Genomic DNA, 72,089 nt, shown 5'->3' with positions numbered 1-72,089 from the left:
AATGGGAACATAACTTAAGCCTTAATGATGTCATTTGAGACCTAGAATCTTACCATGACCAAAGACAGAATTTTCATTTATGAACCAGTAAATTCCTTATTTAATTTGAGTTCTAAATTGATTTCTGTTACTTTCATTAAAAGAGTCCTAAGGCAAATTCTTTGGGGAGCAATTTTTACAGTATTTTACAGATGAGGAAACTGAGACCCAAAGAAGCTGAGTATTTGCCACAGGTCACATAGATGATGTGATGGTTAGTCTTATGTGTCAACTTGGCTGGGCCACAGTGCCCAGTTAACCTAATGCTAATCTAGGTGTGGCTGTGAAGGTATTTTGTAGATGTGGTTAATATCTATATTCAGTTGGCTTATAGTAAAGGAGAGTCCCTTCATCCCATCAGTCGAAAGGCCTTTGAGCAAAAACAGAAGTTTCCTGAAGAAGAAAAAATTCTGCCCCAAAATGGCAGCATCCACTTCTAAATGAATTTGCAGCCTGCTGGCCTGGACTTGAACTTGCAAACCCCCAGTTGTGTGAACCAATTCCTTAAAGCAATATCTATCTATCTATCTATCTATCTATCTATCTATCTATCTATCTATCATCTATCTATCTATCATCTATCTATTATCTCTCATCTATCTATCTAATCTATAATCATATCTATATTTATATCTATATCTATCTCCTGTTGGTTCTGTTTCTCTGGAGAGCCCAGATACAGATGGTAAGTGGCAGAAATGGAACTTGAATCCAGATCCGTCTGACTCTAATTCCAGTGCTCTTTACTTCTCACAATTAAAGCTGCTTAAGAAAAACAGTCATGTGGGAATGTAGATTGATACAGCCACTATGGAGAACAGTATGGAGGTTCCTTAAAAAACTAAAAATAGAGTTACCATATGACCCAGCAATCCCACTACTGGGCATATACCCTTAGAAAACCATAATTCAAAAAGACACATGCACCCCAATGTTCACTGCAGCACTATCTACAATAGCCAGGTCATGGAAGCAACCTAAATGCCCATCGACAGATGAATGGATAAAGGAGATGTGGTACATATATACAATGGAATATTACCAGCCATAAAAAGGAACGAAATTGGGTCATTTGTAGAGATGTGGATGGACCTAGAGTCTGTCATACAGAGTGAAGTAAGTCAGAAAGAGAAAAACAGATATCGTATATTAACGCATATATGAAGAATCTAGAAAAATGGTACAGATGAACGGGTTTGCAGGGCAGAAATAGAGACACAGATGTAGAGAATAAACATATGGACACCAGTGGGGGACAGTGGTGGGGGCGGGTGGTGTGATGAACTGGGAGATGGGGATTGACATATATACACTAATATGTATAAAATAGATAACTAATAAGAACCTGCTGTATAAAAAATAAATAAATAAAATAAAATTCAAAAACTAAAAAAAAAAAGTAAAACAGTCATGCATATGTATATGGATACCTACCTGTAACCTATTGATACAGGATGCTGAAAGTATGCTAATAATCTCGCATCTTTATCTCCATCCCAAACTTTTCTTCCAGAGCTCACATGTGGATAGACAACTCTTTTCCCCACAACTCTTTCCCCACAACTCAGCCCATCAAAGCTCCTTATTATGCCTTCCTTCGTCTCTCCTCCTCCTCCTCTTCCTCTGTTCCCACTTGCAGAGGAGGACACGGTCATCCTCTCGCTTCCCTAAGTTCCATAGCTGGCGTCATCCCCAAATCCTTCCTCCTCTCCCTTCCTACTTCCAATGAGTCAATGTTTTCTACTGCTTTGCCCTACTAAACATCCCTTGTATGCATTTTCTCCTCTCCATCCATACAACCACAGACCTAGTTAAGCCCTCATCACCTCCCGAATATGCTTTTACAATTGTACGCACTTCCTTCCCCACAAGCAAAGGCCTGGGGGCTCAGCACTGGCTGCAGGACTAAGTCGGGCGGTGAGAGTTGAGTAAAGGACATGAGTGTGCGTCTATGGAGTCATCTCCACAGGAAAGCGCCCAATCCGAGGCTCTGGATATGCTCTGAGGTAGCAAGGCAGAGAAGGACAGTGAGGGTGTGCAGGCCACGAGGCCCAGAGCCAGCCGGAGGACAGACTCAGGAGGAAGAACCCAGGGCCCAAGAGCCTGTGTCATTTCTCTGCCCACAGCGAGGGAGCCGCACCTCGGTCCGATCCTTCCTACACAGTAACATCTATCTTTCTCCAGCGCAGAACCTGGGACTGACTTGCTCAGAACATGCCAGTTCTTCCCCTCTACCTACAGGATAAAAGCTAAGTCCTTAGACTGGCTGCATCTGACCTCCCTCTCTCCCTTCACAGAGAACAACCCACCCTTGCACTGCACGCTCCTGCAAGACTGAAGTGCTCGTGGTTTCCGGGTGATGCCACACTCTCACACGTCTGCCCTTCACGCCTGCTCTCCACTCTGCCCACAGTGCCTGGTTCACCCTGGCACATTTCTGCTTCTCTTTCCTCCCCTGCGCTTGTGTTGCACGCTGTGCAAATCTCCACTGAATCATCCATCCCACTGCACCTTAACTGCCTGCAGGTCTTGGAGGTTTGCGCCAAAGACTGCAAGCTCCTGTCCTCTCATCATTGTCTTCACACCCCTGCCCGATCCCCATGCCAGAGAGGCTGCTCAGTGTGCGTTTGTTGAATGGATGAATGAATGGATGGGTGAGCTAGAAATTGGGAGGAGAGACTGGTTTGGGCTAGTTCTATAAATTAGATTTACAGAACAATTGCGAAGATAGTACAGAGAATTCCTGTAAACCAGAATAGGTTTACCAAAACTAGAGAATTAGCATTGGTACGATGCTACTAACTAAACTACAGGCTTCATTTTTGTTTGTTTGTTTTTTGTTTTGTTTTGGTTTTTTGGACAGCAAATTGGTAGTATTTAGTCAAATTATAAATACAGATATCAGTTCCACTCCTGGTTCTTAAAGCCAAAGAATTCTCGTATAAAGGCCCACAAATGAGGATGTACATTGAAACATTCTTTGTCATGCCAAGACAGAGACAGGCTTCATTTAGATTATACCGGTTTTTCTACCAACATCCTTTTTCAGCACTAGGATCTCATCCAGGGACCATCTTACACTTAGCCATTATATCTCCTTAGCCTCCTCCAGTCTGGGGCAGTTTCTCAGTCTTTCCTTATTTTTCATAACCTTGACATTTGAAAAGTACCTTTTGGTTATTTTGTAGAATGTCCCTGAATTTGGGTTGTCTGTTGTTTCCTCATGGTTAGACCAGGGTTATGGATTTGGGGGGAAGACTGTCACAGAGGTAAAGTGACTTTCTCATCGCATCAGGAGTGCACAACATCTGACTTACCTACTGGTCGTGTTGACATTGGTCAGTTGGGTAAGTTGGTGTCTACAGGCTTCTCCACTGTGGAGTCACTATTTTCCCTTTCCTGGTGCTGTTCTTTAGAAGTGAATCACTTAGTCCAGTGGATACTCAAGGAGAAAGGAATTGAGTTCTATCCCTGGAGGGGTAGTATTTACATTTATTATTTGGAATTCTTCTATAATGAAGATTTGTAGGACAGGAATTTTAAACTTTATTTTTGCTATGACACCACTGTTAGTCAAGTGAAGCCTACAGACCCCTTCTCAGAATAGCATTTTTAAATTTAACTTTTTTATTTTAAAAATAAAACATACAGCATTACAAAGGAAAAGAATTATACTGAAATACAACTATCAAAATATTTTGTAAATGAATGTGTGGTATGTTAATAAATGTGTTTGTTTATTAACACATCAAAACACGAGTTCTAGCAGCATGTCTAATGACTAACTTCAAATTGTTGCTGAGCATAAATGATGACACAACTACTGCTAATACCACTGAGATTTGCTGCCTATATTAACAATGAAAGGGGTACTACTTCAGTGACAGGTGTGTAAAAATAAAGGTATAATTATTTCCCAAACAAGTTCACAGGCCCCAGAATTCTATCCACGGACCCCGGACCCTAGGTTTAAAATTCCTGGCTTAGGAGGGCCCAAGACCGCAGAGATTTCTTGGGCTGTGCAAAACGAGGTAGAAAGTACCTGTGCAGGTGGCAAAAAGTAAAAGTGACTTCACCTTCTCTGATAATAAGTGTCAGGCAAAACAATCCATTTATCACAGATTTATTTATCAAACCATTTATCATCTTTTAAAAAAATTAATTAATTAATTATTTTTAGCTGTGTTGGGTCTTCGTTTCTGTGCGAGGGCTTTCTCTAGTTGTGGCGAGCGGGGGCCACTCTTCATCGCGGTGCGTGGGGCTCTCACTATCGCGGCCTCTCTTGTTGCGGAGCACAGGCTCCAGACGCGCAGGCTCAGTAATTGTGGCTCACGGGCCCAGTTGCTCCGCGGCATGTGGGATCTTCCCAGACCAGGGCTCGAACCCGTGTCCCCTGCATTGGCAGGCGGATTCTCAACCACTGCACCACCAGGGAAGCCCTTATCATCTATTAGATTGGAAAAAATTAACACTCAGTGCTGGTGGGGATGTTGCAAAACTGGCACGCTCCTACATTACCGACGGTAGGGCTAATGTGTACAAATTTGCCCAACCCCACTGAGAAGCAATTTGGAAATACCAACAACCATAAAAAGATTCAAAATCTTGATTGAGAAACCCACTTCTGAGAAGCTACCCTAAGAAATTCATCCTAGCTATGTAAAAAGATGATTTAGAGATGCATGTTGCAGCAAAGTTTACATCAGCAAACAATATTAGCAGCAAGTAAAGATCTAAAATGATGGCAAGTAGATAGGCGAAATGCAGTGTATGGATAAGTGGAACGCACTGCAGAGATTAAATGATCGTTACTAAAACAATGCATAACATGAGACAGCCTTATGAGAGGCAAGAGCTATATGGATCCCCTCTGAGCCTCAGTTGTCTTTTCTATTAAAAGGGGGATAATAATACCATCTCTTAAGATTGTTATATGGGTTCATGAGATGACATTTAAAGCCCCTAATAAAGGGCTTAGGACATCATGGGTGATCAGAATGTATCAGCTATTATTATGATGATGATATTGTGCTATATCAATAAAGTCAAATACATAATCATATGCAAGCATGGTTACATCGATGCCAAAAAATGCAGAAAAAAATTAAAAAGGAAATATATCAAAATGTTAATAGTGATGGTGTCAGGATAAAGAGATCATGAATGATTTTCTGTTTTTCTCTACTTTCTGTTTCTATGGTATGCTTTTAATATGATATTAAACTGTTAAGACAGAAAGAAGCAAAGGTGTTTGCTAGAAATACATATTCGCCTTTCATAACAATCAAGATAGAGTAAGTCACTCTGGAGCCCTATATTTCTCTGCATCCTCTTGTCTCCAAAATCTTGGAGGCAAAGAAAATCGCCCTGCACAAATCGGGTGTATCTATAATTTCTGAGTGGTGCAAATCAGCCCTAGATGAAAGTGCCCCAAATAAATGATGAATAAATGTTAAACATTTACTACAGCCTAAATCGTTGACATCATTAAATTTCCTACCCAGAGAAGGAACGTCCCCACGGCAGGAGCGGTAGCAGCAATAGAAGGAGCCTAGTCGAGTACGTGGCAATATTAGGTGCTCAACAAACATCAGATAAATGCCTGAACAGGGGCTGACTGCTCAGGAGTTCCCCTGCTTTCTCTACCACCGTGTTTGTCCAGACGCAGCCAGTCTGTCCACACGGTGGCAGTGCCTCTCCACAGTAGGTAGAGACGGGCGGACACTCTTTCCACCTGGCACTCAACTCCCCTTCCCTTTTCAGGCAGAGACGTCCCACGAGCCACAGAAAAGGCTCCAAAGAAGGACACTGTTGGAGTCACCCTCTCTTTCTTAATGGAGTGGGAGACACGGCCCTCTGGCTACAGAGAAAATGCATCCATCACCTGTGGAGGGTTGGACCAGCCTGTGAAGCACCTGGAGCAACCTGTACTGAGGTTTATACATCCATGAGACAGAGCTAGGGCCTGAGGCTTCCGGGATGGTCCTTGATGATACCAGTGTAAAACAGCTCTCCAGGGACTTCCCTGGGGATCCAGTGGTTAGGACTCTGTGCTTCCACTGCTGGGGGTATGGGTTCGGTCCCTGGTCAGGGAACTAAGATCCTGCAAGAAGCATAGCGCCGCCAAAAACAACCCAAAGAAACAGCTCTCCAGGGAAGGCTGATACCTAGGAGGGTAGTGAGACGGGATAGTATGAGCTAGGGGGCCACTCAGACCAGGTTTCACATCTTGGCTCAGACTCTGGCAAACCACACGACCTCCCTGGCTGCATTTCTTGTCTGTGAAATGGAAATAGGAATTGTATGGCTATTGAGAGATTGAAGTTCGATAACGCCTACAAAGGATTGAGTGCAATGCCTGGCACATTGCAGCTCAGCGAGTGTTAGTTACTATCGTCACTGTTGTAATTGCTGTTGTTAGTAACTGTGATGTCATTAATTGTGCATAGAAATCCCAAGGAAGACTCTTGCCCCCTATGGGCACACAGAATAAATCTGTGACTAGATCCTGAAATGATTTCTTCATCTATAATAAGGTGGGAAGTGAGAGAGCAAAGGGTGTCCAAGAGGCAAGAATTTTAGCTGTTTTCCAAATAAAGGACATAAGTTTGGGGGAAAAAAAATCAAATGTGATTTTTGAATTCTCTTTAGGGAGGGAAGAGACTACTGAATTCCTCCAGTTTCCCTCCCCTTCAAATCTTTTATTTATTTATTTATTTATTTATTTATTTATCTATCTATCTATTTATGTATGGCTGTGTTGGGTCTTCGTTTCTGTGCGAGGGCTTTCTCTCGGGGGCCACTCTTCATCGCGGTGTGTGGGCCTCTCACTATCGCGGCCTCTCTTGTTGCGGAGCACAGGCTCCAGACGCGCAGGCTCAGCAATTGTGATTGTGGCTCACGGGCCCAGTTGCTCCGCGGCATGTGGGGTCTTCCCAGACCAGGGCTCGAACCCATGTTCCCTGCATTGGCAGGCAGATTCTCAACCACTGCGCCACCAGGGAAGCCCTCCCCTTCAAATCTTGAAGCCAAAGTAACCAAGTGAATTGTAGTCCCAGCACCCATGGTGATGGGGTTGCCCAACAGACATCTTTGTGGTCTGTCTGGCTCCTGGCTCCAGGCTGACCTTTTCTGCAACTTTTCCATCCAGCGGGCAAATGTACGATTCCTTTTATTCCTCACGCAGTTGTCCTCAGGAAAAAAAAAATTTTTTTTCTTCCTTATTTCTCCTAAGTTTATAAAGTATGATTGATGAGAAAAGGCAAAAAGCTAGAATTGTTTACACAAAAGGAGAGTAGAGTAAAAGAGAGGAGAAACAGCTTAAATGATCTCCAAGTCCAGGTTTATTATACAGTGGAAAGTGACCAAATGTTCTCCAACTTTTTACTGAGGACATAAAGAAAAAGTAAACTTTAAGTACCGCACAAGGGATTTAGGTAGGATGAAAATAGCAGGTTCTCTAGGGGGAATATATTTGAAATGTGTCACACCCATTTTAAGTCTGTTTTCCTGAATATTGGCAGACATTGACACTTAAAATATAAATCCCAGTGATCATAATCTATGTACGTTCATGCACAAGGTCTCTAGATTTTGTCATCGTAGCAAGTGAAGAACAATGGTCTGAGTGGGCATATTAGACATGAAGGACTATGTTATGCTGTGTAACAAGCAGGTCCAAAATGTTTGCCAATCACAAGAAAAGTCTATTGCTCACTTGAGCTGCATGCCCATCAAAGGTAGATGGGCAACTCTGGTCCATGTCCTTTCACTCAGGGACTCAGGCAGACACAGACTCCACCCTCTAGTTGCGGGGCAGGGGGAAGGGCTGGCTATGTATGGTGAGTCACACTCTGGCCCCTAAAGGGTTCTGCCCATTTCATTTCTTCCCACCATGGCACTGAAAAAAGCAAGTCACCTGGCCAGGGAGGAGAGATCCTACTGTGTGCCCGAAAGGAGGAAAACTGGCATCTTCGTGGACAGTTTATCACCACCCAGGCTTACTAGGACTTCTGACTTTAAAGTGATCAATCTGTCAAGTATGAAATTTACCCTGAGATGTATTTTGTGACTGCCACAATGTTTGTCCTCTGGATGGACTTCTCTGGGAAGCCTGGGGTAGGGAAACTATAATCCACTCGTAATCCTTTTCCACCTAGAATAACTTAGATTTGAACCTTCCTCCATGCAGGGCTAGAGATTAACTCACTTCCACAACACATCTTTTCTTTTAGGCTCCAACTAAGTGCCAGGTGCTGGGGAAATTAAGACAAAATAAAACAAAATCCCTTCTCTCAAGAGATTCATAGTCTATAGTTATCCTGTTGGATTTATCAGGATGGGGCTTAGGGTGAAGTGTGGGCTTGACGGACATCCATGTAGGAGTCATCAGGATGGAAGTGACTTCGAAGATGCCACAAGCGTCTGTGCCTGCTGAGTTCTGTTATTCCAACCTGACCTTAGAGCACACACACCTGCCCTCTCTCTTGTATCCCTCCTGCTCAGGTATCTCACCCTGAGCCTGGGCTCTTCCCTTGTCTCTTCCCTGCTTCACACTCCTCCCGTGGCTTCCCTCCTTGATACCCTGTGGCTTCCCTCCTGGATACCCTGTGCCCTGCCCACATCTCTGGGCTCATCTCTTACCACTCCCGCCTTGAACTTTTCTGTTTTCTCACACACAGCACAATGTTTCCTGACTCTAAACTTCTGCTCAATCTGTTCCCTGTGCCCGGAGCACTCCGCACACTCTCAGCTTCCACATTAACTGTGTCAACTCCTATTTCTAAGGGAACTTGCCTGACACCGTTTCCTCCTCCTTCTTTCTTCCTTAAGTGCTAGACTGTCACTGTCCTTATCACATGGTTCTATAAGAATTTGTTTACGGATAAACAACAAGGTCCTACTGCATATCACAGAGAACTACATTCAATATCCTATGATAAACCATAATGGAAAAGAGTATATAAAAAAAGAATGTATATATGTGTAACTGAATCACTTTGCTGTGCGGCAGAAATTAACACAACATGGTAAATCAACTACACTTCAATTAAAAAAATATTGAAAAAAAAAGAATTTGTTTATGCATCTGTCTTCCTCATTGGGCTGTGTGAGGACTGGGGCTGGGCCCCTGACTTATAGTATGGTATCTTGTTAAAGCAAATACTCCAACAATATTTGTTGATATTACTGTGGCAGAGAATTATGATGAGATGATCAGCGAAAGACATTCAGGCATAAAAATATCCTATATTAGGACAGTATTCTGAGTGTGGGTGTGTGTGTGTGGGGGGGGCTATAAAATGGAAGTATGACTGAAGAGAAAAAAATAACTTCTAACTACAAAGATAACATCTAACATAAAACATTATTCATGTGCTTTTTAATTGTGTAATCTCAGTGTCAAATTTCTCTGGTGTTTAGAGTCCTTCGGACAAAAGTTATTTACAATAGACATGTTTTAAAAAAAATATCAATATTTCTATTTTTATGCATAACATCATTTGGACTATCTGGAAGGACTTATCACAAAAAAAATTGATATCAGCTTTAAAACAGTTAGTTGAATAAATGAATAGCGTCTTCCATATCAGCTAAAGTTAGGTTTGGCTGGGAGTGACCGAAAACCCAACATAACAGTGACTCTAACAAGATAGAAGTCTTTAGATTCCCAGAACCTGATGTATTGTTGGGGTTAAACAGCTTTCCTATACAGAAATATGGAGTTAGATAGTCCAAAACCCAGTATGGTAACTCCATGATCATTAGAACACAGGTTCCTTCTACCTGTGGCTTTCCATCCTCAATATACTGCTTCTACTTCATGGTCCAAAATGGCTGAGCCAGCTCCAGCCATTGTGTCCACATTCCAACCAACAAGAAGAAAAGGTAAGAAGAAGGGAATCCTTTTTTAGGACACTTCCTAGAAGTAGCACCCACCACTTCTGCTTATATTTAATTGGACTGTCATGTGTAAGGAAATAGTCATATGTAAGGAAAGTTGGGAAATACAGTCTATTCCAGGTGCCTGTGCTTTGCTAAAAATTGGAAAATCTGAAGAAGAGAAGAGTAACTATTAAAGAACAATTAATTTATTCAACATCTCCACTTGAATAACTCACAGGCATCTTGAACTGAATATAAATCTGAACTCATCATCTTTCTCCACACCTGATTCTCCTTGAATATTCTCCATCTCAGCCAACGGAGAGCCCTATTCTTGCTCAAGCCAGAAACCTAATGTCATTGTTAATATTTCCCTGCTGTCAATTCCCCCTCCAAAATACATGGCAAATTCATCTAATCCTCTCTATTCCCTCTACCAATACATGCTGTCGACAACCTCTAACTTGTCTCCCAGTGTCCCTCTGGCCTCGTTCCAGAACATTCTCCACATTGCAGCCAGAATGATTTTCTAAAAAGAAAAATCTGAGCATGTCACTCCTCTCCTAAAACCCCTCAAAAGCTGCCTGTGGCACTTAGGAGAGAGACCCAGAACTTTTCAAAGGCCCTGTGTGATTTGGGCCTGGCTTCATCTTGCACTGCTTACTTTTGCTCTCTAGGCCGCAGCCAAGCTTGGCCTCCTGTTGGTTCCTTGTCCTTGCCAGGCTCCTTCCTGACTGCCCATCCTGCCCCCTCTGCGTCCACCTCCCTCTCCAGCTGGTCAGTGCCCACTCATCCCTTAGGTCTCAGTGTAAACGTCACGTCCTCAGGGAATATCTCCAAGGTTTGAGACTCAGCTTTCATGGTACCCTTTGTTACTTTTGTTTTTCACCCTTTACTTCTTACAGCACTTACCACAGTGAGAATTTAAGTGATTATTTGTTTATTGACCTTTAACCCCCTTACGTGACAAGCTCTTTGGGTCTGGTGACTGGATACTCGTGATGGTTAATTTTATGGATCACTGGCCCAAAGGGTGCTCAGATATTTGTTTAAATATTATTCTGGGTTTGTCTGTGAAGGTGTTTCTGGATGAGATTAACATTTGAATCCATAGCCTGAGTAAAGCAGATCTCTCTCCCCACTGTGGGTGGGCCTCATCCAATCAGTTGAAGGTCTGAATAGAATTCTTTCTCTCTGCCTGACTGTAGTAGCTGGAACATTGGTCTTCTCCTGCTTTTGCACTCAGACTTGGACTGGACCTTACACCATCGTCAGATCTCCTGGTTCTCAGGCCCTTGGACTTGCACTGGAACTCACACTATTGGCTCCGTGGGTCTCCAGCTTGCCAACTGCAGATGGTGCACTTCTCAGCCTCCATAATCATGTGAGCCAACTCCTTACAATAAATCTCTCTCTCTCTTTCTGTGAATGTGTCCATTGTCTCCTTCTGCTCTAAATACTATGATTCCCTGGATAATAACCATCACTTATCCCTACTGACCAGGTGCCTGCCACCTTAACCGTAAATCTTAGGAGAAAGTGCCATTTCTCCATTTTTTTTAAAAAAAATTTTTTGTACTTTTTAAAAAAAATATAAATTTATTTATTTATTTTTGGCTGTGTTGGGTCTTCGTTTCTGTGCGAGGGCTTTCTCTAGTTGCGGCAAGCGGGGGCCACTCTTCATCGCGGTGCGCAGGCCTCTCACTATCGCGGCCTCTCTCGTTGTAGAGCACAGGCTCCAGACGCGCAGGCTCAGTAGTTGTGGCTCACGGGCCTAGTTGCTCCGCGGCATGTGGGAATCTTCCCAGACCAGGGCTCGAACCCGTGTCCCCTGCATTAGCAGGCAGATTCTCAACCACTGCGCCACCAGGGAAGCCCCATTTTTTATTTAAAGGAGAACTCTGAAGATCAGAGAGATCACATAACTCTCCTCTCTGAAGGTCTCGCGTATACTAATAAGTAAAATCGGATTCACACCCAAGCCTGCCTCTCCCAAGTACGCTGCAGACCTTCCCTCTTTGGGGCCAGGGATATTAAGCTAATGCAAGTGACACACCCTGCCACCCCAGAAAACAAAGAAGCCACAACCTGGCGCTGATTTAGGGATCAGCGCAGGTCACTCGGGCTTCTTTTGCTCCCCCCAGCTTCCCCGGTCCCCAGCGGGCTTCCCACGCCCCAGCTCGGCCTTGAACTTGGCTGCCCGCTCCGGAACTAAAACGCAGGGCGCGTCAGACCACGGGGCCACGTCCGCCCCTGGCCCTTTGGCGCCGCCCCGCCTCAGCCTAGGTCGGTCACCACCCGCCCACAGCCGCCATTTCCTGTCCAGCTCTGGGCGAGTCAGGTCAGTGCAACGGGGTGGCCCGGGGTCTGCCCTGGTCCTGGTCCTAATCTGGCCGTCAGAGCCAAGCAGAGGACGATGGTTTGGACCCCGGCGGATGGGACGGTATCAGCTGAGGGCCGCCGGGACCTCCACGGCGGGCACTGGGCCGGTGGACGCTCTGGAGCGGTTGCCGGGCAACGGTGCCGCCGGCCCCGCCCCTCTGCGCCGGCTGGGGAGGGGCATTTGGGGTGAGCCGATCTCCTGGCTCCAGGCGGGGCGCAGGCTCCTTCGCAGTGAAGTGGATACCGTCGGACGCCCTGGACATCACCGTGCCCTGGCCTTCTCGTCCCGTCGTGGGTTCGCTGCCCAGGCATGGCGCGCCCTTAGACCCTGGCCTGGGCGCAGAGGGCTTGGCGCCTGCCCGCGGGAGTTCTGAGCCTGCCTTCTGCCTCTCCTAACCTTGGGCAAGTCAACTGACTTGACTAGGCCTCAGTTCCACGGGAGCCTGAATTGTTAAGAGCTGGAAAGAAACCTAGCGATCATTTAGTTAAGCCAGAGGTCCCCAGCCCTGTTTTATAGATAAGGATGTCTTGCAGTAACCACTCATTGCCTACTTGGTGCTTTAAATTAATCCCCAGATAGCCCTCTGTTTGTATTATAGTTTCCAGAGAATGAATGAGGCCTCTGAGGGTCAGAGAGGTTGTGACTTTAGCTGAGGTAGCACAGCTTATAACTGGTGGAGTCTCAGATCAAATAACTCACGGCTTGTTCCTGGCAGATTTCAAATTTCCAGTTAAAGGTGCCTTATTTGGCTACACTGTTATTAAACCTTGCTGTAAATCAGAATCACCTGGAGAGTGTTTAAAACTACATTCCTGGGTACTCTCTCAGGCTTACTAACTGAGGGGCTCTGGGCTAAGGCTGAACCAGTTTTTGGATGATTCTTATGGTCTGTGGGTGGACCTTTGAGAACCACTGGCTATAGCGTGAGGCCTTTCACTCAAAAACAACTGAGAGATGATCCAACTAAAGTACCTGGAGAGGAGAAGAGAGGCTGGCATGCAGGGCTGTCAAGTTCTAACCCCTCCATGCAATTTGTAGCTTCTCTTCACTCCTCAGAAATAAGCCAGAGGCTTACATTTTAAATAGTTTGGACATTTAGATGCAAATTGTCCCATTTTTGGTTACCTGTCACACAGCCAGGTCCAAAGCTTCTGGCTGGGCCAGCCTGTCATGATCAAAGTCAAGCGTTAGAGTGTCCTCCTCCATCTCTGGTGGCCTGTCAACTGCTCTCCACCTGGCCGCCTTCAAGCCAGGTCCCTGAATCACAGCAGCTGATGTTGGCTTTGTAGGGACATTTCGCAGAGCACTTTCCCCATTGGAGGGAGGCTGGCAGCTTTCCAGAAATATCGCCACACGTAATGAGGGTCCCTTGGCCTTAACAGCAGTCAGAGTGAAGTAGATCACCCTGCTTGTTATTCATGACTTTTCTAAACACAAATCCATCTTAAAAATAATTACCTGGCTCTTAGTTTTAGAAGGCTAATCAGCCTGACAAATTCTGTTTAGAGATTTATTTTTATTAATTTTCATCATTTATGCTGCCTCCCTCAGGGATTCTGGTTCACAATGGCTGACTATCAAGAGGAAGACTTGCAGAAATTTCTTAAAAATGTAGACGAAATCAGTAAGTACCAGTAAATCATATACAAATTAAATTTTACTTTAGGGAGGTGGAGTGATTAAAGAGAGATGATTACTCTAAGTTAGTTCCTGGGTTGCCTGACAGGTTTACGACTCTTAAGGAAAAAAACGTTCTTGAGGTTAAACAGAAGGGGTATTGAGAAGCAAGTAATATTGGAGCCTGGGGGTAATATTTTTTGGCTGTTAATTGGTATCAGAGAAGCTGCTAACATTCTGATTGAATTCAGGCTGACAGCTCTTCCTTGTATTTTCTCCCCTTCTGTGTAGAATCAGGTCAAAAGGAGCTTCTATTTCCCCATCACCAATGAGCCTATTCTTCCCTTGGAGAAGATCACTCAGGAGCCCCACTGATCAGTCTGAAATCCCTCTTGTTTTAGGGGAGAGCCGTTTCTGGTTTTGAGCTGCAGAGGCAAAGTCAAAAGGCTTTCCCTCAGGGTCCATCACATTACATAGATGGCTCCTGGGTCCATCACATTACATAGATGGCTTCTGGTTGTCATACTCCTGTCTCTCCTCCTCTAGGCAGGAAGACCCTTCCTCAGCTTAGACAGGTGGGATCTCAAAGGACATACTGTGACCACACAGATCACATACAGGAGATTCCAGAGCACTCAGTCCCTGCTCAGACTTCAGGGAGCTTGTTTGAGGATAGAGACAAGAAAGCCAACAGTGAAACAAACCTTACATATCAAATAGAAATATATTGAAGTTGCTGCTTCTCACAGGCTGTATGGGTCCAAAGAATAAAATGGTTTTAAAAATAGTTCAGGCAACTTCATAGATGGTACATGCTTAGGGTGTTCTTTGGGTTTGTCATGGGCCTCTTCTCCTCGGCCCATCCCCCAAATGTTGTTCTGGCCTGGCCCACTGCTCACCTTTCTCTTCAGGTGATCTAGCCCAAGCATGTGGTTTTAGCTACCACCCTTGTGATGACCCCACATCTCAATTGCTACCAGCCACTTTTTTTGAGCCTCAGTGTCTATGCCAACTGTCATACCCATTGTATCCCTCAAGCACCATGAACTTAATGTGTCCAAAGTTTAGTTGATCGTCTCTTTCTCTGTCCCCACCACTGCCAAATAAAACCTGCTTCTCCTACCCTCCCATTCGTTCTAGTCTCACTTGGTGGCACTGCTGTCCCCAGATTTACAAGTCACATTGGCCTCCTCTCACCTCTCAGCCCTTAATTTAATCAGCCCTCAGGTTTGCCTTCTCCCTCCAGCTCCAACCTCTCCAACCTCCCTTTGTTCTGGTTCTCTTATCCAGACGATGTCAACAACCCCCTGATTGTTTTTCCCGCCTCCAGGCTTACACTCCCCACAGGGTAATGTATCTAAAATGCAAATCTGACCCAGCCACTTCTCTGCTTGCATTCTCCCCGAAGTCCCAATAAATTTCACGCTCTCATCAGGACCTAAGTCCTCCCGTGACCTTGGCCTTACCTCTCGCCTCCCCCTACCTCACACTTGAGCTACAGACTGCTTCCGGTTCCCCACACACCCCCTGACCGTTTGTCCTCTGCTTGCTGCCTTTGTCCTTCCCTCTGCCTCCCGGTCTTTCTTTACCTGGCTAACATTCATTCGTTCATTTCCATATCATTTGTATCAGTGCCGTCCGATAGAACTTTCTGTGATGATAGAAATGTTCTATAATCTGCACTGTCCACTGTGGTAACCAGTGACCACAAGTGGCTATCGAGGGTTTGAAATGTGGCTAGTGCTACTAAAGAAGTGAATTTCTCTATTTCGTTTAAGTAATTTAAATTTATATAGCCACATGTGTATAGATTCTATACATTCATTTCTTGGGCTCTTGCTGTGTACTGAGCATTGCTAGACCCTGGAGAGTACAGTAACAATGAATAAGAATTACTTTGCTTCATGGTACCTACAATCCGGTGGGGAAAACAGATATTAAACAAGTAATTTCAAGGGTGATGTATGCTACAAAGAAAGATTGGTAAAATGCAAGAGACTCTAACTCAGATTAGGGAGTTGTCTGATGGGCTGCTGTAACAAAATATCACAGACGGGGGGGCTTAGGCAACAGAAATTAATTTTTGTCACAGTTCTGGAGATCAGAAGTCCAAGATCAAGGTGTTAGGTTTAGTTTCTCCTGAGCCCTCTCTCCCTGGCTTGCAGACAACCCCCTTCTTACTGTGTCCTCACATGGTCTTTTCTCTGTGTGTGCACATCCCTGGTATCTCTTCCTCCTCTTATACGGACATCAATCCAATTGGTTTAGGGCCCCACCCTTATGACCTCATTTATCCTTCAGGACCTCTTTAAAAGCCCTATCTCCAAATACAGTCACACTGAGGGGATTAGGGCTCCAACATATGAATTGGGGCAGAGGGGCACAATTCAGCCCACAAATAAAGGCTTCCCTAAAGGATGAGATTTAAGCACAAGTCTGAAGTCTGAGTAGGAGATGGCCACTGGGGAGAGGGCAGGGGAGTATTCTAAATGGGGAGAAAGTACGTAGGAAAGATGGAAGTTAAGAGCAAGTGTGGTACTTTTGAGAAACTGAAAGATTAAAAAGCTCAGTATAGCTGGAGAGAATAGATCAAGGAGAGAAGGGTCCCATCTGAGTCCAGAAAGGCCAGATCAGGAACGACCTTGGAAGCCACAGTAAGGAATTTGTGTTTATCCTGAGAGCAATGGGAATCCTTTGGAGGGTTTACTTGGAGCAGAAACATGGTCAGATTTACACCTTAGAAAAGTCACTCTGGCAGTGGTAGACTGGAGGGGAGAAGCAAACAGGTGCTGAGAGCCAGCTAGGAGGCTGTTACAGTGCTCCCGGGAGAAGAGACTGTGGCTGGAATGGACACAAGTTGACAGATTGGAGAGATAATTCAGAGCTTACTTGACAGGCTTTAGTGTTGATGGCTGTGAAGGTGGAGGGAGAACAAAGGCTTAAGGATGAGCCTGAGAGTCTTGATTGAATGACAAGTGGATGGTTGGACCATCTGCTGAGATAGGGGCATTTGAAGGAGGAACAGTCTGGGGAGAAAGAGGGTAGGCAGATGAGTAAGGCATCCTAGTGAAGATGTTCAGAAGGCAGTTGGCTTTGTGAGTCTGAGCCTAAGAGAGAGGGTAGCTAGGGAGGTCAGCTTAGGAGACACTGGCATCTGCATGGTATTTGGAGCCATAGGAGGGAACAGGAATTCCTGGGAAAGGTGTAGAAAAAGAGAAGAGGGCTTGGGCAGAGAGTCTAAAGAGAAAAATTCAAAAAAAATCTATAAATAAATTATTAAAGTAAAGAAGGAAGTCGAGCAAGGTTTTTGGATACAAGGTTAATGTATAAAATTCAGTTGCATTCTTATATACTTCCTATATACCAGCAGCACTTCATTTACAATACCAAAATAAATCCATCAAAATATATGCAAGACCTTTATGGGGAAGGTTATAAAATTTAATTGAAAGAGCTCCCAGTGTTCAAAACTAGAACAATTTGAGCAAGAAAGCAAACACAGTATTGGATTATAGCCCAAAGTATAAAATAAATATCCATGAGTCTATATGGATATAAATAAACGATGAATAATAAACAAGTAAATAAATATGTAAGGCAAATCTCCCATACAGAAGAATTTCAAACAATTTATGTAGATATTCCCGCCTCTAGAAGGTAGAGCATAACTCTTCACCGCTGAAAGTGAGATAACATTTACTGACTTGCTTCCAAAGAGTACAGTACAGGAAAAGAGGGGAAAAAGTAACTTTAAGATGGAAAAAGCTGGCGAACTCTACCTTAGGTGGTCAAAGTTAACATCATGATAAATCATACTGATAACATGTACCCTTAATATGTGCTATGGTCTTCCTCCCAAAATCTTGATAACCTCAGTCTAACTGTGACAATAACATCAGGTAAACCTAAACTGAAAACTATTCTACAAAAAATACCTGACCAGTAGTTCTCAAAACTGTCAAGGAAAACAAGGAAGGTCTGAGAAATTGTCATAGCCCAGAGAATTATAAGGAGACATGATTAAATGTAATGTGATATCCTAGATGGTATCCTGGAATGGAAAAAGGATATTACGGAGAGATTAATGAAATTATAATAAAGTTCAGAGTTTAGTGAATAAAAATTTTAATTAGAAGACATAAAATATCTAAATAAGTGGAGATATACTTTATCATGGATGGGAAGACACATTTGGTAAGGAAATCTGTTCTTCTCAAATTATTCTCTACATTCAACACAATTTAGATCAAAATCCCAAAAATGTTTTGTTTAGAATTCAACAAGCTGATTCCAGAGTTCACACAGAAGAGCAAAGGGCCAAGAATTAATCCAGAAAATTTTGCAGAAAAATAAGAAGGTGGGATCTCCCTATCAGATGTTCAAGACTCATTATAAAGCTGAAGTAATTATGCACGGAAGTTTTGGTGCTGAAAAAGATGTCATCCAGTAGAATGGAATAAAGAGCCTAGAGCAGGTTCACGCACGTAACAGGGATGGCACAACACATCGGTGGGAAGTCAGGGATTCTTCAACAAATGGTGCTCGTGCCCTATGCAAAGTCAGCTCCAGGGGACTTCCCTGGTGGTCCAGTGGTTAAGACTCTGCACTTCCACTGCAGGGGGCATGGTTGCAATCCCTGGTCTGGGAATTAAGATCCCGCATGCCAAGCGGTGCGGCAAAAGAAAAAAAAAAAGTCAGCTCCAGGTGGATTAAATACCCTAATGAGAAAAACAGAATGTTAAAACATGTAGAAGACATGCAAGAGTATATTTGTAAACCTAATATACACAAAAGGCATAAAGCATAACGGGAAATATTGGTACATTTAACACATAGAAAAATCTCTTCAACAAAAGCTTCCATAAAAACAGATAAAAAGACAAACCATACTCAAGGAGATGTTCACAAACACATATCAGTCCGGAATATATAAAGAAACCATAATAAGAAAAAGACAAACAACCCAATAGAAAATCGGCCAAGGATAGGAGCAGGCAGTTGACAGAAAAGGAAATCCAAATGGCCTACAAACCAATGAAAAGATGCTCGATCCCAATCATGTTCAGGAAAATGCAAATGAAAACATTAAGGAGATAAATGCATTATAGTGGCAACAACTTGAAAGTTTGACAACAAACATTAACTAGGATGTGGAGGCATGGAACTCTTGTACACAGCTTATAGGAATAAAACTTGATACAGCCGTAACCTGAGGAATATGTCACATGTGTGCATGGGGAAATATGTACACAGATATTCGATTCGTCATTTATTCACTAGCAAAAAATTTAAAAACACCTGGGTGTCCATCAATAAGAGAATGGATTACCTATGGTATATACAGTGATTAAAATAAATCAACTGCAACTATTAGTATCAAGAACAAATCTCTAAAGCATATTAGGAGAAAAAACTAGGTTGCAAAAGAATGCACGCTTTGTAAAAACCATTTATTTAAGATGTTTAAATACACACATATACACAAATTCTCTAGTAGGTGAATAGGTTCTGGGGATCTAATATACAGCATGGTGACTATTGTTAACAATACTGTACTATACACTTCAAAGTTGCTGAGAGAGTAGATCTTAAATGTTCTCACCACACACACAAAAAATGAAATTATATGAGGATATGGGTGTGTTAACTAACCTTGGTGTGGGAATCATTTCTCAGTGTATACGTGTATCAAATCACCATGTTGTACACCTTAAACTTACACAATGTCATGTGTCAATTATATCTCAATAAAGCTGGAAAAATAAAAGCCCTTCCCCATGAAATTTTCTACACCATCTTTTTAGTGAATGGAGTCTTTCTTTTTGAAGACCTTGCTTGAATGATTCACCTCTGATTTCTCCTGTAGCCAATTTAATTCAGGAGATGAATTCTGATGACCCAGTCGTACGAGACAAAGCTGTCCTTGAGACAGAAAAGAGACTGCAGTTTACAGAGGAAGACCAAGAGGAGGACGAGTGCAGGACCACCGTGAACAAGACCATGATCAGTCCTCCACAAGCTCCCACAAAGGTGCCCTTTCCCTATGGTGGAGTTATCTAAGTAGACAGTGAGGAGGTCTGCATAAAGCAGGGGAAGTAGTGGTTTAATCTCAACTGCCTGGTGAGGCTGAAATAGCCTTTTGTTTTGTAGATTCACTAGATTTATTTTCCGCAAGGAAGTATAAACTCTGATTTCTTTTCTTGATCTTTCTGGGTCATCCTTAAACAGCCCTTTGGGTTTGTTTTAATGAAAATTTGGCCTCTCTACCCACTGAGCTTGTGACCATTTTTAAGCTGTTTTTTTTTTTTAACATCTTTATTGGAGTATAATTGCTTTACAACGGTGTGTTAGTTTCTGCTTTATAACAAAGTGAATCAGTTATACATATACATATGTTCCCATATCTCTTCCCTCTTGCATCTCCCTCCCTCCCACCCTCCCCATCCCACCCCTCTAGGTGGTCACAAAGCACAGAGCTGATCTCCCTTTGCTATGCGGTTGCTTCCCACTGGCTATCTATTTTACGTTTGGTAGTGTATATATGTCCATGCCATTCTCTCACTTTGTCACATCTTGCCCTTCCCCCTCCCCATATCCTCAACTCCATTCTCTAGTAGGTCTGTGTCTTTATTCCCGTCTTGCCACTAGGTTCTTCATGACCTTTTTTTTTTTTTCCCTTAGATTCCATATATATGTGTTAGCATACTGTATTTGTTTTTCTCTTTCTGACTTACTTCACTCTGTATGACAGACTCTAACTCCATCCACCTCACTACAAATAACTCCATTTCGTTTCTTTTTATGGCTGAGTAATATTCCATTGTATATATGTGCCACATCTTCTTTATCCATTCATCCGATGATGGACACTTAGGTTGCTTCCATGTCCTGGCTATTGTAAATAGAGCTGCAATGAACATTGTGGCACATGACTCTTTTTGAATTATGGTTTTCTCAGGGTATATGCTGGGTAGTGGGATTGCTGGGTCGTATGGTAGTTCTATTTTTAGTTTTTTAAGGAACCTCCAAGCTGTTAAGGTAATATATTCTACTAACTCATATTTCCAACTCATACAGCCACAGCGGCGGTCCCTTGACCTGCTTGCCCTTGTTTCTGCAGATGTAGCCCCATAATAATTGTGCCCATAACTCGATCTCCTGATTTACAGTAAGCCCCCTGAATTTTGAGCCTTTCAGTATCGATGGTTAAAGGAAATGACCCTACTCCCCACTTGTAATTGATCTGCCTTCTTGCTTTGTATATGTATAAATGAGGGAGTGGTTTTTGAAATTTGTGTCTTTGTTTTTATGATAACCTGTGCCCTGCAGAACACAGATGAAATAAACACAGGTAAGGACAGCATCTCTCTTTCCAATGTGTATTATTCCTTTAGGATCAGTGTTTATTGATTGTAGCTTCCAGACCCTTAAACTATAGCCTCTGGGCTCTTACAAACAACCCATGAACGAAAACCTACTGATGACTCAGTTCTGTTACTAGTAGTCAGAGGGGACGGTACTCAGAGGGTTTTTCCTATGTTCCCCTGGCCAGTCTTTTGTAAACTGAATTCAGTTATTCTGTTTCATCCAATTTACTCTTAGCTGCTTAAAGGGATCCAGAGAGTTTCTCAGTTGCTCAGCTCAGAAGCTCATTATGCTAAGTGGAACAAAAAAGTCTGTCTTCAAAGAAAAACTCTTTTAAAAGGCATAATTCAAATTTGAAGCACAGACATAGTCACCGTGTATAATAATACATCACACAGATTACCATTTAATGTCAAATTAAGAAAATGTCGTTTTAGTTGTCTCCGAATCTGTGTGTGTGTGTGTGTGTGTGTGTGTGTGTGCGCGCGCGCGCGCGTACATGTGCCTACATGTGAATGCATGAAAGGTGTGGCTCTAAAACTCTAAAGTAGCTTTTTTCTGAATTTGAGCTAAAGAACTGATTATAGTATTTGGATTTTTCTTTCTAATATTTGAAATTACGCTGTTGTCAGAGGCCTTCTTGGCATCTATGGAGAAGGATGCAAAAGAACGTGCCAAAAGAAGAAGGGAAAACAAAGTCTTAGCAGATGGTAATTGTCAGTCTTTTCACTTTTCAAGAGCCAGGGTGATTTGTGCTAGAAAGAGCAAGGAAGTCTCTATGCTAATGTTTGAGGATATCAAGATTCCCAGTGGGTGGGTTCATGATGGGCCTGAGGCAGTGGGACCTGGCCAGGCAGAAACTAGTCTGTTTCCTGTTCCCACAGCAACAATCAGGGAGTCAAGACACAGCCCTGAGTCAGCCTCCACAGTCAGACCTTTCTAAAGCACATGGATGGATTTAGCAGCACTAAGTGATGCTTGGAAAGTAGGGAGGGATGGGAGTGAGGTACTACTGTCCAGCCTGAGGCACAGATGAAGAAATGAAAAAGAAAAATGAAACAAGCAAACAAAGCTGGGAGAAGGGAGAGGGGAAATAAAGGAAAAGAAAGAACTAGGGTTGTGTGTGTGGTGAGGAAGATACACATGACAGAAGAATGCTTTCAGCACTTATTTTATACCACTCAGTGGTATGTGTGCTGCAGATCTGAACGATTCCATATTTGCTAGAAAATTAGTTGTTTGAATCTCTTTATGAGACGTTTGAATGTGTAGACTTGCTCTTTGTGGCAAGTTTGGGGTGTTCTGAGCCTTGAGGCAGAAACATTTACTTTTTCTGAGAAGCTGCTTAGAGGACTTCGGGTAGATTGAGAGAACAGAAACCTACCTGGAATTATCTGCAGAGAGAAGTAAGTGACAGGCCCCCTTTGGATGAATGGAAGCTCTGACCTTCCAAGTAGAGTTGGAAAATCAGGGCAATGAAGTCTGAAAGAATTTTCCAGTGTGTGGGGAGAGCTCACCTGTATAACTTCTATTCTCACAGCCCTAAAAGAAAAGGGGAATGAAGCATTTGTCAAAGGTGATTATGAAACAGCCATCCTGTGCTACAGTGAGGGTTTGGAGAAGCTGAAGGACATGAAAGTACTGTACACCAACCGAGCCCAAGTGAGTGATCCAAGGATGTGTCCACGGGCTTTCCTCAGGGAACAGTAGCCACTAACCTTGTGAAAGCAGAGAAAGATGAGACCAGATGGCGCCAGTGTTGTGCTCGTAACTGTGTAACAGCTGGCTCTGGTCTGGTTGGGGGTGGGGGCTGATTTGTATGGAGCATTTACCAATTTCCGTGGTGTAAATACTTTCACTGTGGTTCAATTTCAAGCTACCAACTTGGAATCATTGAAGGAGAACTTGGGAACAGCTACACGTAATCAGTTCTCTCCATAGTAGAAGTCCGCTTCAGCACATCACTGATGGTACCCAGGCATTTTCCCTCGTGTATAGACAAGAAAGCTAGTGGAATGAGACAGTCTATGAGACCTTGGAATTCTGCCACCACTGAAGTTGCTCAGCTTCTTTTTTTGATGCCAGTCTACACTCCTAAGGGTTACTCTCCTGTTAATTTCTTACCCATCGTATCAATCCCTCCTTGATTAAGCTTCTGTGACTGGGGTATACTGGAGAGCTAATGGGCCTAGAGCCAATTTCTCAGAAATTTTCAGTTTCTGAAATCCCTCGTACCTCCGTTTTATATCACAGACGAGCTCAGATTCCTGGAACACCAGGTAAAAACCATCACCCAGATGTTTATTATCTACTACTTAATGAAGGGCAAAATTAATAGTTCTCAGTTGAAACAAAAATGTCACCTGTGACCTTATCTTTGAAAAGTACTTGAGTTTGTGTATGGAAGAGCTCTCTGCTGCTCAGGCCTGAAAAATTGGCAGATTCGTGGACATGATTATCCAATGATCAGGATATGTTAGCAGGACCTGGGTGAGATGAACTTGACACCATGTCACTTACAAGAGGGAGAGATTCATCAGCTCCAATTTCTATAACTCAAGATTAAGAAGGTCCTGCTGTGGTATGTTGAGGAAGAGTGCAAGAAACAGGACGTTAGCAGTCCAGAAAGTCTGGGCAGTGACAGTGATTTAATGATAAATAAATCCAAGCACAACATAAGCTCGTTAGTTCAGCAGTTTGGATAAATCAGACTCGAGTTGAGGTGTCATTTACCTAGCCCCATTTGTGGAGAAAAATTGTAATAAAGAAGAGAATCAGTAAATAAAATGGCCAGAGGTTGATTTTGCCATGTACTTCTTATCCCCCTAACAAGATTATAAACTTTTTGAAGGTAAAAACTGCCATATACTTTTCCCCCTAATGCTTTACTTACAACAGATGTTCAATAAATCCTTGTTAAGTTACATAACACTGGGTGGAGGCGTAATAAGTCCATTTAAGGGAATGGCGTTTCTGTTGACACATCAAAAGAAACATTTAAATGCATACAATTAATAGAATAATCATAGTTCCTTTTTATTTATCACCAAATTTGGTCTCCAGAACATTTACCTACTGATGCTTATTCAGTCTTGTTACTCTGAAGTTATTTGAAAGCTGTAAAATTGAATTGCCTTTAAAATGTTATGTAATTCAGACTTATACTAATTCAAATGGTCTATACCCTGATTCATCTAAATTAGTTACATTTTTACTGTACTCAAGTTTAAGCAGCACTTTGATTAGTTCTGGAGAATCACATTAAGAATGACTGTGGATAAAAATAAGTAAATGCAATGAAAAGCTTTGGGAAGGCAATTCCTCCCACTTTTCCCAAAGAGAAAGCTTATTCAGAGACAAATGCAAAATGTGCTGCCTGGTGTTAAGAATCATTTGAACCGTTGACTATTTTTAAAATGCCTCCCTGTTTGCACGCAGTGTTAGAAAACACTTAATAAGGACCCTGTGAATTGAGAGTCGCTGCTTGCTGGAGAGAAAACCTACCCTTTCATCGCCGTGTTTTTCTCCTGGAGCTAATGTTATGATCAATAAATTGCTGGCGTGATTTAGATAAATCAGGAGTTTAATTGCCATTTGGAAAAGTCGTTCTTTTTAAAATGTGGAAAAACAAAAGAGAACAGGGAATTTATAGGGTGTTGGGTCCAAGCTTTAGAAAAAGAAAAAGAAAGAAAAGTGAAAGGCTGTGTAGAGAAATTGTTGAAGCCCATATAGACTTTTTCAGAGTCTGTATCCTGAATAACAGTGTCATGAAATTATGACTACGGTTGTCTAGAAGGATGTTAGTTTCTTCCTTGCATCCTCTGACTTTCTGATGAAACCCCACACCCGGAGGAAAGGATGGTTCTTTATAAACAGAGGGCTCAAAGAGTCGTCGTCTTCAATTAGTACTGAAGCCCTGTTAATGAAAGCACTGCATAGCAGCTTCCTATCTATTGGTGCGAAGCAGAAAATCCCATTAGCTGGCTATTGCCTGCTCACTCGTCACTTTGGTTGAATGCTTAGATTTCTCATGAATTATAACACTAACCTCATATTTGGCCTGTCCATGTAAATATCTCATCAGATTTATTGTTCAGAATGTCACAGTGCCCTGGTACAGTTTTGATCATGGGCAAACCTCCATGGAGTATTGGGTCTGTTATCGGTGACTGATGGGACCCTGGTACCTGGTTTTCCTTTCTTCCAACAGGGTGATCATTGCTGCTTCTTAGGGAACTTTCCAAAAGAAGAGCCCTTAAAGTCTACTTTGTGCAACTTGATAAGAATTTATTAAGCACCTTTCATGTCCAGTAATTAAATACAGAGGGTATAGTAGCCATGGTGCTTGCTGTTAAATGACTTTCATTTGCTTATATATCACACCTCTTGGAAACTATAAATGAACTAAATTCTTAATTCGGTTTAGTTTGAATGGATCACAGAATTCCGAGTTAATTCTTGATTTTCAAGATTTTCCCCAATTCTAGGAGATCCCAGAAGAGAGCCCCAAGGCATTTGAAATCGAGGGCTCCTGGTGATGGTCTGACCCTTAAATGTCAGCTCATTTCCTGTATCTCTTCCTTCTGGCTGCACTCATGAGGAAAGAAGGGGAACTTTTTCTTAAGCATATTTCCATAACAGCTTTATTGAGATACAATTGATATAACCTACAATCACCCATTGAAAATGTACAATTCAGTGGTTTTTAGCGTATTCACAGGGTTGTGCAACCCTTGCCACAGCCAACTTTAGAACAGTTTCATTATCCCCCAAAGAACCCCATACCCTTTAAGCAGTCACTCCCCAGTCCTCCTCCCCTCCCCCACCCCAGCCCTAGGCCACCACTAATCTACTTTCTGTCTCTATACATCTGCCTTTTCAGGACTTTTCATATAAGTGACATCATATAATATTTATCCTTATGTGTCTGGCTTCTTCCACTTACCAGTGTTTTCAAGGTCCATCCACGTTGTATGTAGTATGCATCAGTACTTCATTCCTGTTTATTGCCAAATAATATTTCATTGCCTCGATCTACCACATTTTGTCTATCCATTCAAAAATTGCTGGGCATTTGAGTCATTTCTGCTTTTTGGCTCTTATAAATAATTCTGCTGTGAACTCTGGTGTGCACCTTTTTGCATGAACACATGTTTATAGTCCTCTTGGCTATATACCCAGGAGTGAAATTGCTGGATCATATGGTACCTCTGGGTTTTACCTTTTCAGGAAATGTCAGACTGTCTTTCAAAATCGCTGCACCATTTTACCTTGCCACCAGCAGTGTATGAGTGTTCTGATTTCCTACCTTCTCACCAACACTTGTTATTATCTGTCTTTTTGATTCCCTTTCTCATTTGGTTTCCTTCTGGAACATTCACAGCAGGGTAGACTCCAGAAGCTAGCTCTTCCTTTGTAGGGGTGGTCAGTGTGCTGGGTATTTTCTGTTTGCCCCTCCAGATCCTTCTCTGCCCTGCTCTGTGCCCTGGGGGATTGACCTCTGTGGACTGCCCTCTTGGCTTCCCAGCTTTCTAACTTCCATTTGGGTTCAGCCAACGAGATGAGAAGGAAGGAGGAAAGTGAGCTGCGGCTTTATTCTCCCAGCTTCTGCTCTACTAAAGGCCTCAGCTCCTGTTAAGCAGCGCTGTTCACAAAGAGACCCTCTCCCGTTTTGTTCATTGCTTCTCCTTCTGCCTCTTCAGGTCTGGCAGCGGTGATGGCTTTCCACTGTTGGTCTCCCTCCACCCTGCCCTCACCCTGTAAATAGTCCCTTTATTAAACTCTCCCCGGTTACCCTGTGTGAGTGGCGTCTGCTTCCTGCTGGGACCCTGACTGGTACAGGTAGGGACGAGTTACTTCTCATCACCACTCTCCTGCCCGACTGCTCTTTCTGTGTTGATGGAAGACTGCCGGCTACAGAGCTGTGTGTGAATAGCAGCTGTTTGTGTCCTTACAGGCTTATATCAAACTTGGGGACTACCGGAAGGCACTGGTGGATTGTGAGTGGGCTCTGAAGGTAAGAAGACTGTTTCCTCTTCCACATGCTGGAGCTGGGCTTGCTGGGGCCAGATGTCTCAGTCCTGAAGGGAATAGAGGGGAGCTGCCGGTGTATCATGGCAGGAAAGGGTGTAGGCTCTGCAGTCAGAGTCTCAGTTTCCTCATCTGTAAAATGGGAACGAATAGAATTGTCGTGAGGGTTATGATAATGCACGCGGTGCCTTGCCCGTGGGAAGTACTCTGGAGGAGCTGCTGTTAGTATTGGTTTTTCAGGGTTTTATCGCAATGGCTCACCCTTCACTGTTGTGTTATCAGGTGCTTTGGTCCACGTGGTAGTGGAAACGCCTCCTTCTCTTTCCAGAGCTGACCTCGGGGGCTTGTTTCCACGGTGTTGCCATTCTTCCTCATCAGTTCGTGCTTTTCCTCTCCGGCTCTGATAATTTGGAAATGTATCATAGCACCCCCTCTTTGTAGAGGAATAATCAGAAGAAAGAATTCCTGTCGTTCAGCTTGGATACTAGTCAGGCCTCAGGCTGATAGCCTAATACTGTGCATGGTATTTCCTCTGAAACCTGACAGAATAGATAATCAAAGGTGGAGAGAAGGAAGGACCGTTGGTAGAAATATTAGAAGGGTTTTAAAAGAGAAATGTCATGATCACTTCATAGGAACATTATTTCAGATGACTAAATATTTAAATAACCCTTAATCCACATTCCCCCAAGTTACTCTGTCACAGGGGCTTAACTAAATAACCAAAACCAGCGCTTCTCAGCCTTCCTTGCTGAAGTGCTAACAGAACAAACACGAGCCCCTGGAGGGTCTAGAAGCAGAGAGCATGAAATTTCTTTTTAGACACGTGTTTTATCTTAAAAATCCTTGCAAATTTTGCATTGCATGCCATAAAATGTATCTATTTGTCTTAATATAGCCATGTTATTTTAAATAATTTATAATCAAGTAAAACTGAAGCGCCGGGAGAACGTGCCAGGTTTATCCTATGGCATAGATTCCCCTGGTGCAGCACTGCCTACCCCAGCTTAATGAACGTGGCCCCCAGACAAGAGCACATCTCAACAGCAGCATATTGGCCACACCTACTTCCTTACTTTTTATTGAAAGGGTAAGCAAGAAAACAGGTGAATTCGAAACTCACCTTTACTAACAATGGTTTACAAAACACGAGCATCCACCAAATGGATATCTGGAGTGCCTGCTTTCTTTACCCCCTAGAAGATACGGTGTGGGGGACACCTTGTCCCATTGCATCGTGACGGTCTTTAAGTGATGAGAACTGCCCCAAACTGGTGCCATTAGGTTCTTCACAGCTCCAGTGGAGATCCATTAGCCTGCTTTGTCACCTTATATGATCATGACTTTTTTCTACTATCATCTGTAAGAGAAGAAAGAGGCAAGGGCGTTTTCCTCTGGTGTTTCAACAATAACAGCAAAAACTGCCGTTTGCTGCACGCTGGCCGTGAGCTGTCTCATTGGAGCCTCACAGCCTTCTTTTCTGTTCTGGTCAATACCACAGTTATCCTCATCTTTCTGACAAGGAAACAGAGCCTCAGAGATGAACTAAGTAAACTGTGTGGGATCACATAGCTAACATTGGCCTAACTGTACGCTGGTGCCCTGAACTGTTGACTATAAACAGCTTCTCCACAGAATCCAGGAAACCCCATCCTCCCTGGGTGTGGCTTTCATTCCTTCTGTGGCAGAAACAAGATCTCCTTGTGGGGCTTCCAGGAGCATCTTTTCTGATCTGAAAAGGACCGAAGAGGTAGTCACAGCCTCGTGCTGTTTCAGGACGACACACTGGCCCATTCCCAAATGTTCACTGAAGCACCATGTTATTAATAGTGAAACTGAGGCAAAGCAGGCCCAGCACAGTGACATTAAAAAATGCTGACCCCCAGCAGCCAGCCTTGTTAAATGCCCAGCGAGGCTCCCATTGAAGACGATTGGGTAAACACTTGGAGGGATGGGAAAAAAATGTATAAGGAATTCTAAAAACTAACAATCATTGGCTGTACGTGGAAGCTGTGAATTAAAAAGTTTCACTCTTTTTAAATATCGGCAGTGAATGTCAGCAGCACTCCATTATTCGTAGTATTAGTACTTTCATGCCAGTTTAATATTTTTGACACTTGTGAATTGGCAGAGACAAGCCCATGTGATGACATTTCAAGACTGATGTTCCTGGTCAGGGAAGATAAGGCAGCGAAGCTGGTTTTAATTAGGATCAGAATCATTTCTTTCTTGGCAGAACTCTTCCTGCACAATAAACTGCATCTTCCTCTGAAGGCAGGATTCCTTTTGAGGGGACCTGGGGTTCAACTGAGAGAATCCTGGTGAGGGTTGATACCTCATCAAAGGAGAAAGGGCCTATTAGTGAGAAAATCCATTAGTGGCCCTTTGTGTTAGTGTCTGAGGAAGTGTGGTCACGATGCACCCCTCGCGATGGCACAGTGGGACGTGGACGCGATCTGGGGCTCCTTTTCCCCTGTTGCAACCCTGACGCCCTGCCGGTGAAGGTGCTGTGAACAGGTGGCTTCTGTGAGCTGCGGTGCCGGAGTTTCCGTTCCCTTTGACGGTTCCCTTCCCGCTTCCTCAGTTCCATCCTCTGTGAGTTCTCCAGGGTTCCCTCCACAGCTCCCTGCCTTTCTTCCTCCTACAGTTTCTCCCTCCAAGCTCTCGTCTCCTCTGGTGGGTTCCACTGTCACTCTTGCCAATGGCTCTCACATCTGTATTTCAGCTGCCCCCCACCCCGCAGGTTTCCGTGTGATTGTCTTTGCATCCTCTGAAACACAGTATGTCTTTGTTAGACTATATGTCTTTGGAGTGGATTTCCTTCTACTCAACTGCTATAGCACTTTTCTGAAGGAGATCTGGTGTAATTTTTAAGCCTTTGGGTCCTGGAGCAAATGGCTAGATTTTAATCCCAGCTCTTCCACTTAGTATCTATGTGACCTTGAACCTCTCCAACCCCTAGTTTCCTCATATGTGAAATGGGGTTAATAATTATCTCTACTTCATAGAGTTGTTATAAGGTTTACATGAGATAATTCATATGAACCATATGGTCAGGACTGAACAATAATGCACTAATATTATTACTGTCATTCACTTAGCAACGAATCAGGAAACGATATTCATGAAAATGCATCTATAAAGGCCTCTCCAAATATAACAATTATTGTTACCCCTTCTATTATTCTTTAGCTTTTCTTTAAATTTTCCTTTTTGCCCTGAAATGGAGTGCTTTTGCTGTAACTGCAACAACAGCAGCTAATCCTCTATTACCTGGTACCACAGTGTTTTACACACGTTCCCTCCTCACAATAGCCCAAGAGAGACACTATTATGATCTCCACTTTGCAGATGAGGAAAATGAGCCTCAGAAAAGCTGGGTGGCCTGGCCAGCGTGCCACTTCTGGTGAGAGGCAGACAGGGCTTCACCCAGGACTTTCTAGACGCCTGAGCTTGGACCCTTAACCTCTTTACATCTACACCCCTGATGGCATCCAACCAGGCACAATGCCTGGCACATAAAAGGGATTCAGTGAATTAACTGGATGCTTTAAATTATAGTTTATGTCTTTGTACCACATCATTCCCTCTGGAGTTATAATAATTAGAAGCAGGCAGGGGCAGGGCCCCCCGTGCAAGCGGTATCGTTTCAGCCATAAGTTTCATAAATTTTGAAGGGGGCATCCCTCCTAATCGTAAGTGATAGGAACGCAAGTTCTTAGTATATATGTTGTGGTTTATTTCAAGGAAGGCACTTAAATATATAATAGTAACCTCAGCTGTTTACCCGGAGTAAATTTTCCTACCTTTTAATAAACCAGTGGTTCTCAAACTTGGTTGCACATTTGTATCACCTGGAGAGTTTAAAAAATTATTGATGCCTCGGTCCTACCCACTAGTATAATTTAATTGGTGTGAGTTTCAGCTGGGCCATCAGGATTTTTACAAGAACCCTGGGTGATTCTAATGTTCAGCCAAGGTCAAGAGCTCTTCTAAACTAAGGGTTTCTGGTTTGTTTCCTGGTTGTCTCATTAAATGGAAATGAAAACTGGCAAGTATCATGAATTAATTTAATAGAGAGCTTACTTGTGCATCCAGGCTCCTTGCAGGCATCAATTAGTTTGGTTACAGATGCACAGAAAAGTCTTAATTGTCAACTCTGGTGGCTGTCCTGAGAATCAAAGCACTGCCCTAACCCTATTAGCTGGGCAGTTGGGGGAGGAGCTGATGACTTCAAATCTTCCGGAACATCTGATCAGTGATTCTCTTTTATGCAGTGTGATGAAAAATGCACAAAAGCATATTTCCACATGGGAAAAGCCCACCTGGCCCTAAAGAACTACAGTGTGGTAAGTGCTAGAAGAACCTTAAGTGGCATGTTTGATCTCGGAGCAGTGCATCAGATTGTCTCAGAGGAGAACCACATTCCTCCAAGTTGATGAGATATTAATCCACTTCGTAGTATTTTCCAGGGTAAATCTTAAGATCTTAGAGCTGGGAAGGATGTTGAGTGTCATCTGATAACAGCCCCACCTACTGTAGGAATCTCTTCTGCAGTATCTTCTACCAGTGTCCATTCAGTCCTGGGAGGAGCATCTCTGGAGAGAAAAGACATAAGCAAAAAGATGAAAAAACAAAATTCACTTGTAATCTCATCACCTGAAAGTAACCATGCAGATAGATATACACACTAAGATATTGTATATTGTTAATAGCAGCTTTATTGAGATATAGTTCACGTATCAAACAATTCCTCTATGGAAAGTATACAATTCCGTGGTTTTTAGTGTATTCACAGAGTTGCACAACCATCACCACAATCAACTTTAGAACATTTTTGTCACTTCCTCAAAAACACCTATACCCGTTAGCAGTCACTCCCCTCCCCTCCACCCCCCCCAACCCTAGACAACTACTGATCTACTTCTGTCTCTATACATTCACCTATTCTATACCATTCATATAAATAGAATTATACAATATGTGGTCTTTAGTGACTGGCTTCATTCACTTAGCATAGTGTTTGCAAGTTTCATCCATGTTGTGATATGTACAGTACTTCATTTTTTTTTTATTGCTGAACAATATTCTGTTGTATGGATATACCACATTTTATTTATCCACTTGTCAGTTGATGAATTCAAGTTGTTTCCACTTTTGGTTATTATGAACATCCACGTACAAGTTTTTGTGTGGACACATGTTTACAGTCCACTGGGCTATACACCTAGGAGTGGAACTGCTGAGTCGTGATAACTCTATGTTTAACCTTTGGAAGAACTGCCATCTTGTTTTCCAAAGTGGCTGCTCCATTTGACATTCCTGCCAGTAGTGTATGGTTCCAATTTCTCCACATTGTGAACAATACTGGTTATTTATTTTTCTTTTCTATTATACCCATCCTGATGAGTATAAAGTGGTATTTCATAATTTTGACTTGCATTTCTCTGATGGCTAATAATGTTGAGCATCTTTTCATGTGCTTATTGGCCATTTGTGTGTCTTCTTTGGAGAAATGTCTCTTCAGATCCTTTGTCCATTTGTTCATTAGGTTATTTGTCTTTTTATATTGAGTATAAATATATTCAATATAATATAAATTGAATATTTACATAAATATTCAATATAAAGTAATATAAATATTATATATAGTAATATAATATTCAATATAAATTCTAGATACAAGTCCTTTATCAAATAAATGATTTGAAAATATTTTCTCCCATTCTCTGTGTTGTCTTTTCACATCATAGCACAAAAATTTTTAATTTTGATGAAGTCTAAATTACCTATTTTTTTCTTTGGTCGCTTATGCTTTTGATATCAAATCTAAGAAACCATTGCCTAATCCAAGATATAAGAGTTTTATGGCTTTAGCTCTTTCATTTAGATCTCTGATCCACTTTGAGTTAATTTTTGTATACAGTGTGAGGAAGGGATCCAGCTTCATTCTTTTGCATGTGGATATCCAGTTGACCCAGCACCATTTGTTGAGAAGACTGTGTTGTCTCCCGTTGAATGATTTTGGCACCCTTGTCAAAGATCAATTGTTCATAAACGCATAGGTTTATTTCTGGACCCTCAATTTTATTCCATTTGTTTATGTCTACTCTTATACCTATGCCACATTGTCTTGATTCTTACAGTTTTGTAGTAAATTTTGAAATTGGGAAGTGTGAGTCTTCTAACTTTGTTCTGCTCTTTCAAGATTGTTTTAGCTGTTCTGGGTTACTGGAATTACCATACAGATTTCAGGATCTGCTTTGTCAATTTCTGCAGAGAAGCCAGATGGAATTTTTTTTAATTGAAGTATAGTCGATTTACAATGTTGTGTTAATTTCAGGTGTACAGCTAAGTGATTCAGTTATACATATATATATACCTATTTTTTCAGATTCTTTTCCCTTATAGGTTGTTACAAAATATTGAGTAGTTCCCCGTACTATACAGTAGGTCCTTGTTGGTTATCCATTTTATACATAGTAGTGAGTATATGTTAATCCCAAACTCCTAATGTATCCCTCTTCCCCCTTTCCCCTTTGGTAACCATACGTTTGTTTTCTGTGTCTTTGGATCTATTTCTGTTTTGTATATAAGTTCATTTGTATCATTTTTTTAAAGATTTTACATATAAGCAATATCATATGATATTTGTCTTTCTCTGTCTGGCTTGCTTCACTTAGTATGATAATCTCTAGGTCCATCCATGTTGCTGCAAATGGAATTATTTCATTCTTTTTTAGGGCTGAGTAATATAAATAATAAGTGCTGGAGAGGGTGTGGAGAAGAAAGGAACCGTCCTACACTGTTGGATGTAAATTGGACAACAGTATGGAGGCTCCTTAAAAAAACTAAAAATAGAGCTACCATATAATCCAGCAATCCCACTCCTGGGTATATATCCAGAGAAAACTCTAATTCAAAAATATACATGCACCCCAATGTTCATTGCAGCACTATTTACCATAGCCAAGACATGGAAGCAACCTAAATGTCCACTGACAGATGAATGGATAAAGAAGATGTGTTATATTTATACAATGCAATGTTACTCAGCCAGATGGAATTTCGATGGAGATTGCATTGAATCTGTAGATCAACCTGGGGATTATTGCCATCTTAACAATATTAAGGCTTCCGGCCCATGAACATGAGATATCTTTCCATTTACAAGATATATTATTTTTAAAAAGAAATTGCCCCCATTGTACATTTTTAAAAATTATTCTTTGTTGGATTTTAATTCTAAAAGTAATACAGACTTATTTTAATAAGGTCAAATAATAGAGAAGTAAAAAGGAAAATATTAATCTCCCCCCCTCCACCAAGTTCCATTTACTTATTCATTCATTCAGTTAATTAATTCACTCAGCACATATTTAATGCATGCTCTCTATGTTCTAAGCACTGTCCTAGGCAACAGGAATACAGTAGCAAACAAGACAAAATCCTTGACTTAAGGGAACTCACATTCTTGTGGTAGGGGCGACTTGTCCCAAGGTAGAAACCAAATAAGTAGATGTGTAATATGTTAGGTAGCAATAAGTGTTACTGAGAAAACTAAATCAGGAAGTGGTGAAGGTGACATTGGTTTTACAGAGAGTGGTCAGGGAGGGCTTCTCTGGAGGAAGGGAAGGAATGAAGTGAGCAAGCCATGTGGATATATTATACAGTGGAGGAGTGGTCCAGATAGAGGGATAGCTAGAATGGGGCAAGCAAGGAGGGGAGTGAGAGGAGATGAGGTGAGCAGGTGGTGGTGGGGATATGTGGGGGACTGATCCCCTAGGGCCCTACAGGTTTTTGGGAGGACCTTGGCTTTTATTTTGAGTGAGCTGGGAGCCATCAGAGGGTTTTGAGTAAAGGAGAGAAATGATCTGACTCATGTTTTAAAGGATCACTCTGCTGTATTGAGAATATATCTTGACATGTAAGAGAAGAAGAGAGAACCAGTCAGAAGGCTATTGCAGCAAATTATCCAAGTGAGGGATGATGATGGCTTGGACCAGGTTGGTGATGATGAAGGTGGTGAGAAGTGCTGGGGTTCTGCTTGTATACTGACAGTGAAGCCAACAAGAATTGCTGATAGATTAGAGCTAGGGTTAAAAAGAAGTTGGATACAGGGTTACTGTCTTAGACCTTTTGGGCTGCTATAACATAATACCATAGATCGGGTGGTTTATACAACAAAGGTTTATTTCTCCCAGTTCTGGAGGCTAGGAAATCCAAGATCAAGATGCCGGCAAATTCAGTGTCTGCTGAGGTCCTGCTTCCTAGTTCATAGACAGCCAGCAGTGGTGAGGGAGGTCTCTGGGGTCTCTTTAATAGGGCACTAATCAACTCATGAGGGCTCTACCCTCATGACTTCATCACCTCCCAAAGGCCCCACCTCCAGATACATCACATTGGGGGTTAGCTTTCAACATCTGAATTTTGGGGGGACGCAAACATTCAGTCTATTACAGTTACCATGTTTGATATCCTGCAACACTATTCTCTGTTTTAATGGGATGCTTTTTCTTCAGTTCATTTCTTAATCCTAATCTTCTAGATGAGCCTTGAGCTTTTAAGATATCTTAGAACGTTTCTTTGTTTTTTGTTTTCTGCTTTTTTTTTAACATCTTTATTGGAGTACAGTTGCTTTACAATGGTGTGTTAGTTTCTGCTTTATAACAAAGTGAATCAGCTATACATATACATATATCCCGATATCTCTTCCCTCTTGCATCTCCCTCCCTCCCAGCCTCCCCATCCCACCCCTCTAGGTGGCCACAAAGCACTGAGCTGATCTCCCTGTGCTATGCAGCTGCTTCCCACTAGCTATTGGTTTTACATTTGGTAGTGTATATATGTACATGCCACTCTCTCACTTTGTCCCAGTTTACCCTTCCCCCTCCCCGTTATCTCAAGTCCATTCTCTAGTAGGTCTGCATCTTTATTTCCATCCTGCCCCTAGGTTCTTCATGACCTTTTTTTAGATTCCATATATATGTGTTAGCATACAGTATTTGTTTTTCTCTTTCTGACTTACTTCACTCTGTATGACAGACTCTAGGTCCATCCACCTCACTACAAATAACTCAATTTCGTTCCTTTTTATGGCTGAGTAATATTCCATTGTATGTATGTGCCACATCTTCTTTATCCATTCATCTGTCTTTGGGTTTTTTTTTCTGAGCTTTTTCTTTCAGTGACTGGTCACATTGATAGCCCTGAGGACTGTACTGCCCTAAACCCATCATCATGCCCCATTAACAAGAATCTTTCTTTTCCAGAAACTTTCTATCTAACAGTGTCGTCTGTGAGCCTCTCGCTCTCAAGTGTTCTAGTTGACTCTTCCATGGCCAGTGAACAGACCCCTTACCAGCTCTTTGCAGCCTGTATGTTTAAATAGGCAGTTCTCGCTTCCTGTTCCCAAGTCTCTGTCAACAGTGTTTCTAGCTTCATTTATTTCTTTATTCCCTGTGAGCATATCTGACAGGTATCCTCCTGTTCTTTCTCAGTGCAAATATCATATCTGAATGTTGCATTTACCTTATGATTATTCCTATCCCAGCCAGACCTGAGCCACGAGAATTTAGGACTGGATATTTTCCATCACAGGCTGTATCTGACAACACTATTTTTTTTTTTTAAATTATTTATTTATTTATGGCTGTGTTGGGTCTTCGTTTCTGTGCAAGGGCTTTCTCTAGTTGTGGCGAGCGGGGGCCACTCTTCATCGCGGTGCGCGGGCCTCTCAGTATCGTGGCCTCTCTTGTTGCGGAGCACAGGCTCCAGACACGCAGGCTCAGCAATTGTGGCTCACGGGCCCAGTCGCTCCGTGGCATGTGGGATCTTCCCAGACCAGGGCTCGAACCCATGTCCCCTGCATTGGCAGGCAGATTCTCAACCACTGCACCACTAGGGAAGCCCCAACAACACTATTTTTTAAAATAAAATTTGAAATAATACCTGTTGCCCCACAGAACCAAAGAAGCCTAAACAAAATGTCAAATGCATGCTGTGTTCCCCATGCCCGCCTCCGACGCGGGTAGCGGGGGAGACTGGGAGGAGATAATGATACCCTGTGCATTTCTTGTAATCACCGTTCCCCCCTAACCACTCTTCAAGGCCTTGTTTCTTTCTTCCAGTCTAGAGAGTGTTATCAGAAGATCTTAGAAATAAACTCGCAGCTGCAGACACAGGTGAAAGGTGAGACTTCCTGCTGACGTCCTTGTTCAAGTTGCACCTCCCCTCTGTGCTCCGGCCCTGGGGTGCCCTCCATGCCTTCTCTGCACTTGGCCGCAAGCACAGCCATGCCCAGCCCTGCACAATCAAATCCTCTCATTAACAGCCCTGCCTTGCTCCTCTTCCTCTGTTCTGGGCCTTCCTCCTTTTCTCCACCATCCTCCCTCCAAGCCTTCTAGACAAGGAACAATGTTGTCCTTGAATAATTCCCAAGATGTTTTAAGATTCCTGGTAGAAACTATACACGCCTCCTAAAATTTTCCTTGCTGAAGATGAGTCTGAATTATTTTAATGCTTTCTGTCTTTCAGCCTCCCATCCTCAAAAACGGTTGCTCCATGTGTGGACATGTTGATTGTTAGGGTTTTGTTGTGTTTTCCTTCTTGTTTTGCTAGATTACCTGAATCAGGTAGATCTTCGGGAGAAAGCAGACCTTCAAGAGAAGGAAGCCCAGGAAGCACTGGATTCAGGAACGAACACAGCCGTGACGACCAAGAATCTTCTGGAGATTCTTTCCAAGCCTGATCAGATCCCCTCGTTCTATGCAGGGGGGATTGAAATCCTGACTGACATGATGAAGGATTGTAAGCTGGCGATGTGTGTGATCTCATGAATATCGTCAGTATAAAGGGACAGAGTTTAGAGATCTGTCCTCACGAGGCAAAGAATCCGTTCCTCCCTTCCTTCCACCAATATTGATTGAAGGTCTACTATAATGTAGGTGCTAGAGGGGATGCTTAAGAAACATAACCCATCCCAGCTCCAACCTCTCCTCTGAGCATGCTGACACATGACACACATGCTGTAAACACCACACACACAATATGACACAAAACACACAGACGGCATGCACTGCATATATACTCACAAGACATACACACACACACACACACACATACACACACACCACGCATGTGGGACAAATATACCATATATGCTTATATCACGTACAAGCACACCACACACATTCACCCCTCATGGGTGTTCCCCACGTGCTGCACATACCCACACACCCTTTGCATACCCCACACAGACCCCATATACATCCCCAACACCCTGTACCAGCCCCACAAATTTCCCCCCAACCGTAGAGGAATGGAAGACAGAATTTTGTAGGGTAAACTGTAACGTTCATCCCAGTTACACTTAATGGCTGCTTAGGATGTGGAAATAGTTTCAGAGCAAACATCAGCTGCTGTCCTCCTGCTAATGAGAGCCACAGCGCTCTGTTTTAGGAGTTTCTGTAATTACTGATCCCAGGGCTGAAACCGGTGTTGTTACTCAGTGACAGAATGATGTTTGTACAAATGGACGGAGTCTGATTTCCTTTAGTGTACAGTGGAGGGTGCTCAAACACCCCTGCAGTTGTTTCTTGGAGATTATAGGTTCCTCTCTAGAGCCTGGAAACAGCTTTGAAATAAACATTTATTAAGAACAGATGGATATGCCAGTTCTTCTAGGAGGTTAAGCGGCTCCTGGAGACTCTCTAAAGATTACAGAATGATGAGTTGTCAGATCACTCGTGGGACGCCCCGGGCTCAGCTCTCCTTCTCTGAACAGGGCGTCCCTCTCACGGTGGCGCCAAGTGGCTGATGACAGCCTTAGGTTTCAGAATCGGAGGTATTTGTTTCTGCCCAAACTGTGGATTTGGTGATCTAGACATTCCATATTGGGTTTCTATTATCATCTGGCTCTGTGACAGCTAGACATCAGCCAGACAGTTCAGGAGTCTGATGACACGGTTTTCTCTGAACTTGTTTCAGGCACGGAACGCACTTTATTCAGAACACACAATGGATTCAGTATCATCAGTGAGAATGAGGTCATAAGAAGGTAGGGATGTTTGTAAAGACAGCCTGGCATCAAAGCAAGGAAAGACAACCATTTCTCATGAAATCAGACACTCATCACACAGGCAGCGTGATCCCTGGATGGTACTACCTTCAGTCAATACTGGGTTAGGAAAACTTCCCAGGGTTCCTCCGAGCACTTCAGAGTCAGAGAAATGGCCACTCTTGCTGGTTTCCCACCAATTTTTGCAAGATGGCTCTTTGTTTTTGTCCTCTTTTGGAATTTGCTGATCGTAACAGGAAATGAGATCAGCTGGTTCCTGGCTGATCTCATTTATCATCGTATCTGAAGAAAGACCCATATGGCAGGAGGTAGTTTGCTAAATTTATTTTATTTTGTATTTCAATTGTTCTGGTGCAGTTCCCATGGCTTAGGACACTGGTGTGGGTTGGAGTCACCGGCACACGTTTGTGTGTGGGATGAGACTCACGAACCCTAAGTGGTCTGCTGGCCCACCGCAGTTCATTGGTCCTGCTGCAGCCGATGCCCTGGCCCCTGGCTCACCGCCCTCCCTCTGTGCAGACCCAGCTTCCTTGGCTGCATCCTTGTCCTGGAGCTCTCAGTTGAGAGCCTAGCAGTCCCTTGGTCCTGGTGACCTGCAGTTCTGGATTAAGAAGTGACTTTCTTAAACCCACATTTGAGGAGTCTGGAGGTGAAATAAAACCAACTGAAAGGAAGATCAAGACTGATTTGCAGTTTTAATATTGCTCTCCCTTGCCCATCGTAGGTGCTTTTCCACAGCAGGAAAAGATGCAGTGGAAGAGACAGTATGCATGTCTGTTCTCAGGCTCTGGCAAGCGGTGTGCAGTGAGAACGGTAAGCCAGGGAATAACCATCGATCATCGTTAATGCGCTGGTAATGGGAGGGCTACGGGGCGGGGGTGTGGGCAGGCAGGATTGTTCCTCTAGGACAGGCCCTGGAGATGGCGGTCTAGACCCTCCCCGGGAAAAACATGTGTGTCAGAAGCAAGACCTGCGCTGCAGTCGTGTCTCCGGCACCCTCGCAGCCGCCTCCACGGTGGGCAAGGTCATGGTCAGCATCATGCGTGGTCTCATCACCTGGGCACTCGCCCAGGCTCTTTGCAGACTAGTGATTTCAGCTCGTGCACTGGCAGTGAGGCAGGCAGAGTTTTTCCTTTACTGTCTGCTGAAAAATAGTGCTCCTTTTTTGCTGACCACAGTACCGGTTTCAGCATCATGAGATTTACAACCATCCCTGCCGGCCTCTTGTGACACTGATTAATTAGTGCATAATATTGGGACAGTAACATGCTATGGGGAGTTATTTACCGTAACTCTTCCCTTTTTGCATATTAGCCTCTTCTGGGGTTCACTAAGTTTTTGTACAGTCTTATCACTTTAGTGACCTCAATAAAATTTTAGGTATTTCCCTCATTTTTTTAAAACAATTGTGTTTTTTTTTTTTAATGAGGGGGAAATGTTTGACTTTGGACACAAAACAGTGAAAATGGGAATAGTGATAGCTGTGTATGCCATGCACAGGCTTCTGTGGGGAGCTGTCGAGAGAGCTTGTAAATGCAGCTTGTAAACGATTAAATGCTGAATATGAGGTAATATGATTTTCTTCCTGATTTAGTAGGGTGGAGGAATCATGTTAAATTCTAGAGTTCTTTTTTTTTTCTTAACATCTTTATTGGAGTATAATTGCTTTACAATGGTGTGTTAGTTTCTGCTTTATAACAAAGTGAATCAGTTATACATATACATATATCCCCATATCTCTTCCCTCTTGCGTCTCCCTCCCTCCCACCCTCCCTAACCCACCCCTCTAGGTGGTCACAAAGCACCGAGCTGATCTCCCTGGGCTATGCGGCTGCTTCCCACTAGCTGTCTAGTTTACGTTTGGTAGTGTATATATATCCATGCCACTCTCTCACTTTGTCACAGCTTACCCTTCCCCCTCCCCATATCCTCAAGTCCATTCTCTAGTAGGTCTGTGTCTTTATTCCCATCTTACCACTAGGTTCTTCATGACTTTTTTTTTTTTTCCCTTAGAGTCCGTATATATGTGTTAGCATACTGTATTTGTTTTTCTCTTTCTGACTTACTTCACTCTGTATGACAGACTCTAACTCCATCCACCTCACTACAAATAACTCCATTTCGTTTCTTTTTATGGCTGAGTAATATTCCATTGTATATATGTGCCACATCTTCTTTATCCATTCATCCGATGATGGACACTTAGGTTGCTAAGCTCTAGAGAATCAGGGGGACTCTTCCCTGCAGGGAATTACGTTCAGACTAATATCCTTATCAAGGTGCCCTGCTACTTGTAGAACACTGCACTGGCTCTGAGCAGTGTTTTTGCAAATCGCCCTGCCCAAGTGTTAGGGAGGCAGGCTTGGTGACTGGCTGTTTCCTCAGTATGAATTGGACATGATTCCCTCCGTGCAGCCCAACTTCCTCACCCTGCAGCCCACTTTGGTTTCTGTGAACCTTGGGGTCACATCTTTCTTTAATATCTGGAAAAATACTGTCGGACACAGCCTGTGACGTACATGCTGTATCTCAGATCAATGAAATCTTGGTATATCCAATTCAATAAATACAGAGCGGTTTTTAAAAAGGACAAAGGAATGCTTAAAAGTAAAGACGTGGAAATATGTCTGTGATATAGTGCTGACGGAGAGAGAACAGCCAGTTTCGGGGTAGGATGTATCATATTTTAACATTGTTCATAAGAAGGGTGAATACTAGCCCCCTTAGGGAAAGGGCTTACCTGGAGGGGATACGGACGGGAGAAGAGGACTTTCATTTTCAGCTGTATACACATTGTGTTATTTGAATTGTTTACACTGAGCTACTTTTCATTTTTATGTAAACTAAACAAACTCTGCTCTGTTTCATAGCTTAGCCTCATACCCCAGCCTGTACCTCTGCCTGCTCTCAAATTCACGTACCTTGTTAGAAAACGCACCAGGCGAAAGCGGGGTGTGGGCAAATCTGATGCCACCACCCTGGAAATAGCTCATGGTCTAGGAAGGGGAGCATGCTTTATTCATTAACGTTCTCATGTGATCGTTCTAGTTTTCTAGAAAAAACTCAAATAGTTGCTCTGGCCATTGTATGAAAATTGATGGTCTAAAGCTCTTCCACCATTAAGCTGATTTCTTTTCCTTTCCTCACATTTCTGAATACCGTACACCGAGAGGCCTCTGGCCAGAATAGTGATAATTGCTAATGTATGTGTGCCGGTCCCTGTTCTCCGCACCATCACGTATTGACTCATTTGATCCTCACGACAACTCTGGTATGTTGGTTGCCTTCCTCGTTCCACTGATGAGGAAGCTGAGGAGCTCAGGGGTTGACAACTCGGCTAAGGTCGTTTCTTGGTCATTCAGACCCAGCAGTCTGGTTCTAGAATCCGTGCTCTTACCCTTCATTATCCTGCCTCTCAAATGCATGGGGAAGAGCTGGGTTTCCCGTTGAGATGTGGGGAGACAGAACTGGTGTGACTGCTGTCATGGTCTGCACCAGACAGACGTGCCCTGTGTCTTGCAGAGGAGAACCAACGCCTACTTGTGCTGCGCCCAGACACGGGCCAGCTGCTGCCCTCCCTCTTGGCCTCCAGGGTCCTGAACATCCGGCAGCAGACCCTGGCCCTGCTGCTGCAGCTCGCCCAGACGGAGAATGGACGGAACCTCATCATGGGGCACCTTGACCTGACCGGGTAAGGCTCTGCGCTGTGGGTGGGAGCTTCCCGGCAGCATCTCAGACCTTACCTGCCACATTAACACCTGCCTGGCTCCTGTCTCACATCTCTGACGTGAGAGGTGCCAGCCTACCAGATTAAGGATCAAAAACAGAAAGAGCCTTTGAGAAGAACACTCCCTCATGGGGACCTTCAGGACACTCCTGTCGGAACTTAGTACCATGGACAGTGTCACTTCTCCTGAGCCTGTTTCCATCTCATAGACACCGCAGACCTTGTAAATATGGCAGCACTTCCAAAACCAGCAATTGGGAACCCAACTGTAAAATAGGCCATTTGTTTCTGCCCTTTTAGCCTCAGTCCTGGCTCTACCCTGTTCCTGTCCTTACTTTTCTTCATTTATTCCTGTTTCAGGTAATACTATCTGATTTTGCATATCCTTAAACCCTTTCTGGAGCAAGGTAGGGTATAAGTAAATAAAACACATTTCAAATACTGTTACATGTAGGTCTTTCCAAGGCTTAAGGTGATAGGAATGGAATGCTCCTCTTTCCTAAGTAAACTTTTTAAAAAAATGACTGAAGCAGAGTGATTCTGCCCAGTGCTTTTCCTTCTAAAGATTATTAGTTTGAATATGTGAAATTGCCACTTTTTATGTCAAAAAAGGCTGCATGTTGGCAGTTTCATGTGGTTCAACCTAAAAGAAATAGTAGCAATGATTTTACCTTTGCTTTATAAATGCTTCCTATGTAATCTAAAAACAGAAGTTGGCTTCCGATTCTGTTCACTATCATCTCATTGGGAGGGAGGCAAGATAAGTGTCATTACCCCATTTCACAGATGGGGCAGGAGAAAGTGCAGCTAGGGACTCGGGGCATCTCAGCCAGCTGTCTCCCAGGCCTTGGAGCCTCTCTCCTACTCTCTGTTCCCCAAAAGGAAAGCAGTCAAATCTGCAGCTGTGTCAGACCTTCTTGGACCACAGCGAGACCTCTGGGGCTGGTCCCATGTCAGTGAGGAAGTCTATGTGTGCTGAGGACAGGATAAGCCTTGGCTGTGACTCTCCCCTTCTCAGCCCAGCTCAGCGGCCCCATGGCTCACAGGAAAGGCCTTGGCAGCCCCCGAAGCTCAACCTACACAGGCAAACGGATCGTTAGCCGAGTTAAATCCTCAAAAGCGCATTTCACATTTCAAATGACTCTGCAGTCATTTCCTCAATACCTTCATCATATGTTTTTTCATTTGGTTTTGGTCTCTTTGAGTAAATGTAGCTATAGTTATCATAAGCTTTCTCCCCAGCTATCTTTGAATTGCTTGAGTTTCATTTGAATTTTTCCAATGTCTTGGCATTTGTGATCACCTTGTTCAGTCCTGCCTACTTTCCTTAGACAGTCAAAGAAACCCCAGTTTGTTACCTGTGTGCCCACTCTTCTCGTTAATGTCCATCTCCAGTTAAACCGGAAAGAGATGGAACATGTTCTCTGGAATGAAGTGAGATAGTCTGAAACAGGACAGGGCTGCACGCAGGTTCCATGACCCTCACATTCCTCCCCAAATGAGAAAGTGAAGGGACAAATGTGCATGGACAGGAGCCGAGCGAGGGCCAGTATCCCTTTGTGAAAAGCTCTGGGGTTTTAGATTCAAGCAGTCAGGACCCCAAATCCTCTGCTTGTCTCTTTCTACTTGTGTGACCCAGGAAAGCTGCTTAGCCTTGATGTGCCTGGTATCTCATCTGTATCACAGACTTATGGTGAAGCTTCAGAGACATGATACCCGTATGCTAGGTAAAATTTTTTCTGCTGCATTTGACAGATGACTTGGCCAAGAGAACTGGTCTCGTTTTTCTCACATAACAAAAAGACTAAAGATGGTAACAGCTGGTTTGGTGGTTTAACGATGGCAGGGTCAAGGTCTCTGTCCTTCCCTTGACCTTTCCCTCATGGTCACACAAGGCTGCTGCAACTCCAAGCATCACATCCCTCTTTAAGACAGGTTAGCACCAACTAGGTCTGTCCCTTTTATCAAGAGGAGCTACTGCTTTTGTTTCTCTTTGGTCAGAATTGTGTCACATGCCACCCTGGTGGGGGGAAGATGGTTCCAGCTTCTGTGGTAGAGGCAGGCAGGATAGAATGCAACTCTCCCGCATCCCAGTGTTTGACGTGTCTGAAGACATTGGTGTTTTCCAGGTCAAGCATCCTGGTTTCCTCAACCACTCCTCAGGTGGTTCGACTTCCAGACCCCTCCCAGAACAAGCTGCTGAATAAACGTAGTACCATAAATATGGGTGACTGGAGGCCGTACTCCTGAATATAAGAGCCCAGTTTGATGGGCTCTTTTCAGTCTTTATCTCCTGTTACAGCCTGATGGCATCTGGTCCTACTGACATCATTCTTCCTGGCCCTCCTCCTACTCCCTGCTATTCCTTCTCGGCTCCCTTTGCAAGCCCCCTGCATGCCGTCATCTTTCCAAGTCAGGGACCGCAGGATCCTACCCTTGGCCCTCTTCTTGTCCGTGACCCTAATTATCATGTCTAAGTCTCTCTCTCAAACGTTACAAGGAAACATCCTTCTGCAACTGGGCACCTTCATCGCAACGTCACAAGTATCATAAACTTAGTACTTCAAGAGCGGTTCTTCAAACCAGACCCTCTGGCTGAATTTTCTGTCTTCATAGATAGCATTTCCATCCGCCCCGTTGCCGAGGCCAGAATCCTGAGGGCTCCCTGGTTGGCTCCTCCCCACATCCCTGAGAAACTGGTACTTGTCAGTCCTATCTCCTCCACATCTCCTGGATTCATTTCCTCTGGATCTCCTGCAACGTCTCCCATCATCACTTCTAGGTCATTGTGAGGCCTCTTTCTTCTCAACTGTACGTCTTACTCTGCCCCGTCTCAGCTCAGTCCCTTAACCTTTATTGTCTGGAAAATCCCAGTTCTCCCCCTGTTGGGTTCCCTGGCTCCTGTACTACTTGCCCTGATCCCCCTGAAGCACACCACCAAAGGGATTTGTCCCAAATGCACATCTGTCCTGTTACTTTCCTGCTTAAAATGCCGAAATTACTCTACTGCCTCTAAGACTAGTTCTTGAATTTCTGAGAAATACAGTGCTTACGAATCACCTGGGGGCTTTATTAGAATACAGCTTCCTGGAGCCTCCTCTAGCTCAGAGACTGAGAGGGGCTCAAGAGCCTGCAGCCCTCCCCATACACCCCCACCAAGCAAGTCATCCACTGCCCACACTCGGGACACAGGCTAACAGGGGAAAGTACAGACATTCCAGAAGGCCCACCGCGACCCAGGCTGGCTCTGCCCAGCTCCCCAGCCTCGCTGCTCCCTGCCCTCCCCACACCCTAAGCACTAGCTGTGAGGAACCGCCAGCAGTCCCCAAGTGTGCCTCTGCGATTTTATACCTCATCACCTTTGTGACTGCTGTGTGCTCTGCCTCCGATGCTCTGCTCCTGTCCCCACGTGCCTGACACTGGCCTACAAGCTCCTTGGAGCTGGGGCCTTGTCTTGTTTCATCCCTGTGGCTCCAGAACCTACCGCATCACCTGGCACATAGTGCCAGTAAGTGCTGTTGACTGAACGGACAAAGGTCCAAGTAGCCAACGCTCCACTTTCAAGTGATGCGGAAATGTCATCCTCATCTCCATCCTCCCACAGCTCTTGCCAGGTGGGCTCTGTGCCCACTTGACATGTGTCTGTTTCTCACCTATCATCTGACACGCGTCCCTGTACGAGACAGGAGCTCAGTACTGTGTCCCAGCACTGAGCACGACACTCAGCACGCTGTAGGTGCTTGGTGTGGGTTTGCTGGATGGACAAATGACTTCTACTCTCATTGTCCTGGTGCCGGTCAGTCTGTTAAGGCAGCCTGAGACTGCATTAGCTTTTCGGCAGCTGCACCAGACTGTTTGCGCATATACCAGGTTTGCCACTGGCTAAAAATTTGTAAGTTTTTTTCACATGAGTCAGGTATAAACCAGGTCTCCCAATTCTGTTACTTAAACAGAATTTCCAGCTCTAAGTGAAAGACTTTGAGTTTAACTCTCTGAAATTTCATCTGATATATTCAGCAACCTGTCAAAATCTTGTTAAATCTTGATTCCATCCCCCACTTCATTAGGGGGCCTTCCCACTTAGTCATCAGCAGATTAGTAAGCGTGCCATTTAGATGTCATTTGTGTGATTCAACTTGGCCAAGCCAGAGTCCCAGGGCAGAGGCACCAGAGATTCCTTCCAAGTCAGCATCTGATAATCAGTGAACTTTGGTTAAAACTGTTAATTCCCCTGGGCCCTCACGTTAAGCGGTAGAGGCATTCCCACGGGAGAGTGTCTGCCTCATTGGGGCGGGCAGGGGCTGGGCTTCCTGGTGGGCATGGCAAGGCCCTTTCAGCTTATTTCACTCAGGTGCTGACTCCTTCCTGGCCTCCACGCGAAGCCTCCCTTGTTGGGGACGCTGTCAGCTGGAGGTCAGCCCACCCTGAGGGTGTTATGGATTTTTGCAGGTTGTTGGAAGCCCTCGTGTCGTTTCTTGATTTCTCAGATAAAAAGGCCAACTCAGCCATGGGACTGCTCACAGACTTGGCTCTGGAAGAAAGGTAATTTTTATTTCCAGAAACTGACATTTCTTCTGCAACCTTTGTTGAACTGTCTGATCTTCTAAAGCGTGCGGCACACGGGAGGCTGGACCAACTGAGCATCGCAAGATTCACTGCGTAGGAGAGCTGATGTCTTCAGGGGCTGTGGTCAGCCACTCCCGTTCCAGTCCCTCTAGGTGCGGGGGGCGACCCGGCCCTCAGTGAGCTTGGAAGCAGTAACATACTTAGAAGAGTAACTCTCCCAGCAAGCAAATCTGCTATGCAGTGAGGCTTCTTCCCCTAATCAGTGCCTAATAGGAACTGCCTGGCAGACATGTGTTGATTAAATGAGAGAGAAAGAGAGGGAGAGAAGGAGGGGGAGGGGGGAGAAACACAGTGACAAAGTAGAGCCCTCCCGGGCCGCCAGTGGCAGTATGGGTAACCATCCCCCCTGCGCTTTTTTTTCTTTGTTTAGCTGCTGCTGGGGAAGACAGTAAAGGTCTTAGATTTTCATAACTTTTCAGTTTTTTAAAAACTGCATCTTGTTTTTAATTTCCTCATCAACTTTAGGGCGTCTTACTTAGGAACGGTCATATGATGCGAGAGAGCTGCTTGTGCTGGCAGCCGGCCATCAGCACGCGCTGGGAGGGTGCACTCGCCTCTCTAGCTGGTGGACGTGTGTGTGCCTCGGGGCCCTCCTCAAGGCTGTGACACGTGAACATGCTTACACCGTGTCTCCTGTTTGCACGGCACACAGCGTGTAGACTCAAAGCAAGGGGAGGGCAGGGGTGGTGCTAAGTCAGTTCGGCAGAAACCTAGGGATTCCAGCAGCTTCTGCATAAGAGAGCCGCCCTCTGAGATCTGTTGTTTAACATCAAAGGCAAGTCTCCAGGCTTAGAAAAAGTAAAGCCACATTACCTGCCCAGTGACGACCATTTTTGGTTCCGAATGAATCATCCATGCAGGGGCAGATCACACGGGCCCAGGGTTGGACGGTCTGCTCCATCATCCAAGATGCTCTATTTATGTTTTAGTTTGCACGGGGTAGAAGTAAATCATGGCTGATGTTCTCTCGACAGATTCCAAGTCTGGTTCCAGGCCAGCCTTCCGGATGTTCTCCTGGCACTGACAGGCGTGCTGGTGAGTAAACCCTCATTTTATCACCTGTGACAGACCCTTTTGGGAGCATGAGCAGGGATGTTTCAACACAGTTTACCCCCCAGAACTCCTGTTGCCTCTCAGGTTGATTAATCATTTATTCACAGCTGGAATTTATACAAGGCTTGGTTGTTGAAACAGCTGCAGTGGGGGCAGGTGGAGATGGCATACAGGCAGAGCTGGTTACAGGGGAGGAAAGCCTGCCTGGGGGCTGCAGTAGGCGAAGGTGGAGAGTCTGTCGGTCTCCATCAGTCTTCTTCTGAGCCACGTCCCGTCATAAGTACCACCTGCAACCCTGTCCCCTGAATGGCAGTCATCTCAGTCAGGAGGGCAGGTGTGGTGGTTGGAGCTGATGAGGGAGAAAATTGCCAGGCGGGGAGTCCTCCAGGAGAGTGTGCTGTGACTAGACCTGTCCCCAGGGAGCCATAGAAGTCTCAGGGGACCTTAGCGGGCATACTGACACCCCAGTATTTCACAGATGTGGAAATGGAAGGTCTGAGAAGGGACAGGACTTGTCCCAGTGCCCCCATCTGGTTGATGGAGTGACTGGGATTAAGCCCTAGGGCTCCCTATTCCAGGCCAAGGTGATTTGGGGTCTCCCCCTCTGTGTGCCTCCTTCCTTTCCACCAGCGTGACCCCACCGATGTCCCCGTGTGGCATAACGCTATCTTGTTCCCAGACATTTTGGTGAGTGAGGGATGCCCCTAGAGATTATTCTGGCATCATTTGCCTGCTCTCTGCAGATTCGCTTTCTCTTCATCCCCTTTTAGAAGAGAGATCCCAAGGTCACCAACACCTCAGCTCTCTGCCAGTGTATTGCCATTATGGGAAACCTCAGCGCTGAGGCTGCCACCCGAAGACAGATGTCTGCCTCTGAAGAATTCAGGGATGCCTGCTTGGGCCTCATGGTATTTCAGCTTTTCTAGTCAAAGTTGGTCTTTTACCTGCTTTGAGGGCACTGGCTTCTTCTTCAGTATGTGGATTTTCCAAAAATTCTGTTTGAGGGTGCTGGGGCCAGTGGCTTACCCCTTCTGTAACAGTAGGTTTGATGGGCAGTTGGCCTTACAGAGTCCTCCAGATCAAGACTCTTCCACCCCGGAGGTGTTTGAAGGGTTTTCTGTGGAGCTGGCTTGAGCACCCATTTCAGCAGCTCCATCTGCAGTTTGAACCCAGGGCATACAACATATGACATACGACATGAGGTGCCACACACCTCTGTGCTGTAAACCGGTCTCAGATCTTCCCACATCACTTAGGTTCATGACACTGACAGTTTTAGGGAGTGTGAGTGATACTGAGACCATCGCCAAGGGGAACAGATGACCATGACAAGCTGCAGGAAGATCATTGATCACCTTGTTTTGTTTCCAAAGGCCAAGTGTGAGGAGGATGTGGACCTGTTCAGAGAGGTCATGTATACCCTCCTGGGACTCATGATGAACTTGTGTCTTCAGTCCCCCTGTGTCTCTGAGGTACCGCATTCTTTTCTCCCTACCTTAACCCGTTCTGTTGCATAGAACTGTTCTCATTTCTGCAAAGAGGATAGAAGCACGGAAATGCTCCTACACTGGCAGTGGGAATGGGGAAAGCTGGGCGGACGCTCTGTCCCTGCGCTGCCGAGGGATGGATGAGTCGCTCTGTCAGGTACTGATTCTGAAAACCAGTTGAGTATCCAGGGCACTGAGCACGGTGCTAGGTTCTCCATTTACAAAGTCAAATACGACGTGGTCCCTGCTCTCAAGGTGTCACCCTGTAGTTAGGGGAGTTGGACGTGGGAAGAAATGAGAGCAATAGAAGAAGATGTTGTGAAGGAAATGTGGACAGACGTGGTGGTGGCGAGAGGGAGGGAGTGGAGAGTGGTCGGTTCTACTTGAGCACTCAGAAGGAAGAGGCAGAGGACCATGACCAGGACAGGCAAACTCCTTCTCCCGCTCCCTGTTGTTGTAGGTTTGGGCCATGGAGGTGAGCAGGAAGTGCCTGTCTCTACTGAACAGCCAGGATGGAGGAATCCTCACAGTAAGCTTCTCCCAGGGAAATCCAGAAACAGCTTCCTTTGTTGTTCTACTTTTGTTTTGTTTTGTTTTGAAGTCACCACACCTTTCAGATTCTATTGATTCTCTGAGATATGGGACAGATTATACACTCCTCAAAACGATGCCCATAGCACGTAAATACCGAATTTGCCTATGGTTTCAGGGGATTTGGTGACACCCCCCACCAGTGCCCATCTGTGGAGGCCCTAGAGTCCAGGAACCCCAGTTAAGAATCCCTTTTCTGTAAACTGTGGCACTTAACAACTTATCCGAGGTAATCTATCTGATTTGTCCTATATCAAGCCATCTCTGTGCAAATTGGGCAGGCCAAATGATTTTATTTGGAATCTTTCTTCCATAGTCACAAAAGCCAGACACATATTTTGAAGCCAGTGATTCTGGAGGTTGTTTATGCATAATGGTTTTAGCCCCCTTGGAGATATATGCTGGAATGGCTTTCTTCTGATTCTGACATTTGGCTAAGAAAAGTAAGAAGGCCTATGGTTAGCACAGTGTATCAGGAGGAGAATGTTGATATGATTCAGGAGGCTGTTTGCCATTATCCTGGGATGTGTTCTTCACTCAAATTAGGAATCACCCCAACTTTTATGCCTATTAGGTCAGGGCCCTAAACCTAGAGAAACAATTGGCGTCACATCCAGGGCAGGTCTGGGAAACCAGCCCTTCAAGGATCACAGCCTGGGCACAAGCCTCTTAGATAGCCTCATCCACCAGAGGGCAGACAGCAGAAGCAAGAAGAACTACAGTTCTGCAGCCTGTGGAATGAAAACCACATTCAAAGCAAGAAAGACAAAATGAAAAGGCAGAGGACTATGTACCAGACGAAGGAACGAGATGAAACCCCAGGAAAACAACAAAGTGAAGTGGAGATAGGCAACCTTCCAGAAAATGAATTCAGAATAATGATAGTGAGGATGATCCAGGACCTTGCAAAAAGAATGGAGGCAAAAATCAAGAAGATGCAAGAAATGTTTAACAAAGACCTAGAAGAATTAAAGAACAAACAAACACTACAAGAATTAAAGAACAAACAGAGATGAATAATACAATAACTGAAATGAAAAATACACTAGAAGGAATCAATAGCAGAATAACTGAGGCAGAAGAACGGATAAGTGACCTGGAAGACAGAATGGTGGGATTCACTGCCATGGAACAGAATAAAGAAAAAAGAATGAAAAGAAATGAAGACATCCTAAGAGACCTCTGGCACAACATTAGACGCAACAACATTCGCATTATAGGGGTCCCAGAAGGAGAAGAGAGAGAGAAAGGACCCGAGAAAATATTTGAAGAGATTATAGTCGAAAACTTCCCTAACGTGGGAAAGGAAATAGCCACCCAAGTCCAGGAAGCGCAGAGAGTCCCAGGTAGGATAAACCCAAGGAGAAACACGTCAAGACACATAGTAATCAAATTGACAAAAATTAAAGACAAAGAAAAACTATTGAAAGCAACAAGGGAAAAACGACAAATAACATACAAGGGAACTCCCATAAGGTTAACAGCTGATTTCTCAGCAGAAACACTACAAGCCAGAAGGGAGTGGCATGATATATTTAAAGTGATGAAAGGGAAGAACCTACAACCAAGATTACTCTACCCAGCAAGGATCTCATTCAGATTTGATGGAGAAATCAAAAGCTTTACAGACAAGCAAAAGCTAAGAGAATTCAGCACCGCAAAACCAGCTCTACAACAAATGCTAAAGGAACTTCTCTAAGTGGGAAACACAAGAGAAGAAAAGGATCTACAAAAACAAACCCAAAACAATTAAGAAAATGGTCATAGGAACATACATATCGATAATTACCTTAAACATGAATGGATTAAATGCTCCAACCAAAAGACACAGGCTTGCTGAATGGATACAAAAACAAGACCCATATATATGCTGTCTACAAGAGACCCACTTCAGACCTAGGGACACATTCAGACTGAAAGTGAGGGGATGGAAAAAGATATTCCATGCAAATGGAAATCGAAAAAAAGAAAGCTGGAGTAGCAATACTCATATCAGATAAAATAGACTTTAAAATAAAGAATGTTACAAGAGACAAGGAAGGACACTACACAGTGATCAAGGGATCAATCCAAGAAGAAGATATAACAATTATAAATATATATTCACCCAACATAGGAGCACCTCAATACATAAGGCAACTGCTAAGAGCTATAAAAGAGGAAATTGACAGTAACACAGTAATAGTGGGGGACATTAACACCCTACTTAAACCAATGGACAGATCATCCAGACAGAAAATTAATAAGGAAACACAAGTTTTAAATGACACAATAGACCAGATACATTTAATTAATATTTATAGGACATTCCATCCAAAAACAGTAGATTACAGTTTCTTCTCAAGTGCACACAGAAAATTCTCCAGGATAAATCACATCTTGGGTCACAAATCAAGCCTCGGTAAATTTAAGAAAATTGAAATTGTATCAAGTATCTTTTCTGACCACAATGCTATGAAACTAGATATCAATTACAGGAAAAAAATCTGTAAAAAATACAAACACATGGAGGCTAAACAATACACTACTAAATAACCAAGAGGTCACTGAAGAAATCAAGGAGGAAATAAAAAAATACCTAGAGACAAATTACAATGAAAACACAACACTCCAAAACCTATGCGATGCAGCAAAAGCAGTTCTAAGAGGGAAGTTTATAGCAATACAATCCTACCTCAAGAAACATCTCAAATAAACAATCTAACCTTACACCTAAAGGAACTAGAGAAAGACAAACAAACAAAACCCAAAGTTAGCAGAAGGAAAGAAATCATAAAGATCAGAGCAGAAATAAATGAAATAGAAACAAAGAAAACAATAGCAAAGATCAATAAAACTAAAATTTGGTTCTTTGAGAAGATAAACAAAATTGATAAGCCATTAGCCAGACTCATCAAGAAAAAGAGGGAGAGGACTCAAATCAATAAAATCAGAAATGAAAAAGGAGAAGTTACAACAGACACCGCAGAAATACAAAGCATCCTAAGAGACTACTACAAGCAACTTTATGCCAATAAAATGGACAACCTGGAAGAAATGGACAAATTCTTAGAAAGGTATAACCTTCCAAGACTGAATCAGGAAGAAACAGAAAATATGAACAGACCAATCACAAGTAATGAAATTGAAACTGTGATTAAAAATCTTCCAACAAAGAAAAGTCCAGGACCAGATGGCTTCACAGGTGAATTCTATCAAACATTTAGAGAAGAGCTAACACCCATCCTTCTCAAACTCTTCCAAAAAATTGCAGAGGAAGGAACACTCCCAAACTCATTCTATGAGGCCACCATCACCCTGATACCAAAACCAGACAGAGATACTACAAAATAAAGTTACAGACCAATATCAGTGATGAATATAGATGCAAAAATCCTCAACAAAACGCTAGCAAACAGAATCCAACAACACATTAAAAGGATCATACACCATGATCAAGAGGGATTTATCCCAGGGATGCAAGGTTTCTTCAGTACACGCAAATCGATCAAAGTGATACACCATATTAACAAACTGAAGAATAAAAACCATATGATCATCTCAATAGATACAGAAAAAGCTTTTGACAAAATTCAACACCCATTTATGATAAAGACTCTCCAGAAAGTGGGCATAGAGGGAATCTACCTCAACATAATAAAGGCCATATATGTCAAACCCACAGCAAACATCATTCTCAATGGTGAAAAAGTGAAAGCATTTCCTCTAAGATCACGAACAAGACAAGGATGTCCACTCTTGCCACTATTATTCAACATAGTTTTGGAAGTCCTAGCGACAGCAATCAGAGAAGAAAAAGAAAAGGAATACAAATTGGAAAACAAGAAGAAAAACTGTCACTGTTTGCAGATGACATGATACTATACATAAAGAATCCTAAAGATGCCACCAGAAAACTACTAGAGCTAATCAATGAATTTGGTAAAGTTGCAGGATACAAAATTAATGCACAGAAATCTCTTGCATTCCTATACACTGACAATGAAATATCAGAAAGAGAAATTAAGGAAACAATCCCATTCACCATTGCAACAAAAAGAATAAAATACCTAGCAATAAACCCACCTAAGGAGGTAAAAGACCTGTACTGAGAACACTATAAAACACTGATGAAATAAATCAAAGATGACACAGACAGATGGAGAGATATACCATGTTCTTGGATTGGAAGACTCAATATATTGAAAATGACTATACTATGCAAAGCAGTCTAGAGATTCAATGCAATCCCTATCAAATTACCAGTGGCATTTTTTACAGAACTAGAACAAAAAATCTTAAAATTTGTATGGAGACACAAAAGACCCTGAATAGCCAAAGCAGTGTTGGGGGGAAAAACGGAGCTGGAGGAATCAGACTCCCTGACTTCAGATTATACTACAGAGCTACAGTAGTCAAGACAATATGGTACCAGTACAGAAACAGAAATATAGATCAATGGAACAGGATAGAAAGTCCAGAGATAAACCCATGTACCTATGGTCACCTAATTTATGACAAAGGAGGCAAGAATATACAGTGGAAAAAAGACAGTCTCTTCAGTAAGTGGTGCTGGCAAAACTGGACAGCTACATGTAAAAGAAGGAAATTAGAACACTCCCTAACACCCTACACAAAAATAAACTCAAAATGGATTAAATACCTAAATGTAAGACCGGACACTATAAAACTCTTAGAGGAAAACGTAGGAAGAACACTCTTTGACATAAATCACAGCAAGATCTTTTTTGACCCACCTCCTAGAGTAATAGAAATAAAAACAAAAATAAATTGGACCTAATAGGACCTAATAAAATCCTTTGCACATCAAAGGAAACTATAAACAAAACGAAAAGACAACCCTCTGAATGGGAGAAAATATTTGCAAACGAATCAACGGACAAAGGATTAATCTCAAAAAAAAATATCAACAGCTCATGCAGCTCAATATGAAAAAAACAAACAACCCAATCAACAAATGGGCAGAAGACCTGAATAGACATCTCTCCAAAGAAGACATACAGATGGCCAAGAGGCACATGAAAAGCTGCTCAACATCACTAATTATTAGAAAAATGCAAATCAAAACTACAATAAGGCATCACCTCACACCAGTTAGAATGGGCATCATCAGAAAATCTACAAACAACAAATGCTGGAGAGGGTGTGGAGAAAAGGGAACCCTCTTGCACTGTTGGTGGGAATGTAAATTGATAACAGCTACTATGGAGAACAGTATGGAGGTTCCTTAAAAAACTAAAAAGAGAATTACCATATGACCCAGCAATCCCACTACTGGGCATATACCCTTAGAAAACCATAATTCAAAAAGACACATGCACCCCAAAGTTCATTGCAGCACTATTTACAATAGTCAGGTCATGGAAGCAACCTAAATGCCCATCGACAGATGAATGGATAAAGAAGATGTGGTACATATATACAATGGAATATTACTCAGCCATAAAAAGGAACGAAATTGGGTCATTTGTAGAGACGTGGATGGATCTAGAGACTGTCATGCAGATTGAAGTAAGTCAGAAAGAGAAAAACAAATATCGTGTATTGACGCATATATGTGGAATCTAGAAAAATGGTACAGGAGAACCGGTTTGCAAGGCAGAAATAGAGACACAGATGTAGAGAACAAATGTATGGACACCAAGGGGGGGACGTGAAGGGGGGATGGTGGTGGGCTGAATTGGGAAATTGGGATTGACGTATATACACTAATATGTATAAAATAGATAACTAATGAGAACCTGCTGTATTAAAAAAAGTTTTTTTGGAAAAAAAAAAAGGATCACAGCGGGGGGACTGGTTTCAGGGTTGTAAAAACCTTCCAAGTAGATCCAGCATATCCTGTTTGTGGCCAGCAAGCCCACAGCTTCCCTGAAGTCAATACAGACTTACAGGGCAAAGCTGCTTAACCTGGGCTCCAGGAAGATGTGGTAGGTCTTCAGGTTCCCTGGAACCCCCAGCAATTGTACAGAAAATTCTGAGTGTATGTGCATTTTCATGGGACTGGAGGCCACCACAGCTTTCATCAGATCCTCAAAAATGGTACACGACCCCAAAAGTGGTAAGCACCACTGTTCTTGGGTACTTGGGGTTTTCTGGCTGGTGGGTCTAAAGCTGGGCCTGCACTAGTTCCACACTGGCCCTTCAAGGACTCTGGGCCAGATGTCCCCAGGACTCTGCTTGGCCACAGCTAGGTGGGTGCTGACCAGCTTGTTGAGCAGGGCAGTAGCCTTAGCAGGGAACCCGGTCCTTTAATACGGTGCTCTCTCTACCACCTAGGGCCTGAAAAGAGAGCTGTACTGTCAACTGTAGTCACATCCTAGCCCCTGCAGGAAGCAGATTAGGGAAACAAGATAGGTAATATGATAATACACAAGCTTGTCCATTCTTGCTCTGGAGACTTCATTAAAATGAGACTAAAGACATTAGGGGAAAAAAAAGGCAGAAACCCACACTGACAAAGTGAACAGGCAAGAGGTCGCCAAAGGGTAAGTTATTTTAGCTAGTTTCAGGAAGATGGAGAACAGCTGCCAGACTGGTAATTAATGAGGCAGGGCTAAAGAAGCCTTCGTGTAGAGGACAGATGAGGGGAGCCCAGCTGGGAGGTAGCAGGTCTGTCTTGCAGTTCCATGGAGAAGATCGAGAATTCAGACTGCCAGCTACAGCAGAGGACAGAAGTAAGAGATGGGGGGACTGCATTTGGCAGCCAGGCATCTATTCCTCAGGCATAAAATGAGCCTTTTTTTTTCCTAAAGGAATTGAAAGACCTGAGAAAAAATTTTTGCTTTCTAGTATTTGAGAGTGCCACCTCTCCACCTGTCAGTGGACAAACTTCCCATAAACATAGTGTACCCAAACATACTGCTTTTTTCATAAATGTGACTGGAGAGCTAAGGGTAGCTCTCACCAGGCATATCAGGAAAGCCATACAAATAAATAGACAAAGAAAGGTAAGCAGAAAATTGGACTCTCAAAAAATAGAGATGAAGTAGAAAACAGAAGAAAAAATTAATAACTATCACTCGTTATCTTCAGAAAGATTCAAGATAGTGTTATGGCCATAAAATAGTAACAGAACTATTTTTTTAAAAACCAGAACTGGAAAATAAAATCAGTGAAGTCTCCCAGAAAATAGAATAAAAAGACAAAGATTTAGAAAAGATAAAGGAAAAGCTAAAAGTCCCAGAGGATCCATCCAGTAAGTCTACCATCTAATAAGGGCCCTGTTGGTATCAGAGCCCCACGGGTGATACAGGGCAGGACTTTCTTGCCAAGGGTTGAACGCTGGTCCTGTGTGAAGCTGGAATAAGCTGGGCCTCTGTGCACCCGGGGGCAATGTTGGCAGCCCTTAGAATTGCCTACCCAGCAGCTTTATTACAAAGAACAGTACTTGACTTGCTATCAATTCCTTGGCCACTGTATTTTTAAAGTCAAGGTATTGTTTTGCATCTAATACTAATGATTGTTTTTGCCTCATCAAACTGTTTGTTGACTTTAAAAGGTCATCAACATTTTAAGAAAAAAATTTCTATTGAGGTATAGTGGGTGTACAATATTATATGTTTCAGGTGTACAACACAGTGATTCACAATTTTTAAAGGTTCTGCTCCATTTATAGTTATGATAAAATATTGGCTATATTCCCTGTGCTGTACGGTATATCCTTGTAGCTTATTTATTTTATGCATCGTAGTTTGTAGCCTTAACCCCCTACCCCTTTCTTGCCCCTCCCCACTTAGGAACGTTTAATCAGCCTTTCTTTCTGCTTCACTCAGAGAGCTGCTGGCATTCTTAGCCGCACCCTTTCTTCCTCTCTGAAAATTGTTGAGGAGGCCCTCAGAGCAGGAGTGGTGAAGAAAATGATTAAATTCCTGAAGGTAAAATAACTTCACTGGTTACAACCTCCTGAATTTCCGGGAGTGTCATATTTTATTTGGGGAACAGAATTAAGGAGGGCTTTGTTCAGTTAAGGTTCTTCTATTTCCCCCCTGCTAGCTTCTAACCTTCTCGAATGGAGATTCCCTTCTGCCTGTCCCCCTCCAGACTCTGCTCTGACCAGCAATGTAAGATTGTTGAACAAATAATTGTTCATTAGATAACATCCATAAAAACTGCTTACCACTTAAACCTAACTTTAAAAATGTATGGCCTCTGTCCTCGAAAAAGATGGTCTGAGTGGTTTCAACAAGGTTTCTTGGGTCCTGGTTTTGTTCATGGTTTCCTGCTCGTGACGCTTTATCCAGTTACCTGGAGAAGGTTGGAGATAACTCCATTTATGAGATATGTAGGCTGCAGAGTAACCGTGTGGCTTTTAAAAGGATGTTCAGATTTTCCCCGCAATATGAGTGCAGTGAATCTGTGTGAGTCAGTACAAGAGTTAACTAGATTCTCCTGAAGTGGGAGGTGAGTTACTAGGTTGCATCTCTGGGTCCCGCCAGCGATGCATGTGCCCAGTGAGGGTCACGCCCCCATGTTACTGTGGTGACCCCATGGGAGACTTACTCATAAAACCCAGGCTGAGTGGCACCAGGAAGCGTGCTCTGTCGGGGGGCTGCTTCTGGGGCAGGGGCGATATTGAGGGGGCAGGGTGGTGGGTCTGAGTTTAGGCAGCCACGCGGATGATGACCGTCATTCACTCTGTATAACTCTTGCACACCCACCGGAGCCTGCTGGTTGCATGCACACGCATGTGCATTATGCATGCCTTCACACACACATGCATTTTAAAGACCCCACATAGGGTGATTTTAAGGGTTATGATTCGACAGTTGTCACCTCTTAAAATGATCTAGGTTCGTAATGTTCTCCACGCAGGCCTGTCAGCCTGACAGCCTTCTCAAGTCAACCCTCATTCTCAAATGGCGAAATGACATGGGAGGGCCTTTTCCTCCCTTTTTTGGTAGATCTGCCAGTCGACAACACCATTCTCTTCTCAGCCACTCACTCCTAAGCCTTCCACAGGTAATTACTCAGGTGTACATGACAGGCCTACATTCATAGCGGGGGTGAGGGCCACGTTAGGGAGGATGTGAGTGACACTGCATCCCAGCAGGGACCAGGCCCACTCGCCAGGAAGCACACGCTATTGTCAGCAGAGCTCTGTCTCAGAAGTCTAGGAAGCCACGAGCACAATCACAGCTGCTGACTGTAGTTTCTGGCCGAGAACAAGCATGGCATTGATTTTCTTTTCCTAATTTCACTCTGAAATCTAGGCAGGAGGCCAGACTGCGTCACGTTATGCGGTAAAGATACTCGCCATCTGCACTAATAGTTATCACGAAGCGCGAGAAGAGCTGATAAGACTGGATAAAAGTAAGTGATAGTTTCTTTAAGTGGAGCCCACATTAACCCAGAGGTTAATCAAGCCGGGAAGCTGCAAAGGGAACTGCCGGTGAGGAGGGAGGAAGGACTGAGGATGATGGCGTCACCCGCTCCCCGGACTCAGGCAGTGTGTATGAAGATGACGTCACCTCACCTCCAGCTCTGAAAGCTCTTAATTAGCATTCGGCCCGCGCACAGGTACCACATCCTTGCTGGAAGACTCAGCTGGGAAGCAGCTCAAAGATAACAGAATCAAAGCTGGGAGCTACCTCCCCACTCCAAGTGAATTGAGATTGTTTGTAAAGCATTCTGCTTAGACTGACCTAACACGGGTCCTCTTCCTTCCCAGGGGAAACACCTTAGTGACCAAGGAGAATGAGAGAGGCTGAGCCTGGCTTTAGTCCAGTCACTGCCCTGTCATGCAGGGCAGGGGTCCTGCTAACGCTCTCCTTCCCACCTCCTCTGGGGCCGCACAGGCGTGACCTGAGGGGGTCCCCACTGAGTGGGGAGCAGGAACCTTTCCTGTGGAACCTGTTCCTGGCCCCACAGGTACAGGGTGCCAGCCCATGGCCTGCCACTCAGGCGGGGGCTGTCAGGTAGAGCTGAGAGGTTCAGATTGGGGATGTAGAGAGAATGGACCTGTCCGATGCATAGCCTGCATTCCCGGGACAACTGAGTCCTGCCAGGCTCTGCCCTGGGCTCCTGAAGTCCCTCAGAGACACAGCCAGGAGCCAGAGAGCTTCAGAGCACTCAATAGGGATTTGCCGAGCAGGTGACATGTCCATCCGCTGCCACCTCCCTGTGCCCCCCATGTTCCACTGCCAGCCTCCCGCTTGTTCTCCACCCTGTAGAGCTCGGCGTCCTGATGCAGCTGCTGGGCTCGGAGGATGAGATTCTGGTGGGCAACGCCACCCTCTGCCTGGGGAACTGCGTGGAGGTGCCACACGTGGCCTCGTCCCTGCTGAACACGGACATCGTGCCGGTCTTGCTGAAGCTCGCGGGCGGCGACGCGCAGAAGACGGCCGTGCAGCTGAACGCGGGCATCGCCCTGGGGAAGCTGTGCACGGCCGAGCCCAGGTGCACGGCGCGGCAGGGAGCCCAGCTGCTTCTCTGGAGGAAGCCCCCCCACCCCCAGGGCACTGGGGAGAGCTCAGGCTGCAGCCGGAGAGGGAACACGGTTATGGGACAGGGATCTTTCCGGGCACCGACGGCCGTCGTCTTCTGTCTGTTCCATTCCCGCAGTCTCCTCCAGCCTCTCCTCTTTCTACCCCTCCTCCCTCTCCCTCTCGCACCATCTCCCCTTCTCTCTGTCTCCTTTCTCTCTCCTCTGCTTTTCCAGAAACAGACCTCCCCCGCTTCATTTTTTTTTTTTTTTCCTGCTTGGGACCTAAGCGTATGGGAGAATGTCCCGTAGGGTAAGCTCTTGCGCTGGAGAAAACAGGCGAGGTTGGGGAGCGGCATGATTAAGGCCACCCAACAAGCTCAGACAGGAGCCTGCACTTGACCTGGGTATCGTGCCTCTCTCAGCTCAGGCTTCCGCCCCGCTCTGCCCCGATCTGAGGCGCTGGAACGCCTGGTCCTCGTGTTCCTAGAAGGTGCCCACCTGTGGCTGAGCGTGGTGCCCTGGCCCAGGAGGGGGTGCCTTCCATGGTGGGGAGGGCCTCTGGCCTGCCTGCTTCCTTCTCGCACAGCCTCCCCCTCCCACCCCTCCTCTGGAGAATGAGAGGGTGGGCCTGGATGACGTCTACGGTCTTTTCGAGTTCTGTCTGATTGTTCAAATGGAAGGAATGGATAAAATCTTTCTTCTGCAGAAAGCAAAGCACATCAGCTAGGATGGGCTCGCTGTGGCAACCTGCTGGGGAGCTCCCGAGAGCAGGTCCCGCAGGTCCCTGTCACATCCGCCACTCACACGGCGAGTGTTGCTGTGTTTTGTGGGCCTCCTGAGGGTCTCCCCGCTTTGATCTTTAGGGCTCCCCAGGGCAGCAGCAGCTGCCCTGTCCTGCCTTCCCAGCCGGCTTCTGCCTGGGGGGGGGATGCCTCTGGGGGCCAGGTGTCTGCACCCTGGCATTTATGTCCTGGAGTTTGTGTTCTGATTATGACAGGTTTGCTGCTCTACTGAGAGAGCTTCACGGGATGGAGATTCTCAACTCTACCATGAAGTACATGGACAATTCTTGAGAGACGTGGCGTCCGTGTGAGCTCTGGCTCATTCCTGTGCCAATAAAGACTTTCTGAATATCCACTCCAGACCTGAATACTGATCTTCAGAGTGCTCGCCTGTTGGTTTTCACTGGTCACAAGACTTTCCCAGACTCTCTGGTAAGCAACGGTTCTAGATAGGAACTGGATTCCGCCTAACACCCCACCTGCCCCTCTTGCTGTTTTCTGCTGGCAACACGCTAGAACCATCAGGTTTTTCAGGAGTGGCATTTTGGCCTCTGTTTTCCAGCTCTGAAGTGCCAAGACACAGCTGCAGCGGCGTCTGCATGGTCTCAGACCTGGCTGTGGCGCACGGTCTTGAATTCAGTGGGTTGAGTGGTGGGTGTGGCTCGCCAGCAGGGAGTTCTGTAAGGTCCAGGGGAGTCAGTCCTGGAAGCACCACCCGCTGCCTTCCTCCGCCCCATGCAAGGATGTTGTGACACCCCCTTCCCTTAAATTGTCTTCTGCTCCCAGTGCCGGGGGTGGGGGATCTGTTTCTCTCCTGAACTCTCACAAATCCAGACATAATCTATTTCTCTAACCCACCTTGCTCTCCCACCCCATCCCCAAAAGGCACTGCTCCCTTACAGTTGCCCTCAGTCCACTCTGAAACTGACAAGGTTACCTTTGGACCCCAAGTCCCTAAGCAAAAAGTCCAATAAGTGCCACCACTCTTCCACTTCTCAGTACCATCACTTGACTGTTTTAGGGTAGGAGGCGGGACCTGCACGGTAGAGTGAATGCCAAGTGTCCCAGACCAAAGTTCCAAAGGCCTGTGGTCCTACTTACCCTGCTACCTGGCAGCTGTGTGACTTTGGGCAAGACACTCAACCTCTCTGAGCTTTGGTTGCCGCTTTTGGAAAAGCTAGAGTAATACCTGTCCAACCTATCTCCAACATTACTGTGAAGATTGAATGAAGTTTTGGAGGTAAAGCCACGAGGAATTGCAAAATGCTACACAAATATAAGAGATTTCTAGGCTCCATCTTGAGATTGAGGGGGTTGACTTTGATGTCATCCGAGTTAAATTTAAGGGGGCTGGGAAAAGGTAAGCACACGTCCTTTAAGGAATCAGAACTGGATGTTTTTGGACCACGTAAGAAAGGAAATCCTCCTCCTGAGAGATTTTTTTCAGCACACCCAAACAAATGGGTCTTCGCAAGTGAGATAGCCCTTGGAAACCAAGAGAGATCATTGTCACTTTGGGGGGCTGGAAGGAAATCAGTAGCCCTGAGAGTCTCACTCTGGGATCAAGCTCACTGGAGTACTCTGTGTTGGTGCCTTACTGTCCCTGGGTGGCAGGCAAGTGACAGGCCACATTAGAGAAGCTGGGACTTACCCACTCAGTCCCATCATGCAAACAAACACACTTCAAGAGGCTACTGAATTGCAGAGGGAGATGGCTTGGTGCTAAATAGAGCACAGAGAAGAAAATTAGAGGCTGCAAAATTTGCTGGTTTTGGAGAGAATTCAGTGGAGCTTTAAAAATGGGAAAGCCTGCCTGTGTACGTAACCAGCAGGCTTGTCTCCTCCGATTTGAAGTTCTGACCCCCTCCCACTCCCTCTCTTTGGCTGCACTCCTCCCCAGCTCATGAAAATGGCTATTATATGTGTAATCTCTTCCCCGAAGAGTGGGGAAAGTCAAATTATATTATTATCTTTGCCTCGGAGAGCCTGCCAAGCGCAGCCATCCCTCTGCTTTGGAGGAGGGTCTGGCCGCACCTGAGGATTGCCCTCCTCTCGCAGGTGGAGAGAGATGTTTTACACACCGGTGGCTCCGTCTCCCTGCGAAGCCAACCCGCCCTAGCCTCGTCACCTCTAACACGTGCTACCATACCGGGCTCCCAGGCAGCCTGGAAGAAACTACCTACGTGTTGAAGAAGGGGCTCCTCTTCTCGTGACTGGAGCCCCTGGCACCATCCTAACCATCCTCAGGATCGTGGCTTATTCCGAGAAGGCAGTCTGTTGGTTCCACGGGCAGTGGGATTGTCCATCCTAAAGAGATGTGACCGAGATGGAACTTAATAACCATCCTGAAGCCACAGCAGAGGTGTCAGGTCACAGATGGTGAACACCTGTCCTAGATTAGGTGACACCGGCTCTTCTACAGGGCAGCAAGGCAGGATTGAGGTTAGATACTGGGAGGAAATGATAGGAAAGGGTAGGACATGCTATTGTAGGCGCTTTCCTGAGGATCTGTTGGGACAAGACCTTCCTGGCTTGGAGACCCGAAGGAAGAGAGTACCACCTGAAGTATCCTGAGGCCAGGTGACGTTTACTCCTCCATGACTTTTTTCAGCAAAAGTTCTCATTTTCTAAATGCCTTGAAAATACGGGCTCTTCAGAGGGCCCAGTAAGCGGAGAGAGTATTTGGAGGTGAGGAAAACATTTACAAGTCACTCCCTTTCCCAAGGCGAGAGGCTCTTGGTCCTCCTGGGCGGCGACCGGCCAGCCTGCTCTGCACCAGGCACCGTAACAAGTGCCTGAAGATCCAGCCCATATAAGCCTCACGAAGACCCAGTGAGGTGGGCATTAGCTCCACTTTATGGGTAAATAAACTAGAATGTGAAGACAGTAAGTACTTCTTACCCAGGATCACCTAGCAGGTAGGTTAGGGAGTCAGAATTTGACCCCAGCCTGGATTTTAACACCTTCTACATTAAAAACACGCCTCCACTTACTCAACGTGGTTTGAAGGAAAATTATCTAGTCTCTCCAAACCTCAGTTTCCTCTCTGTAAAATGGGAGGAACGGTCCCTACTTAAAGAGTTCTTGGGTTTGGATATAACATATATGCAGTGCCTGGCACAGGTGACTGGAAAAGAGGAGGCATTTCCTTAAGAGTGACTATGATTTTGAAGCCTGAAATTACCGTGATCACATTATCTGCCCCCTTCCACCCTCACCAACCTGCTCGTCCTCCTAGGTACTCATCTCAAGGCAGGCAAGCAGCTGTGTGGCCCTTATGTTTGCTTTTCTCTCCCTCCTACGCCTGACGGCAAACATGAGGATCCCTCAAGACTCGGCTGCCAACCTGCCTTCTTACACTACCTCGGAGGCAGGGAGGTCTGAAAGCCCCAGGCCTGGGCAGGGTGGGTTTCTGAGCAGAGATCACCGCAGCTCGACAGTGCTCCTTGCCAGCAGCAGTGTGACTGGGGCCTTCCAAGACCTGGGGCCTTCCAAGACCTAGGGCCGGGCTGCATTTACACCAGCAGGACCCAGTGTGCAGTGGGCTGGGAGCCCTATGCAGGAAGGGCCATAGGTGCTGGGATCAAGGCCCCCAAAGTCCCCTCCCCAAACAGATGCTCCCTGTCACTTGCTATTTGACCTCAGTTTAGAATCAAGAAAACCTACTGATTCCAAGGACTGTGCCTCCAGCACCCACTCATCAGGATATTGATAGTTCTTTTTCCCTCAAGCCCAAGCCCTGAGTGCCCTGGAAAGGAGGTGTGGGTCACAGAAGGACCCACAGGGGGCAGCTCCCACTCCTGTTGCTGCTGCCATGTGCCAGTGAAGAGCTGGGCTTCTGTGATCTGAAGCCTGCTGGATGACCTTCTATTTTAACAAGACCTCAAATTTGATCTCCATTTCAAAAAGGTGAAATGAAGAATGGGTTCTCCCTGGAGGCAGTCTGCCCTTTGGTCTGATTTGGCCCTGAGGCCAGGATCCCATTTCTCTGGCAGCTCTCTGGTCTCAGCTCTGGCAGGGGGTGGGGAGAGGGCCTTGGGCGCCAGCTGAGCGTGGGAGCAGTGACTGCTGATGCGCCCTGACGGCCACCCCAGCCTCAGGTCGGCCCAGTTCCGGAGATGGACTCCCATCCCCGCGTGAGCGTGGCCGTCTGCCAGCTGTGCCTGATTGCGCTCGGCCTGAACGTCCCTCCCCCGTCACGTGTCCGTCTCCAGCTTCACATTTGCACTTTTCATCTTCAGCAGCTCTATCTGCTCATTTAGATCCCTCACATACCCTCAAGCCACAAGTCCACCCAGACACACGCACGCACAGGCAGACTTCATCTCTCTGCAGCCGAGAGATGAATTTCCATGTAAAAATGGATGAGTTCACACGCAATGGGGATTTAGGCTAGATCAAAGGCACGGCAAGAGAGTGAGAAATGTTGGAATGAGTGATGAGGACAAAGGCTCCTAGAATGTCCAAGCTGAAAATAATTCAGGGACCATCTACACTATCAGCTTTATTGGAAGCCATCTGACTTCAATTGCTAAATACAATTCACTGCTCAAAAATGTGTCACCCAGGCCACCCTCCCCCATTTTACAAATAAGGAAATCAAGATTCCAGAAGGCCAGGTGAGCCGTCTTCCATGTATGAGAAGCCTCTGAACCAAGGTGCAGAGAAGGGCAGGGACCCAAGGGGGCCGCTGGGAAGCAGTAAATGCAGTGGCTGGAGTGCAAGTGCCCCACGTCCTGATGCCTGGGTTCAAAGCCCAGCTTCACCTCTTACAATTTCATACCTTCAATTGCCTTGTCTGTAAAAAGTGGGGGAGGTATGACAGCTATTTCAGGATTAAATGAGATGATTTCTTTAAAGTTCTCAGCATCATGCTGGGCACACAGTAAGCCCTCGGGAAATGGTAGCTACTATTGTTGTCATTATACTGGAGTCAGCTGCCTCTGTAGATGCCCCCTGTCTGTGCATGTGTGTATATGAATAAAGGGGGAAGAAGAATGCTTTTTCAATTTTCTGAAATTTTGCTGATAAAGCACTCACATTATTTCACTTAAACTACTGTAAGATTTGTATATATTCCTTATACTGGATATGAGTAAGAGCCATGATTCATAAGTTTTAGGTACAATTTAAAATAAGCATATCTATTATTACCCCTTAAATATTACCAAAATTACACATGGCCTTAGCACATGACCCATCCAGTGTGATCTCACTGAGTCTTGGAGTTGGCTTAGTTTTAGGGTCATATTCTGGTACTGTTACCAAACCAAACTTGGGTCCACTCGCCTGCGCACAGTAAAGCCAATCTACTGACACTGGGTTGTGGTGAAGGAAAGTGCAGCATTTATTGCAGGTGCCAAGCAAGGAGTCCAGGCTGCGCATGCTCAAAAGACCCAAACTCCCCAGTGGTTTTCAGGGAAAGGTTTTTAAAGACAGGGTGAGGGAGGGGGGGTTGTGAGGTTCATGATCAGCTCATGGACATTCTTCTGATTGGTTGTTGGTGAGGTAATTGGAGTCAACATCATCAACCTTCTGGTTCCAGCCAGTCTGGGGTCTACCTGCTTGTGGTCAGCATGCAGTTAACTTCTTCCACCTGGAAGGGATTTCAGTCTCTGTAAAACAGCTCAAAGGATATGGCTCAGAATATGGCCTCAGAGGAGGAACTAAAGGTCCTTGACTTTGTTTAATGGCTAAACTATTATTATTTTGTCTTGCTTGACTGTTTCCTTTTCTGCATTTTCTCACTTTTCTGATTAAATTTATTCTTTAGAAATCAGGGAAGGCCTAGGAGGCTAAAGATTTTCTGCAGACAAGAGGCAGGCAGAGGACATGGGTGGGGGGAGGTCTTTCCCAGGAAGGTCCCATAGGGTCCTGCTGGGTTACAGTACTGACCCTGGCTCCCACGTCTTTGTGGTTCATCGTGGTGCTCCAGCACCTCAAGGAAGCCTGAGGAAGATTTGCTGAGTGGCAGTGCCCCACCATGACCTCTGTTCTCTTAGGCCAGCTACCCAATGTGTTTTGTCTGCATATATTCTGCTCATTCCCATCCTCTTGATTCTGCTGCTGCTGTTCCTCTAACTCAAAAGACCTTCTTCCCTTTCCTAAAATCTTACACATCCTCAAGGCCCTGATGTAATAAAAATGGCAGGTACCTTTCATTAAATACTTACTAGGTTTCAGATCCTGACTAATGAGGTGGGTACTATAATTATTCTCTCTTTACAGGGAGGAAACTAAGGCATGGAGAGGTGAAGCAACTTGTGGAAGATCGGTCCCTGAAACTGAGTGCCCCTAAATCTGAGTTCCTCTGCTGAGTTTATGATTAACCTTTCTATCCAGAACTTTACTCCCTTTCTTTTCCTGAATCTGTTCCCCTCAAGATTGAGGAGTATCAAAGAAAAGGGGGGATTGAAACCTATACAAACCCCTGTGTCCCTGTCCTTTGAAGTTAAAGGCTTTTGCTTTAGTCTCCCAGACCTCCCTTGAGTCTCAAAAGGCTGGCTCAAGAGTTAATGATTAGGAAGTGTGAAGATGTAGAAACAAAGGGCAGCTGTTGGGCTGGGAAAGTGGTAACAATTTAGACTATAAATCCGCCACACAGCAGAACCACTGAACTCCCAGTTCCCTGAAAGATACAGACAAAGGCCTGACACACGTTCCTAAGTTGTTTTTACAGGAAGCAGACCCCACCAGATGGAGACTGCTGACTGCAAGCACATAGACCCCAGACTGGTTGAAACCAGAAGGTTGATGATGCTTGAAACTTCACCTTGATGCCAACCAATCCGGGAATTGTGCACAAGCTGATTGCTCACCCTGCAGCCTCCTCCCTCACACTGCCTTTAAAACCCCTTCTCTGAAAGCCATCGGGGAGTTTGGGTTTTTGAGCATGAGCTGCCCATTCTCCTTGCTTGGCGCCCTGCAATAAACTCTGTACTTTCCTTCACTACAACCCAATTGTCAGTAGATTCGCACTCAGGTGAGTGGACCCAGGTTTGTTTTGGTAATACCCTGGGTCCTTCCAGGCACTCATACATTTGCGCCAAGCCCTTTCCAGCCCACATTTTTTGTCCTTCCTCTGAATTCCTGTCTCAGTGTGCTGCACTTTTAAATAATTCGACGTGAAATTCTTTTCTGTGTCTTTATTTTTTCTCTACAACTAGAATGTAAATTCTAGTTGGAGGACCTGGAAGATTTCTCCCATGAGAAGTCTTGTGAACAAGAAAAAGAGAGTTAGGCATAAACAGAAGGAGTTTAATAACCTTATTCAAAGGCTATGTCTTCTGGAGGGCACATCCTTGAGTATGTGCTTGGCTCTGTCCTCAAGAGCATGTGGGTGAGTCACCAGTAGTGACAGTGGCCTCCCTCTCGGTCATGACATTATCTTGTCTGGATCCCAAGCCACTGGGTCTGCCACTCCTCAGAGGAGTATGTGGCTGCTGCACATTTCTTCGTCATAATATCCACAGGACATGGAATGAGATGGTCCCCCTTTGTGTTTCTTCTTGTTACCAAGTCCGAGCTCATACTCCTGTCCACATGACAGGCCAATAAGTTGAGAGACGAGGTGTTGGGGCAAGGAATAGGGACTTTATTTGGAAAGCCAGCAGACTGAGAAGACGGTGGACTAGTGTCCCAGTGAACCATTTTGTCCAGCTTTGGATGTTAGTTTCTTTTATGGAACAAAGAGGAGGAGGTGAGAAAGTAAAGTTTAAAAGGCAATAAGTTGTTGCCATTATTTCCTGGTTCCAGTCAGACTCCGGTGGGGATGTGTTAATTTCTTCTTTCCTGCAGCCATTCCTGGGTGGGCCTGGTCAGGATGTTTCCTGTGAACTAAACAAAGGTATTTTAGCTCAATGCTCGGGCATGGGAGGCAGGGTTCCCAGAGATTATGTATGCTTTAAGCTATTGGCAACATCCCTTTAGTGGTTAACTTGTCTCCAAAGCAATAGAATACAAAGGTTAAACTAAAAGGAACAGATCCAACATGGAGTCAGTCGATATGTTCTTCCCTGTCACACTCTGGGCAAATGTAAGCCAAAGAGCCTTATTCAAAAGTCCCACCCACCAGTCCTGGTGTCTCAAGCAGAGGCTTCAGCCCTGCAGTCTGTTTCCTGTGGCAGGAAAATAATAGCCTCACACAGGGAAGTACTTTTAACTTCTTTAAAGGGCTTTCATGTCACTGCTCTCATTTCATGTGTACAATACCCCCTGTCAGATAGGTATTATTATTTCCCATTTGAAGCTAAGGAAAGAGAAGCCCAGAGATTCAATGTCTTGTCCAGAATTTCCCGAGGAAACCATGGCTGGGCCGGAACCAGAATCTGGCCTTTCCCTTGAACCTTGTTGCCCACCGCCCAGCCCTGACTCCCCTCTCACTCATTGTCGGTCCCAAACTATGGCAACAGTGAAGCAGCAGTTCTTCCCCCTGAGCATGGGGGAAAAATGAAACTCTAACCCCTTTAAGGTTTTATCTGAAAGCCTTGCTAATCCATCAGCAGTCTGTTAGATAGCAGCTTAAATCTCCCCGCCACTAAGGAGTACCCTCCCAACGGATTCGCAAACACATTAGAGGACGTGTGAGGTGGCATGAGTGCAGAAGCTGGGGCACTTTCTCTGAGAAGTGGAGGTGCTCAGATTTCCAGACACTGCTGTCCCCCCTCAGATGGGGTGGGGAGCCCAGGGTCTGTCCAAGCAACTCCTCAGCCAAGGTCACTTAAATGACGGATTGATCCTGAATAAGCTCCTTATTCAATAAGCACCTACTATGTGCCAAGCACTGTGCCGGATACTATAAAATGACTCTGGGTGAAATGGATGATATTTCCTCATCCACTGCTATGATAATTATAGCAGGGCATTATCAGGGTGACAAACAAATCAGACACAAGCAAAAACTCTCCTTGGAGCTAATGTGATCTTGGCCTCTGATCCATGCACCTGACCTCAAGGGTTAGAGGAACATCCACTGAGGGCAAGGATCCTCCAAACCCCAGCCCTTGGATTACAGGGGTTATCACTCCAAAGTCCAGGTATGGCAAGGTGCCTGGTGTCCTTCAAGCAAAAGGAAACATTTAGAAGACTTCAGACTTCTGTGGGAGTGCTGTCAGTATTACAGTTTATAAATGGAGGGATCATATGTCTGACGAAACAGATCCTCTCCTATATGGTCTTTATTCCTACTGAACTCAGCTGTGACTTTTTCTCCCAAGGGCAGTTTGGAAGTGCATCAGGAGAAATGTGGTCTGCCCTCTTTACCCAATCAGTGGAAGGCATGATCCCCTCTGAGCACCAGTGAATAAACTCTGATAACTAGAGCTAGACTTGGTCTCATCTTTCCCTTAGATGTTTGCTGGGGACAGCCTCCTCCATGAAAGTGCTATGTGTTTAGGATCTCTAGTCCTTGTTGGACCACACATCTGAGGCTCTGGATCATTAAAAATGCAATTTTTAAAAAAGTGCCTTTTTTTTTTTTCTTCTCAGAGCTAGCAGAATCAAATTCAGCTCAGGAACTGAAGCAGGAATGGTGTTTTTGAAATAAAGATTTTCATATAGTTGGGCTGTTTGCTACTGTAACCAGAGTCATTGAGAAAAGAAGATCAGCATCTGCAGGGGTGGCCAGGGAACACTGTTCAGCAGCAGGAGGCCAACCAAGGGGGCCCCAGTGGGTTCTTTCTGAAGGCACTCTGGGAGCAGCATGGACCAAGAGCCTGAGGCCCAGCTCTGCCCTAGTCATGTTTATGACCTCAGACTGACCAGCTCACTTCTCTGGGTCAGGGCCTTTGACTTGCTATTTCCTTGTAGACTGGACAGTTGATTTGCTTGCCCAGCACCCACTCCCCGTGTTGTACAAATGACACCTCAATCTTCCTTGGAGAACCACTCCTCCCCATGCATGGACCACATGATTTAGGTGGAGCTGATTTTAACCCTGGTTCCAGAGATGGGCATGGAATGCAAGCCAATCATAGCATTGTACATCCCTTTCATCATAGT

The 72,089-nt window shown here is 44.7% G+C and overlaps 1 protein-coding gene across 10 annotated transcripts; it reads left to right on the top strand.

The window, feature by feature from the left end:
- The first annotated feature begins 12,231 nt into the window (after positions 1-12,231).
- On the top strand, positions 12,232-62,445 carry TTC12 (tetratricopeptide repeat domain 12). Of its 10 annotated transcripts, XM_068555828.1 has the most exons (22): positions 12,232-12,265; positions 13,859-13,931; positions 19,791-19,954; positions 21,254-21,275; positions 21,922-21,999; positions 22,830-22,951; positions 27,246-27,305; positions 31,597-31,668; positions 37,450-37,510; positions 37,940-38,128; positions 39,308-39,377; positions 40,123-40,211; positions 42,921-43,089; positions 47,575-47,667; positions 48,726-48,786; positions 49,575-49,712; positions 50,178-50,276; positions 50,752-50,820; positions 58,658-58,759; positions 60,095-60,194; positions 61,055-61,280; positions 62,306-62,445. In XM_068555828.1, the coding sequence occupies exons 2-22, from the start codon at positions 13,874-13,876 to the stop codon at positions 62,379-62,381; spliced, it is 2,118 nt and encodes a 705-aa protein (XP_068411929.1). In that variant the 5' UTR covers positions 12,232-12,265; positions 13,859-13,873; the 3' UTR covers positions 62,382-62,445. The 10 variants fall into 10 exon arrangements, with proteins under 10 accessions (XP_068411929.1, XP_068411924.1, XP_068411925.1 ...); XM_068555823.1 differs by having other exon boundaries at positions 61,055-62,445; XM_068555824.1 differs by lacking the exon at positions 21,922-21,999 and having other exon boundaries at positions 61,055-62,445.
- The last annotated feature ends 9,644 nt before the right edge of the window (positions 62,446-72,089 follow it).

This window comes from Eschrichtius robustus, chromosome 11, assembly GCF_028021215.1.
Source record: "Eschrichtius robustus isolate mEscRob2 chromosome 11, mEscRob2.pri, whole genome shotgun sequence".
Lineage (NCBI taxonomy): Eukaryota > Metazoa > Chordata > Mammalia > Artiodactyla > Eschrichtiidae > Eschrichtius > Eschrichtius robustus.
The sequence above is the reverse complement of the archived record's forward strand: the minus strand, read 5'-3'. Positions and strand labels throughout refer to the sequence as shown.

What these genes read in the sequence shown, in the direction of transcription:
- TTC12 (XM_068555823.1), top strand. Translation starts at nt 13,874, where the DNA reads ATGGCTGACTATCAAGAGGAAGACTTGCAGAAATTTCTTAAAAATGTA. An exon ending in ATTGTGAGTGGGCTCTGAAG is followed by an intron (nt 27,306 to 31,596) that starts GTAAGAAGACTG and finishes TCTTTTATGCAG; the next exon opens with TGTGATGAAAAATGCACAAA. An exon ending in TGGCACTGACAGGCGTGCTG is followed by an intron (nt 48,787 to 49,574) that starts GTGAGTAAACCC and finishes ATCCCCTTTTAG; the next exon opens with AAGAGAGATCCCAAGGTCAC.